This window comes from Triticum aestivum, chromosome 3D, assembly GCF_018294505.1.
Source record: "Triticum aestivum cultivar Chinese Spring chromosome 3D, IWGSC CS RefSeq v2.1, whole genome shotgun sequence".
Lineage (NCBI taxonomy): Eukaryota > Viridiplantae > Streptophyta > Magnoliopsida > Poales > Poaceae > Triticum > Triticum aestivum.
Window position 1 is genome coordinate 318,616,570 of NC_057802.1, and position 72,089 is coordinate 318,688,658.

The window sequence follows — 72,089 nt, forward strand, 5'->3', positions numbered from 1 at the left end:
GACTTGGGCTACAAGTAAAGCTGACTCATCCAGCTCTAGATAAGATTTGCTCTCATTGTCTTCACTCAAAGACATAGGATTTGGTTGAGCATCACTTCAGTCACTCTGACTTTGTTCACTTGGACCCCACTTAACAGTACGATGGTTCCTATGACTCAACAAAGAGGAAAAGGAAACTGCGAAACAGCTATGTCTTCGCACTCCATAGTCTTCACGTGAATGTCTTCTCGAGTCATAATCTTTGTTGTGAATATATTCACATACCACCATTGTCTTCAATGTCTTCACACATTTTTAGGGGTCATCTCCGGTAGGTAAACCGAATCAATGAGGGACTACTACCTGTGTTATCCTGCAATTCTCACAAACACATTAGTCCCTCAACCAAGTTTGTCGTCAATACTCCAAAACCAACTAGGGGTGGCACTAGATGCACTTACAATCTCCCCCCTTTTTGGTGATTGATGACAAACTGGTTGAAGTTTTCAATGGGGATAAAAGTATGTAAAATTTTGAGGGTAAAGGCATTGTCTTCATAAGTAGCAAAAGGCTCCCCCTAAAGATGTGCATATAAGTAGTTTGCTCTTGAATGCAAATGCACATGGCAGGTTTTACTTGCGGAGATCCTCTTTAACCTACGAAGACAATTCATCATGCATATACAGATATAGCGAAGATAATGACATGCATAATGAAAAATGGACTTCTGCGGAATGACTTCATGCGGAATTTATCATCGCATCACAAAGCAGCAGAAAACGTAGCAGACGACCATCGAGTTTAAGTGTTACAACCCAAGAACCAAATGTATCAAAAAAGAGAGTGGTAACCACTTGGCAAAAATTATAGCAACCACCCATATGGACCCGCTTGAAGACTATCAACTGATATGCTTCTCCCCCTTTTGTCAGTAATGACCAAAAAGGTTTGAAGACATAGAGCATCTACTCGTTCCCATTAGGAGGAGATGAAGGTGCAGGGTTGACATTGGAGTCTGGTGGTGTAGAGGGGCCTGGTGCAGTGTCGAGACGCGGCAAAGTCATGGTTGGTGAAGTGGCATCGTCTTCTTCATCGACGACTCTCGCAACAACAGTTGTAGCCGAAGATGAATACTCCGAGTCTTCTAAGGAAGGAGTACGACGCAAGACGGCATTCCGGGAGGCGTGGAATCAAATTTGTAGCGCTCAGTGAAGCCATCTTTGCGAAGATCATCTTCGGAGCTTAGCAATGTTAGACTCTTCCAAGACCTTCGACAGGCTTCATGTGATACGAATGCATTCTTGGTGGCAAGATTGCGAATGCGATTAACATCCACCAAGAGGCTCTGCATCTGACGCTTCAGCCAGTCATGGTGCTTATCCTGTTTCTGATGCAAGGCCACAAGAAGCTCTCGGTCATTGAGTACACGAGATCGCTTCCGAGGCCTTTGAGCAATGGTGCTTTCAGTGGCTTCAGTAGTTGCACGATGAGGTGCACGTGTATTTCCAGCCAGAGGATAAACACAAGTTACAACAAGAACTCCCTCAATTGGTTGTGAAAAGCTTTGGCGATCAACATTATGAAGTTAAATTGGCTCCTTGGCAGGCTCAGGGTAGATGGCTTCGACAGACATATCAACCTCAGGCAAGAAGATAAGATGGTTGCATGCAGAGGGTTGATAGTTGAAAGAAGAGTGAAGCTTGATTAAGCGCATCACCCATGGAGCATAAAACTTCAAGCCAAATAGATCAATTCCAGATGCAGCAAGTTGCCTGATGAAGAAATCTTGAGCATTGAAGCTGATGCCGTTGAGAATATAGAACACCAATGTCTTCATCGTGCCTTCAAGCTTGGCTGCAGGAGAATGTCCTGTGACGGGCCATAGAGTTCGCCTTACAATGTGATAACTGGTATGGGGCAGATACTCGAGGTCTTCGACAAAGAATTCCTTAGGATATTCAGCATCTTGTGGCAGTGGCTTCACCATGCCGAGCATCTGACTCATGTTGGGCTCAGGCTTCTGAGATATGCTATCCAATGCATTCCTCTGCAGCTAACAACCAGGTTCATAGAGCTCACCTGGAGTGGGCAGGGAAGTAAGCTCAATGATATCTTGAGCTTTGGCTTCATGGTGCACATCACCTGTCATCCACTCAAGGACCCAAGTCTTCGCATCCCTGTTGTAGCCACGAATGTGAAGAGTGGCATAGAATTGCAGCAGAACCTCCTCATTCCAATGCTCTTTGTCAGTTACGAACTGCAGAAGGCTAGCATCTCTGAAACAGTCTAGAGCTTCTTCAAAGCAAGGCAAACCAGCAATGGCTTCACAATCCAGACGCATGTGAGGAAAGATTCACCCCTGATTGTATAAGATACATGAGTAATAATTGCGCTGCTGATAGCTCCAGAAGCGATCAGATGAGATCTTTGGCTTCGTGTACGAGTTCTTGGCACTGTCAAAGAATGTGTTGTCTGCCCTGAAGCTGTTTACATTGAACGATCCTGGCGATGTTGCAGCACCGGGAAATCTTGGCAGTCTGGACTTTGGCTTCTAAACCTGAGGCCTTTGCTCCACATGGTAGTCAAATTGTGGTTCGGGAGCAGTGGGAGGAACCAGAACAGGCCATCGGACAGTGACAAGTTGGCCACGATCATATGCCTGCTCAATAGTGTGAGGCCTTGGGGTGGAACAGCAGCTTCGGCATTGAATGTGGCTTCAGGTTGCACACTAGTTTCAGGTGCAACATTAGCTTCAGGCGCCACAATGTCTTCAGCCATGACAACGTCATTGGCTTCAGCAGTGTTGTTTGTGGCCGCCTCAATGTTTTGAACCTCCTCTTCAATAGCAGGAGGGTCGGGTACGACACGTTCTCCTCGAGAACAACTTCTTGAGTGACTGGGGGTGTGGCAACTCTTTCTTCTTCTTGACGCGGTTCTTGATTGTCATCGGCTGATGCAGCCGGAATGTCTTCAGCAGCTTTTTCTTCGGACTCGGAGACATTCGCAGTGGGAGTGACTTCAGGAAACACTTGGCGTGCTACTGAGCTTTGTTGCACTTCTCCCTCTGGAATGATTGACATGGCGACCTGTGTCTTAGGGCCTTGGTGAAGCCTACGGAACTGGCGACGCCTGTGGTGAGGGAGTGGTCTGCACCATGTAATTGTCATCATCAAGCACCGGAGTGTTAACTTGAGGTGGGGGAGTACTGGGGATGTCATCTTGACTTGGTGTGTCTTGTTGAGGGTGATCAGCCCACGATGCATCCTGAGCAATTGGCGTCAAGGGACGACCAATGCTGATGAGTTCGCTGTTCGTGAGAACAGGTGATGATACCAGTTGGTGCTTGATCTGAGGAAGGACTTCATCATCTCCTACATTGCCGCCATGACCAATGTCTTCAGCTGCGATGGGGTCGACAGCTGGAACTTCTTGATCTTCAGGAGCCTCTGTGTAAGCAGGCTCGTGAACTACAAGTTGACGCTCTTGGTTTGAGGAAGCAGGACGAGCAACAGAGATGGGCTCGACAATAAGTGGCTCTGTGGCAGCAACATGCTCTTTTCGCGAAGACTTGGTCTTCGGCTTCTTTGTTGATGGAGCACCATCAGAGGCATTCATGTGCTTGCGCTTCTTGGCTTCGGCCTCAGCTGCCCTAGTCTTCTTCAGTTCTGAAGCTGCTGAGGGGACCTTGGGCTTCGAGCTTGTCATGCTGGCAGGGAAGACAATGCAAGGCGCTTCCTGCCTTGATGCATCAGCTTGGGCCACAACAGGCTTCTTCTTCTGTTTGGCAGCCATCTTGGGGTCGATGCCAGGATGCCAGGACACCCTTGTGGGCCCCTCGTGGCTCCACCGACCTACTTCTTTTGCCTATATATACTCATATACCCTGAAAACATCCGAGAGCACCATGAAACCCTATTTCCACCGCCGCAACCTTCTATACCCGTGAGATCCCATCTTGGGGACTTTTCCGGCGCTCCGCCGAAGGGGGAATCGATCACGGAGGGCTTCTACATCAACACCACAGCCTCTCCGATGATGTGTGAGTAGTTTACCACAGACCTTCGGGTCCATAATTATTAGCTAGATGGCTTCTTCTCTCTCTTTGGATCTCAATACAAAGTTCTCCTCGATTCTCTTGGAGATCTATTCGATGTAATTCTTTTTGTGGTGTGTTTGTCGAGATCCGATCAATTGTGGGTTTATGGTCAAGATTATCTATGAACAATATTTGGTTCTTCTCTGAATTCTTATATGTATGATTTGATATCTTTGCAAGTCTCTTCGAATTATCAGTTTGGTTTGGCCTACTAGATTGATCTTTCTTGCAATGGGAGAAGTGCTTAGCTTTGGGTTCAATCTTGCGGTGTCCTTTCCCAGTGACAGCAGGGGCAGCAAGGCACGTATTGTATTGTTGCCATCGAGGATAAAAAGATGGGGTTTATATCATATTGCTTGAGTTTATCCCTCTACATCATGTCATCTTGCCTAATGCGTTACTCTGTTCTTATGAACTTAATACTCTAGATGCATGCTGGATAGCGGTCGATGTGTGGAGTAATAGTAGTAGATGCAGAATCGTTTCGGTCTACTTGTCGCGGACGTGATGCATATATACATGATCATGCCTAGATATTCTCATAACTATGCGCTTTTCTATCAATTGCTCGGCAGTAATTTGTTCACCCACCGTAGATTATGCTATCTTGAGAGAAGCCACTAGTGAAACCTATGGCCCCCGGGTCTATCTTCCATCATATTATTTTCCTATCAATTTGCTATTTCTGCCGCCGTTTATTTTGCAATCTTTACTTTCCAATCTATATCATAAAAATACCAAAAATAATTATCTTATTATCTCTATCAGATCTCACTTTTGCAAGTGGCCGTGAAGGGATTGACAACCCCTTTATTGCGTTGGTTGCAAGGTTCTTATTTGTTTGTGCAGGTACAAGGCGACTTGCGTGTAACCTCCTACTGGAGTGATACCTTGGTTCTAAAAAACTGAGGGAAATATTTATGCTACTTTGCTGCATCACCCTTTCCTCTTCAAGGGAAAACCAACACATGCTCAAGAGGTAGCAAGAAGGATTTCTTGCGCCGTTGCCGGGGAGGCTTACGCCAAGTCAAGTCAAGATTTGATCTCCCAGCAACTAGCCATTTCTGGCGCCGTTGCTGGGGAGATCTACGCTCAAGTCAAGACATACCAAGTACCCTTCACAAACTCTTATCCCTCGCATTACATTATTTGCCATTCGCCTCTCGTTTTCCTCTCCCCCACTTCTAAAACAATTTTTGAAAACCTTTGCCTTTTCTTCGCCTTCATCCCGTATGTCTTTTTGTTTGTTTCCATGTGCCTTCTATTTGCTTACATCTTTGCTTGCTAACAATCTATTGATATGGATCCACTTAAAGTGTTCTACTTGGATCATCTTCGATCTATATGTGCTCGTGGTGAAACCCCAACTAGTTGAGTTGAGGGAAAATCTTTAGATGAGCATGCTCATTTTGTGCGCCATCGTTTGTCTAAAAAGGGGAAGCTCTTATGTTATCAAATAAATAGTTTGCTATGCTATGCTTGGAATCTTTGTGAAATCTATGATTTCACTTGTTGCTCTAAGAACCCTAAAAAACACCTTCCCTACCTATGTGAGTTTAATGATAATGAAATCTTATCTTCTTATGCAAAGGATGTTTATAGTTACTATGATATCGAACAAATTGAAGAATTTGTCGTTTTTAAGGGTGCTCATGAAGTTGCTTCCTTGATTGAAAAGTATGATATTACTTTCTACAAATCTGAAAATTCCGACATACTTAAATATTGCTATGAAAACTATGCTCATAATGCCTATGTTAAGGAATTTATTGAGAGAATGATCGTTGCTTTGGAAGAAAATAATGATATGCACGAATCTATAGATAATTATGATTCCGATGATTTGATTGAAATATCCATTGATGAACATGATGCTTTCTATTCTTATGGCCATGATGCCAATATTTATGGAGATGAATTTGCTATAGTTCCTTATGTTAAACATGAGATTATTGCTATTGCACCCATACTTGATAGTTCCTTGAATCAAAAGCATGATTGCAATGATGTTATTATAAATTCTCTTGATGTCAATTGTGCTAATATTATGCAAAACCCTAAGCGTGGGGATGCTAGTTTTGCTATGCCTACTACTTGTTGCAATGATCATGATTGGGGTGATTCTTCTTATGATCTTGAAAATTTATTTAAGCCCCATGATGAATATGAGATTGATAATAGTGTTTGCAATAATATTGAAAGTGTGTTTGGAAGAGTGTCAACTTTAGATCCCACATATTTGGAGAATGTTCAATCTTATGGTATTATTGCTAAAAGTGGGTTTGGAGAGGTCATGACTTTAGTTAATCATAATCCCACTATTTTGGAAGAGTGTCAACTTCGCATGCATGTGGATCGTGTTGAGAATATGTTATGTGATAGCTATTTTGTTGAATTTTCCTATGATCCTACATATAATTATTATGAGAGAGGAAAATATGGTTGTAGAAACTTTTATCTTACTAAATTACCTCTTGTCATATTGAGATTGCTATCGTCTCTTTCTTCTTCCTTGCATATGCTAATTTTTGCTTGCTATGATAATTTCTTTGCTTATAAAATGCCTATGCATAGGAAGTATGTTAGACTTATATGTGCTTATCACATGTTTTATGATGCTCTCTTTGTTCTTTAATTCTTGTCTTTGATGTGAGCATCATTAAAATTATCAATGCCTAGCTAGGGGCGTTAAACGATAGCTCTTGTTGGGAGGCAACCCAATTTTATTTTTGTTCCTTGATTTCTGTTACTGTTTAGTAATAAATAATTCATATATCCTCTTTTTAGATGTGGTTTTTTGTTTTAATTAGTGTTTGTGCCAAGTAGAACCTTTGGGAAGACTTGGGTGAAGTCTTTTTGATCTTCCTGTAAAAAACAGAAACTTTAGCGCTCACGAGATTAGCTGCCATTTTTTACTGGAGAGTGATTTTAGGTTTATTCTTTTTTCAGATGATTAATATACAAATTCCTCACGTCCACCAATTTATTTCAGAATTTTTAAAGTTATAGAAGTACACGTTTGATACAGATTACTACAGACTGTTCTGTTTTTGACAGATTCTGTTTTTCGTGTGTTGTTTGCTTATTTTGATGAATCTATGGCTAGTATCGGGGGGTATGAACCATAGAGAATTTGGAATACAGTAGTTTTAACACCAATAAATAAATAATGAGTTCATTACAGTACCTTAAAGTGCTGATTTGTTTTCTTATACTAACGGAGCTCATGAGATTTTCTGTTGAGTTTTGTGTTGTGAAGTTTCCAAGTTTTGGGTAAAGATTTGATGGATTATGGAATAAGGAGTGGCAAGAGCATAAGCTTGGTGATGCCAAAGGCACCCCACGGTAAAATTCAAGGACAACCAAAATCCTAAGCTTGGGGATGCCCCGGAAGGCATCCCCTCTTTCGTCTTCGTCTATCGGTAACTTTACTTGAGGCTATATTTTTATTCACCACATGATATGCGTTTTTCTTGGAGCGTCTTGTATGATTTGAGTCTTTTCTTTTTGGTTTACCACAATCATCCTTGATGTACACAATTTTTGGGAGAGACACACATGAATCGGAATTTATTAGAATACTCTTTGTGCTTCACTTATATCTTTTGAGCTAGATAATTTTGCTCTAGTGCTTCGGTTATATCTTTTAGAGCACGGTGGTGGTTTTATTTTATAGAAATTATTGATCTCTCATGCTTAACTTATATTATTTTAAGAGTCTTATAGAACAGCATGGTAATTTGCTTGGCTATAAAATTAGTCCTAATATGATGAACATCCAAGATGGGTATAATAGAAACTATCATATAAAGTGCATCGAATACTATGAGAAGTTTGATACTTGATAATTGTTTTGAGATATGAAGATGGTGATATTAGAGTCATGCTAATTGAGTATTTGTGAATTTGAGAAATACTTGTTCTAAAGTTTGTGATTCATGCACGTATGGTGAACCGTTATGTGATGAAGTCGGAGCATGATTTATTTATTGATTGTCTTCCTTATGAGTGGCAGTCGGGGACGAGCGATGGTCTTTTCCTACCAATCTATCCTCCTAGGAGCATGCGCGTAGTACTTTGTTTCGATAACTAATAGATTTTTGCAATAAGTATGTGAGTTCTTTATGACTAATGTTAAGTCCATGGATTATACGCACTCTCATTCTTCCACCATTGCTAGCCTCTCTTGTGCCGCGCAACTTTCGCCGGTACCATCAACCCACCATACATCTTCCTCAAAACAGCCACCATACCTACCTATTATGGCATTTCCATAGCCATTCCGAGATATATTGCCATGCAACTTACCACCGTTCCGTTTGTTATGACACGTTTCACCATTGTCATATTGCTTTGCATGATCATGTAGTTGACATCGTATTTATGGCAAAGCCACCTTTATAATTCTTTCGTACATGTCACTCTTGATTCACTGCATATCCTGGTACACCGTCAGAGGCATTCACATAGAGTCATATTTTGTTCTAAGTATTGATTTGTAATTTTTGAGTTGTAAGTAAAAAAAAGTGTGATGATCATCATTATTAGAGCATTGCCCCAAGTGGGGAAAGGATGATGGAGACTGTGATTCCCCCACAAGTCGGGATGAGACTCCGAACGAAAAGAAAAAAGAAAAAAAAGAGGCCATAAAAAAGAAGAGAAAAAGGCCCAAATTAAAAAAATGAGAGAAAAAGAGAGAAGGGACAATGTTACTATCCTTTTACCACACTTGTGCTTTAAAGTAGCACCATGATCTTCATGATAGAGAGTCTCCTATGTTGTCACTTTCTTATACTAGTGGGAATTTTACATTATAGAACTTGGCTTGTATATTCCAATGATGGGCTTCCTCAAAATGCCCTAGGTCTTCGTGAGCAAGCGAGTTGGACGCACACCCACTTAGTTTCTTTTGTTGAGCTTTCATATACTTATAGCTCTAGTGCATCTGTTGCATGGCAATCCCTACTCACTCACATTGATATCTATTGATGGGCATCTCCATAGCCCATTGATACGCCTAGTTGATGTGAGACTATCTTGTCCTTTTTGTCTTCTCCACAACCACCCTTCTATTCCACATATAGTGCTAGGTCCATGGCTCACGCTCACGTATTGCGTGAAGATTGAAAAAGTTTGAAAACATCAAAAGTATGAAACAATTGCTTGGCTTGTCATCGGGGTTGTGCATGATTTAAATATTTTGTGTGATGAAGATAGAGCATAGCCAGACTATATGATTTTGTAGGGATAACTTTCTTTGACCGTGTTATTTTGAGAAGACATGATTGCTTTGTTAGTATACTTGAAGTATTATTATTTTTATGTCAATATTAAACTTTTATCTTGAACCTTTCGGATCTAAACATTCATGCCACAATAAAGAAAATTACATTGAGAATTACGTTAGGTAGCATTCCACATAAAAATTCTATTTTTATCATTTACCTACTCGAGGACGAGCAGGAATTAAGCTTGGGGATGCTTGATACGTCTCCAACGTATCTATAATTTTTGATTGTTCCATGCTATATTATATTCTGTTTTGGATGTTTAATGGGTTTTATTATAGACTTTTATATTATTTTTGGGACTAATCTACTAACCAAAGGCCCAGTGCAAATTGCTGTGTTTTGCCTATTTCAGTGTTTCGCAGAAAAGGAATATCAAACGGAATCCAAACGGAATGAAACCTTTGGGAGAGTTATTTTTGAAACAAACGCAATCCAGGAGACTTGGAGTGGACGTCAAGGAAGCAACGAGGCGGCCACGAGGTAGGGAGGCGCGCCCAGGCGGGTAGGCGCTCCCCCCACCCTCGTGGGCCCCTCGTGGCTCCACCGACCTACTTCTTTCGCCTATATATACTCATATACCCTGAAAACATCCGAGAGCACCATGAAACCCTATTTCCACCGCCGCAACCTTCTGTACCAGTGAGATCCCATCTTGGGGCCTTTTCCGGCGCTCCGCCGGAGGGGGAATCGATCATGGAGGGCTTCTACATCAACACCATAGCCTCTCCGATGATGTGTGAGTAGTTTACCACAGACCTTCGGGTCCATAGTTATTAGCCAGATGGCTTCTTCTCTCTCTTTGGATCTCAATACAAAGTTCTCCTCGATTCTCTTGGAGATCTATTCGATGTAATTCTTTTTACGGTGTGTTTGTCAAGATCCGATGAATTGTGGGTTTATAATCAAGATTATCTATGAACAATGTTTGGTTCTTCTCTGAATTCTTATATGTATGATTTGATATCTTTGCAAGTCTCTTCGAATTATCAGTTTGGTTTGGCCTAGTAGATTGATCTTTCTTGCAATGGGAGAAGTGCTTAGCATTGTGTTCAATCTTGCGGTGTCCTTTCCCAGTGACAGCAGGGGCGGCAAGGCACGTATTGTATTGTTGCCATCGAGGATAAAAAGATGGGGTTTATATCATATTGCTTGAGTTTATCCCTCTACATCATGTCATCTTGCCTAATGCGTTACTCTGTTCTTATGAACTTAATACTCTAGATGCATGCTGGATAGCGGTCGATGTGTGGAGTAATAGTAGTAGATGCAGAATCGTTTCGGTCTACTTGTCGCGGACGTGATGCCTATATACATGATCATGCCTAGATATTCTCATAACTATGCGCTTTTCTATCAATTGCTCGACAGTAATTTGTTCACCCACCGTAGATTATGCTATCTTGAGAGAAGCCACTAGTGAAACCTATGGCCCTCGGGTCTATCTTCCATCGTATTATTTTCCTATCAATTTGCTATTTCTGCTGCCGTTTATTTTGCAATCTTTACTTTCCAATCTATATCATAAAAATACCAAAAATAGTTATCTTATTATCTCTATCAGATCTCACTTTTGCAAGTGGCCGTGAAGGGATTGACAACCCCTTTATCGCGTTGGTTGCAAGGTTCTTATTTGTTTGTGCAGGTACAAGGTGACTTGCGTGTAACCTCCTACTAGATTGATACCTTGGTTCTAAAAAACTGAGGGAAATACTTACGCTACTTTGCCGCATCACCCTTTCCTCTTCAAGGGAAAACCAACGCATGCTCAAGAGGTAGCAACTATGAGAACCAAGGGATTCTCCCACGGACATGTACCTGTGACAGCATTTGAGGTGCGAGGGAAGGGAAGAGGTCATATGTATTCTCAGAAGATTTTGAAGATAAATCGGTTTGAAGACATTGACCTCATAGTGCGAAGACATTCACTTATTTGGTGAGAGTCGGTTCCAGATTTGTACGAATCCAAGAATAAGTACAAGTGAGGAATCTAACTACTTGTGAAGCATAAGTGATACTTGGCAAGATATGAGATGCAGAAGAACAAATATCCAGTTTTGGAAGTTAAGAAACCACTTTTGGTTAAAGTGGATGGATCTGATGGATCAAAAAGGCAGTAAAAAGAAGATTTAATTACCACACGAAGAACTGCTAGACGAAGTTGAGAGGGAGGCCGAGCAGTTCAATCTCCCGCACCCTAACTTGGCGGCGGAAGACACCTACGGCGCGCGCCGAGAGGACGAGGTCCGCGGCCAGCGTGAGGATGGCGTCGAAGAAGTCGCGGCAACTAAGCGCTTTGTCTCCGGCGTCGACGTGAGCTAGCGGAGGCGCTAGGGTTTGTGCGAGGTGGCGAGGTGGAAGAAGAGATTGTGACTGCGGTGAGTTGAGTATTTATAAGGAAAGGGACAGCACTACGTAATTACGCAGGTGCCCCTGGCGGTTCACATCTGAAGGACACGTGGCATGCATGCAACACATTGGAAGTTGTTCCATGTTCTGGCTTCTCCGGGTTTCAGGCAATAAGGATTTAGCATTAAAACAGATTCAACTTTTGTCTCTGTATCTTCTGCTGACAAGGACGCAGAGAAGACATTCGACAGTTTCAATAGAATGCATATGATTTAGATAGATAGAATCTGAGGTAGAAGCATAGGAGGGGATAGGGTCCGATCACATTCACTTAGATCAAAAGATTCAAACAAGAAGACATAGCTATAAGTGAATGCTGTAGAGGACAGAACACAAATATATGAATACATCAGTATTAGACCAAATCAACATTGTGAAGATAGACGCAAAAACAAATCAATGTTGAAGACAAACCAAATGCGAAGACTCTGCAAATGTGACGCCAAATGAAACACTTCAAACAAAAGTTTGGTGGTGGCGTTACCCACCGTATAGGAAGTATTAGACCTAGACACGGCGCACAATTATCGTGGCGCTCCGAAGTCAAATTCCGCATTGATGTATTCACACTTAGAGTGTATGTCTTCATTGATTGAAGATATGCTTTACTTCGTGTGTTGCACATCTAAGTCATCAACATGCATAAGCGTTAGGATGTGTGTCCAATTACAGGACATTCGAGGATTCTAAGATATTTAGCTCACACCGCAACTTGCAAAACCTTTTCATCCAGGGGCTTTGTGAAGATATCTGCCAATTGCTCTTCAGTGTTGACATGAATGATATCAATATCTTCCTTCATGATATGGTCTCTGAGAAAGTGATGACTAATTTCAATGTGCTTTGTCTTCGAGTACTGAACTGGGTTGTTGGCAATCTTGATGGCGCTTTCATTGTCGCAGTAGAGTGGCACTTGCTTTAGATGAATGCCATAATCCTTGAGAGTTTGCTTCATCCAAAGAAGCTGAGCGCAGTAAGATCCAGCAGCAATGTATTCAGATTCAGCAGTGGAGAGAGACACACAGTTCTGCTTCTTTGAAGACCAACACACAAGAGATCGTCCAAGAAAGTGACATGTGCCTGATGTGGATTTGTGATCAACCTTGTCACCAGCATAATCAGCATCTCAGAATCCAACTAGATCAAACTCTGAGCCCTTTGGATACCATAATCCTAGTGTTGGGGTGTAAGCCAAATATCAAAGAATTCGCTTCACAGCTAAGTGATGTGATTCCTTTGGTGCCGCTTGGAACCGGGCACACATGCAAACGCTAAGCATGATATCTGGCCTAGATGCACATAAATTGAGTAAAGAACCAATCATGGAGCGGTATACCTTTTGGTCAAACTCTTTACCATTGTTGTCGGGGCCCAGGTGACTTTTGGTTGGCATTGGCGTTGAGTAACCTTTGCAGTCTTGCATTCCAAACTTCTTTAGGCAATCTTTGAGGTACTTCTCTTGAGATATGAAGATGTAGTTGCTCTGCTGACAAATTTGAAGACCAAGGAAGAACTTCAGCTCACCCATCATGGACATCTGATATTGCTCTTGCATCATGTGCCCAAACTCATCACTGTATCTTTTGTCAGTGCAGCCGAAAATAATGTCATCCACACAGATCTAGCACACAAACAGTTCACCATCGTATGTCTTCGTGAAGAGAGTGGGATCCAGGGAACCAGGTTTGAAGCCTTAGCTCTTCAGGAAGTCTTTGAGTGTGTCATACCAAGCACGAGGGGCCTGTTTGAGGCCATACAGTGCCTTGTTGAGCTTGTATACCATATCAGGATGTTTTGGATCTTCAAAGCCAGGTGGTTGTGCAACATACACTTCTTATTCAATCTTGCCGTTGAGAAAGACACTCTTCACACCCATTCGATACAGAAGTATGTTGTGATGGTTAGCACAGGCTAGCAGTATGCGAATGGCTTCAAGCCTAGCCACCGGAGCAAATGTTTCATCAAAGTCAATTCCTTCAATTTGAGTGTATCCTTGAGCAACGAGACGAGCCTTGTTTCTGACAACTTGACCATGCTCATCTTGTTTGGTGCGATAGATACATTTGGTGCCAATGATATTGTGCTTGCGAGGGTCAGGACGCTTGACTAATTCCCACACATTGTTCAGCTCAAATTTTTGAAGCTCTTCTTGCATAGCTTGAATCCATTCAGGTTCCATGAAGGCTTCATCAACTTTCTTGGGTTCAGATATAGAGACAAATGCAAAGTGCCCACAGGAATTTGCTACATGAGTTGCTTTTGGACGAGTTAGTGGACCAGGTGCATTGATGCTATCAATTATCTTCTCAATCTGTACTTCATTTGCAACACGAGGATGAACTGGACGGAGATTTTGCTCTTATTGACCATTGTCTTCTTCTTCAGCATTGGCTTCAGGCTGAGCAGTGTCTTCAGGTTGGTTTGGTGCAGAAATGATAAGTTATTCTTCAGCCTGTGTCTCTGAAGGTATGATTTCTCCAGTTCCCATACGCTTAATCGATTCACTAGGAGGGACTTCATCTCGCACATTTGGCAGGTGCTCTCTTTGCGAGCCATTAGTCTCATCGAACCACATCCACAGTTTCAACCCCTTTATAGTGAAAGAGGTTGAAGTCTCTATAGGAGTGCGAATCCTTTCTGTAACCAAGCATAAAACCTTCATGTGCTTTCGGTGCAAATTTTGAAGTGTGATGTGGATCTTTGATCCAGCACCTAGCACCAAATACTCTGAAGTAACTGACATTTGGCTTCTTACCAGTTAGGAGCTCATTGGATGTCTTCTTCAGAAGCTTGTGAAGATAAACACGGTTGATGACATGGCATGCAGTATCAATGGCTTCAGGCCAGAACTTCCTTGGAGTCTTATACTCATCAAGCATCGTCCGAGCCATCTCAATGAGTGTCCTATTCTTGCGCTCCACGATGCCATTCTGCTGAGGTGTGTATGGAGCAGAGAACTCATGAGTGATGCCCAATGTATCAAGATAAGTGTCGAGGCCGGTGTTCTTGAACTTTGTGCCGTTGTCACTTCTGATGTGCTTGATCTTGATGACATAGTTCCTCATGGCACGGTTGGCAAATCGTCTGAAGACATCCTGCACTTCATTCTTGTAGAGGATTATATGCACCCATGTATATCTTGAATAATCATCAACAATGACGAAGCCATAGAGACAGGCAGTGGTAGTAAGAGTAGACTAATGAGTAGGGCCAAATAAGTCCATGTGAAGCAGCTCGAAGGGTTGAGATGTCGTCATGATTGTCTTCGAGGGATGATTGGCCCTAGTCATCTTTCCAGCTTCGCATGCACCACACAGAGGATCCTTCTTGAACTTGACGCCCTCGATGCCTACGACATGTTTCTTCTTCGCGAGAGTGTACAAGTTCCTCATGCCAGCATGCCCTAGCCTCCGATGCCAGAGCCAGCACTCTGAAGCTTTTGCTAGAAGACATACGGCCATCTGTGGTCGCGCTGAGAAATCTACCATGTACAAGTCGTCTTTTCGATACCCTTCAAAGACTAGAGATTTCTTAGACTCCATAAGCACAAGGCAACGATATTTTCCAAATATCACAATCATGTTCAAATCACAAAGCATTGAGACAGACATTAAGTTGAAACCAAGGGATTCAACAAGCATCACTTTATCCATGTGTTGATCCTTTGTGATTGCAACTCTACCTAGACCCAATACCTTGCTTTTACCAGTTGTCGGGGATATACCCCGCGGTATGACCCGGACGGAAGTATGACCCGGCCGGACTTGGCGCTTCACTGATGACCCGCCGGGGGACTGACGACTCACGAGCCTGACGACTCATGGATGGCCCCGATGGCGGGTCAGATAGAAACAAGGCCCAAGGCCCAGAAGGCCGGCTCACGTTTATGATGGGCCAGCTTAATAAGAAAGGGATGACAAATGTTTCCTTTACGAGGAAGCAAGACCCGGACTTGTATTCAACTTGTAAGAAAAGATAGACTAGTCCTAGTCCTACTAGGACTCCACATGTAACCCCCCCCCCTCTAACTTATATAAGGAGGGGCAGGGCTCCCCAAGAGGGACGAGCAAGAAGAAACAATCTTTAGGGCAAGACACAAAGAGCCGGCCAACCCGGCGACTCACTCATGAGCATAATGAGACCTAGCCACAAACATCATGTAGGGCTTTTACCGGATGATGTTTCCTGGGGCCCGAAGCTGTCTAAATTCTTGTCTTGTGTGTTGCGTCTCTCGTCCCGATCAACCCCTCTCAAGCTACCACATAGATGCGTTGGCCTCACGACTAAGTCCTCACACTAGGACATCTGTCGTGACAATTCCACGACAGTTGGCGCCCACAGTGGGGCCTGCGCACGATGGTTTGAGTTCTTCGAGGGATCTCTCCTAGGGATCGAGAAGCTTGTAATCCTTCGGATGAACCAGCTTGGAGGGATTTACATCAACTTTGCAAATCACTAGCCCAGATTCAAGATCTATGAGATTTAGGGTTCGAGAACAATTAAGGTTGCATCCGTGCGTCACCATAAGCCGCCGAAGAAAATTAGCCTCCGTTGTGCGCTGTGGTGCCGCTTTGTGGCGTACATTATTTATCACCTCTTGGCATTTGTATAAACATGCACGCCTGATCATCTGCTAGGCTCATTCAACTACGTATGGCTGTGTATACGCACAAGTCCAGAGGAAATTCACTGCGGTGGCGGTAGACAAAACCAAGGCGTTTTGTGTTGGGATTTTTCTAGTTGAAGGCACAATTATCCAATCGGACTAGATGGAGTACTACTCCCTGGCGTAAAGACCGAGTTGTGCACTTTTTAAATACCCGTTTTGCTGCAAGGAGAGGCAAACCTACAAAGGCACGAGTTCCCTGGCCAATTATTGCCTCACGTGAAGGGCAAGACTGGTTCACTATTGCCAAAGTGATGTACATGGACAATACATCTACACTGCTGCCAAATTATCATCAATCTGAGAAGGGAAGGAGACCACGACAAGGGTTCGGACGGGAGTCAACCAAACTGACCGTGACCCGGAAACGAACGGGGACACGGCCTCTGTTGACGCACCGCAACAACTACGGCCGATGGCCGTTCCAACGCGAACCTGCCGTTTCACTAGTCGCAGGCCATCTTAAGCCGCCAAATTGCGTTGAGACGCCTCTGCCGTGTTAACGGGTCATCCGTTATCCGAACAAATCAGGTGATATCCATCCAAGTTTATTTTTCTTAAACATATTATTTTTATCAAAAAACAATTACTTGGTCTATGGTATTTTTTCGCAGGATTATATTCGTTATAAAAAGGTATTGCAAAAGGGACGTGAGCAAATATTCTTTTTTGCACCGGCGATCGTTCTGCGCAAAGGGGCCGCCCCCGCTACATCAACACACACGATTGACTTATTGCCCGTGCCCATGGCCGACTTGCCTACGTCCGGGCCGTTTACCACGCCACGGCCGACTCCCGTCCGCACCGGCTTACAACACCACAGACGGCTCGCCCGTCCACTTTCGCGGACGGTTCACGCGTTCACACCGGCTTACAACGAGGAGGATAACTACTAGCCTGACGTATCAGGACAATTGTTCACTGCAAGAGCGATGGTCATGTCATGGACATCATGCACTAGCATCTGACCCGCCATAATGATCAACGAATATCTATGCAAGCCACGGCCTCTGCGCCCAGTCCACATCAACACGACGCGGCTGGCTCACCCGCCTGCGCGGTTTACTGCGCCTGCGATTGACTCGCCCGTCCTCACCGGCTTACAATGCCGCGGCCGACTCATCTGTCTGTGCCACCTTTAATACCGTGGTCGTCTTTACCGTCTGTCTCTCGCGGTCTGGTCTATATCAACATACCGGGCCACACCTGTCTGCGTGAACTGATTATTGAATATGAGTAAGTCACTGCTTGGGAAGCCCGGTTTTCTTCCAACAGCTTGGAGGAAAATTATCATGTGTTATCAGCCACCGTCTGCACTGGACGGCTCAATGGGCAGGTGCACAAGTCGCCGCCACTACGGTTTGGTTAACTTCAAAACATCCAGTTGGAAGGAACCATTGGCCGAGTTGCTGACACGGCTCATATGGGATCCTTTATAACCCGCCGCAGTCACCTCAACCTTCTATGGATTTACATCGTGTTATCAACACCAATGATATACACCTTATGTTATGGTCAATATGGAGAATCTCAAAGCCAACTCCTCGAGTCATCTTGAGACTCGGGGGCTACAATGATATAACTCGACAGCATTGGTCGGTTTCAATGCATTCAAGAACTCCGGGTCATTGGAGGGAAAAAATAATTCGGTCCCGGAGGCTACCGCCATATTGGTGAAAAGTTTAAAGGCCGTCAGAAAATTTCCGGCTTAAGAAGAAGGATTCAGGTTTAGATCCGGCTCAAGAGACTTGACATCTCCCACAAAGCACTGAGGCTCTTAATATCTGGTTTAAAATCTGGTTCAAGGGAAATTTATCTGCCACAAGATTTTGAAGCTCTCACATCCGGTTCAAAATCCGGTTCAAGGTAAATTTGTCTATCACAAAGCTTTGAAACTCTCAATATCCGGTTTTTCCGGTTCAAAAAGAATTTATCTCTCGCAAAGTTCGAGTTCTCAGGAAAAATTAAAGGGACCAAAAAGGAGCCTGTTACAAAGCACCACCCAAACATAGGTACCTTGCTTTAATAACCATTGGGAGCTGATCGTATTCGAATTTAGCTTAACCCTTTTTGTGTGACCCTGATCGTATTCGAATCAGCGTCGTTAAATACTCTCATGATCACTAGGGGGCTTCCTGTTCAAACATAGGTCGTATTCGAACCAAAGAGAACATAGCTGTCGGTACCCTCTTGATCGGCACACTGCCGAGCTCACTAGGGGGCTTCTTGATCGTATTCGAATCATAGCTCAACCCCTTTTGAGAACCGACGTGGATCGTATTCGAATCAGCGTCGTTAAACAACTCTTAAGGTCATTTGGGGGCTTCCTGTTCAAACATAGGTCGTATTCGAACCAAAGAGAACATAGCTGTCGGTACCCTCTTGACCGGCAACGCCAAAGCCACTGGGGGCTATATGATCGTATTCGAATCTTAGCTTAACCCCTTTGGGATGGTTTTCTGATCGTATTCGAATCAGAAGCCTCAAAATTTTTGAAGTCTCTTTTTGCAAACAATTTTTTGGATTTTATTTGAAGTTCTTTTGATCATATCTGAAGTGTATATGAGTGGTTTCTATTTAACCCGGCTTGATTTTTGATGATAAATCGCCAGCTTATGACAATCATCATCTATGTGGAAGCATTGGCTTCTAAGGATTGGGTTATCGCCCTTACTGCACAGGTCATGTAAACCGGCAGTACAAATTCAATATCACAGTGGTTATATGTGAGATATTATGACCCGCCTTGCGGTAAACCGCCAAGGGATCTTGCGATATACTTGTGTGCAAGATAAGACTACATTTGGGTGGTTACCCGCCCTGGCTTTTGATATTAAGCCGCCAGGGCGTATGTTGTTTAAACTCTATGCAGGATTTGCAGAACTGTGACTTATACAAATGCTTAAGTTCAAGCTCATCATTAAAATTGATGCTTCAAAATGATTATCCGTTCTGGATTTTCTCCAAGGCTATAAGCCGCCGGGTTCTAAAAATTCCGGCTTACAATGGAGGCGTATTAAATCGCCATCGGCCAAGAGCCGCCGGGTATTTAAACTCCTGATTTACTTATCAACAGATGAGGTATTCAAAATCGCTTTGGCGCAATGGCCATTATTTTATCAACGGATATGATTTGTTCTACAATGGAAGGAATAGTCCCGAGTCGTTACAGGCTTACGACCCGGCACTTGGGGGCTACATTATTCAAATTGATATAACATCGAATATGCTAGTCCCATGTTACTGCCAGCATGTACCATGGCACTTGGGGGCTAATGCAAAGTCATTTTTGCTCAACTTATTGAAGACCCGACTCATCACATTCTAAATGAGCCGGCCCTTGGGGGGTTACCAATTGCTCCTGTCAAACAATTCAAGGTACTCAAATTTTCATATATTATTGAAGGATCCACTACTCAATTGGTAAAGCACAAAGCTCTTAACCTCGTGGACGTGGGTTCAAGCCCCATGATGGGGGATTATATTATATGGTGTTATTTTCAATAAAGTATTTATAAAGTCCCAGCTCAATATTATCTTCTACTGAGCCGGCCCTTGGGGGCTACACGTTGCTGGTCAAGTTTACATGATCATATTTACAAAGTCCCTGTTCATTATTACATAATGACCCGGCCCTTTGGGGCTACACTGGTTGAAGTTTTTATGAGCATAAGGCAATTACAAGTCCCAGGTTGTTGCGAGCATGACAACCCGGCACTTAGGGGCTACATATGTGGAATATTCAGTTTGTGACTAATGATTGAGATGAATAACTCGGATTTCTTCAAGGTTGCAACACTTATATTGAAGCAAGTCTTAAGTTATCGCTATGTTCTCCTCTTAAGACTCGGGGGCTACATGTGATATGTATATATGGCAGAAAAAATCTTCAAATTATCAGTTTGGAGTAGACCAGATTAACTCGGTGTCTGCAACAATCATGACCCGGCATCATTTGTTTATAACCCGACAATTTTGGCAATCATCGGCAAGATTTACATCTTTAAGCCGGCTGAATATTAGTTGAATATTTCAAGACCAATATTTTTGTCAAATCAGAGCATTGAAGGCCGACTCAAATGGATTATTTCTTATAATATTTTTTTACAAGAGCCAATGTCAGCAAATGGATTATGAAGCTGGCCTATTGACCCGGATTTTCCAGGAGAAAATGTCAAGGACTTAAGGATGATCAGGTGCCGCTTACAAGAATATTTAACCCGGAGCGCAACCTGTCAAATTTGTTCTTGTGTTTGTTTTACAGGATCAGTTTAACATGGATAAATCCAAAATTAAACTGGGAGCTAATGTCGGGGATATACCCCGCGGTATGACCCGGCCGGACTTGGCGCTTCACCGATGACCCGCCGGGGGACTGACGACTCACGAGCCTGACGACTCATGGATGGCCCCGATGGCGGGTCAGATAGAAGACAAGGCCCAAGGCCCAGAAGGCCGGCTCACGTTTATGATGGGCCAGCTTAATAAGAAAGGGATGACAAATGTTTCCTTTACGAGGAAGTAAGACCCGGACTTGTATTCAACTTGTAAGAAAAGATAGACTAGTCCTAGTCCTACTAGGACTCCACATGTAACCCGTCCCTCTAACTTATATAAGGAGGGGCAGGGCTCCCCAAGAGGGACGAGCAAGAAGAAACAATCTTTAGGGCTAGACACAAAGAGCCGGCCAACCCGGCGACTCACTCATGAGCATAATGAGACCTAGCCACAAACAGCATGTAGGGCTTTTACCGGATGATGTTTCCCGGGGCCCGAAGCTGTCTAAATTCTTGTCTTGTGTGTTGCGTCTCTCGACCCGATCAACCCCTCTCAAGCTACCACATAGATGCGTTGGCCTCACGACTAAGTCCTCACACTAGGACATCTGCCGTGACAATTCCACGACACCAATGTCAGCAAATGTGATGTGACTCTTGTCAGATGGACGTAAGGTTGAGTCCATGAGAAGAATTCGATCACCAGTCATGTGATTAGTGCATCCACTATCCATAATCCATTTTGAAGCATGTGATGTCATACCCTACAGTGCAGTTAGGGGGATAGGCTTCACCAAGGGTATTGTGAAGCATAAACATTTGACGAACAAGCGGGTTATCAAAGCTCAGATCTAGGTTAGGACTCATAGGATGATTGGCAAGTGATTCAGGAACAAAATACATAGTAAGACCATTTGGGCATTTTATCTTGCGCCCCACAAGATGTTTTAGGTCCCCAGCAATAGCATCAGACGCTTTTGATTTCCGGCTGGAGACCTTTCCCTGCAAAAGAGAGTTAAGTTTTCTTAACCACCCACATTTTCAGGGGTGGCTTCGAAGCAATGAGTCTAAGTGCAGCATCTGAGAACTTTGGCTTTGGAGCCCTAGCAAATAGCCTTGCGGGAGGTGAATAATACTCATAAGAATAAGCAGAATAGTTCTTGGTCTTATGAACATAGTGGTTTGAAGAAACACGCTCATATTCACAAGTCTGAGTATGATTTCCTGCAAAACATTGGCGTTAGGGTGACTCTGGTGAGTCCTCTGTCTGTATGAAGCCTTTGGACCATCGAAGCCTTTGGTCTGGGGTTTGTCTTCTTCCCAGGTGGTGTCATGATGACATTCACCTGAAGGTTCTCAAGACAACTCTTGGGCACCCAAATCCTCTTCAAAGGTGGTCCATTCCTGCAGTTAGTACCAATATACCTGGCAAACACTTCACCATTCTGATTCTTAAACAGTTTATAGTTTGTATCAGAGGATTCATCAATGATAATCGGGTTAGCACAAGTGAAGCCAGATAAGGTGGATGGATCCACTGAAGGTCCCTTTGCAGCAACCCATGTGGTTTTGGGATACTGCTCAGGTTTCCAGTAAGAACCATCAACATTCATTTTTCTCTCGAACCCAACACCCTCTTTCCTAGGGTTTCGGTTTAGAATCTGCTTTTTGAGGACATCACATAGTGTCTGATGTCCTTCGACACTTTTGTACATCGCTATCTCAAGCAATGTCTTCAACCTGGCATTCTCATCAGCAATAGTAGTGGCATCCTCAGCAGAGGGGTTAGTTACTACATCAGCAGTTGAAGATATTGCAACAGTAGCAGTAGTAGAACATTCAGCAACAGAAGTAGCGTTATCACGCTCAAGGCATTTTAGACATGGTGGTTCAAATCCTTCCTAAGCGGGACTGATCTGTTGAGCGCGAAGTGACTCGTTCTCTTTTTGAAGATCTTCATGAGCCGCTCTCAATTTCTCAAGGTCTTGCTTCCTTTGAAGATAATCGTAGGAAAGCTTTTCATGAGTTGTTGAGAGCGTTTCATGACGACTTTCAAGTTCCTCGTACTTAACATGAAGATTTTTTATGTCTTCAATTAAGGACTGAGATCGGGTCATTTCCGCGTCCAACAGGTCATCGCTTTTGTCTAAAAAAATTGAATATGTTCCATAGCTTTCTTTTGTTCAGTTGCAATTTTAGCAAGTGTTTTGTAGCTAGGTTTGGATTCACAATCAGCGTCATCTTCACTTGATGTATGAAAGTAAGCATCGCGTGAGTTTACCTTGGCACCGCGTGCCATGAAGCAGTAGGTGGGAGCAGAGTCGTCCTTGTCTTTAGCATCAGAGTTGGTGACGGAGCCATTGTCTTCAGTGTTGAAGATGGACTTGGCAACGTAGGCTGTAGCTAGAGCCAGACTTGCAAAGCCAGAGTCGAACTCCTCCTCAGACTCCACCTCTGCCTGCTCAGAAGCAGACTCCTCCTTTGAATCCATCTCATTGCCAACAAAAGCACGAGCCTTGCCAGATGTGCTCTTCTTGTGCGATGAAGACTTGGATGAAGACTTGGAAGAAGACTTTGATGATTTCTTCTTCTTCTTGTCATCAGAATCATATTCCTTGTTCTTCTTCTTGTTGTTGTTCTCATTGTCCCACTGTGGACACTTAGAGATGTAGTGACCAGGTTTCTTGCACTTGTGGCATGTTCTCTTCTTGTGGTCATGAGTAGAAGCTTCATCATTTCTCGAGCTAGATCTTGAAGACTTTCTGAAGCCTTTCTTCTTGGTGAATTTCTGGAACTTCTTCACAAGCATAGCAAGCTCCTTTCCAATGTCTTCAGGATCCCCAGAACTGCAGTCAGATTCTTCTTCAGATGAGGAAACAACCTTTGCTTTCAAAGCACGAGTACGGCCATAGCTGGGATCATAGATATCTCTTTTCTCAGATAACTGGAACTCATGTGTGTTAAGCCTCTCAAGTATATCAGACGGATCGAGAGTCTTGAAGTCAGGGCATTCTTGAATCATCAGGGCAAGGGTGTCAAATGAGTTGTCAAGTGATCTCAGGAGTGTCTTGACGATTTCATGCTTGGTGATCTCAATAGCGCCGAGTGCATGAAGATCATTTGTGATATCAGTGAGGCGATCAAATGTGAGCTGGACATTCTCATTGTCATTTCTCTTGAAGTGGTTGAAGAGGTTGCGAAGAACACTGATCCTTGAGTCTCTCTGGGTTGAGACACCTTCGTTGACCTTGGAGAGCCAGTCCCAGACTAGCTTCGAAGTTTCTAGAGCACTCACTCGGCCATACTGTCCTTTGGTCAGATGAACACAAATGATGTTCTTGGCACTAGAATCCAGTTGAATGAACTTCTTGACATCAGCAGGGGTGACACCTTCACCAGTCTTGGGAACGCCGTTCTTGACGACATACCAGAGGTCGACATCAATAGCTTCAGGATGCATGTGCATCTTGTTCTTCCAGTAGGGGTAATCAGTGCCATCGAAGACAGGGCACGCAGCGGAGACTTTGATTATCCCTGCAGTCGACATAGCTAAAACTCCTGGTGGTTAAACCGAATCACATAGAACAAGGGAGCACCTTGCTCTGATACCAATTGAAAGTGCTAGTTATCGACTAGAGGGGGGTGAATAGGCGATTTTTATGAAAGTCTTCAAAATATGGGAGTTTCGAAGACAGATAATAGAAATGAACCTATTGATATGTAGCGGAAGGAAGACTACACTAGACAAGCCATATTCATGTAAGTAATGAAGTGAATGCACAAAGACTATTAGCAGCTAGGTAGTATGGATCAGGATGGAAGATAGTATGAAGCCAAACAACAACAGTCTTCACACATTAAAGTCAATCAGATCATGCAAGCAAGCAATGACTTCATGAAGACAAACTGTAAGTAAAGAGAGGGAAGTGATAGAACCAGTTGCTTGGAGAGGGCAAGGATTTGTTGGACCAGTTCCAGTTGCTGTGACAACTGTACGTCAGGTTAGGGAGGCTGAGATTCAACTCAGAAGACAGCGTCTTCACCTTATTCCCCTTGAGCTAAGGACACTTAGTCCTCGCCCAATCACTCTGGTAAGTCTTCAAGGTAGACTTCCAAACCTTCACAGACTTCGTTCACCAACAATCCACAGTGACTCTTGGATACTCAGAACGCGATGCCTAACCGGCTGGAGGATTCATAGTCCTCAAGTGTAATGAGTCTTCAGATCACGCGGACAGAAAGACTTCAGTGATGCCTAACACTCTTTGGCTCTGGGTGTTTTGGGCTTTGTCCTCGCAAGGATCTCTCTCTCTCAAATGATTCGAAGGTGGGTTGCTCTCAAAAGACAAAAGCCGTGCACTAATGCTACCTCTTGAGCACTGCGTTGGTTTTCCCTTGAAGAGGAAAGGGTGATGTAAAGTAGTGTAAGTATTTCCCTTAGTTTTTGAGAACCAAGGTATCAATCTAGTAGGAGATCACGCTCGAGTCCCACACACAAACACAAACAAATAAGAACCTCGCAACCAACGCGAAAAGGGGTTGTCAATCCCTTCACGGTCACTTACGAGAGTGAGATCTGATAGATATGATAAGATAATATTTTTGGTATTTTTATGATAAAGATGCAAGGTAAAATAAACGGCAATAAAAATAGCTAAGTGTTGGAAGATTAATATGATGGAAAATAGACCCGGGGGCCATAGGTTTCACTAGTTGCTTCTCTCAAGATAGCATAAGTATTACGGTGGGTAAACGAATTACTGTCGAGCAATTGATAGAATTGAGCATAGTTATGAGAATATCTAGGTATGATCATGTATATAGGCATCACGTCCGCGACAAGTAGACCGAAACGATTCTACATCTACTACTATTACTCCACACATCGACCGCTATCCAGCATGCATCTAGAGTATTAAGTTCATAAGAACAGAGTAATGCTTTAAGTAAGATGACATGATGTAGAGGGATAAACTCATGCAATATGATATAAACCCCATCTTTTTATCCTCGATGGCAACAATAAAATACGTGTCGTTTCCCTTTCTGTCACTGGGATCGAGCACCGCAAGATTGAACCCAAAGCTAAGCACTTCTCCCATTGCAAGAAAGATCAATCTAGTAGGCCAAACCAAACTGATAATTTGAAGAGACTTGCAAAGATAACCAATCATACATAAAATAATTCAGAGGAGATTCAAATATTGTTCATAGATAATCTTGATCATAAACCCACAATTCATCAGATCTCCACAAACACACCGCAAAAGAAGATTACATCGAATATTTCTCCAGGAGAATCGAGGAGAACTTTGTATTGAGATCCAAAGAGAGAGAAGAAGCTATCTCGCTAATAACTATGGACCCGAAGGTCTGACGTAAACTACTCACACATCATCGGAGAGGCTATGGTGTTGATGTAGAAGCCCTCTGTGATCAATGCCCCCTCCGGCGGAGCGCCGGAAAAGGCCCCAAGATGGGATATCACGAGTACAGACGGTTGCAGCGGTGGAATTAGGTTTTCGTGGATGCCTCTGATGGTTTGGGGGTACGTAGGTATATAGGAGGAAGAAGTAGGTCGGTGGAGCAACGTGGGCCCCACGAGGGTGGAGGGAGCGCCTGGGGGTAGGCGCGCCCCCTGCCTCGTGCTCTCCTCGTTGATTGCTTTACGTGGACTCCAAGTCCTCTGGATCACGTTTGTTCCGAAAATCACGTTCCCGAAGGTTTCATTCCGTTTGGACTCCGTTTGATATTCTTTTTCTGCGAAACACTGAAATAGGCAAAAACAGCAATTTGGGCTGGGCCTCCGGTTAATAAGTTAGTCCCAAAAATAATATAAAAGTGTATAATAAAACCCATTAAACATCCAAAACAGAATATAATATAGCATGGAACAATCAAAAATTATAGATACGTTGGAGACGTATCAAGCATCCCCAAGCTTAATTCCTGCTCGTCCTCGAGTAGGTAAATGATAAAAACAGAATTTTTGATGTGGAATGCTTCTTTGCATAATTTTCAAGGTAATTGAGGGAGTCCTGGACTAGCGGGTCCTCGGGCGTCCGGCCTGTTATTCATTGGGCCGGACTGATGGGCTGTGAAGACATGAAGACCGAAGACTATACCCGTGTCCGTATTGGACTCTACTTGGCGTGGAAGGCAAGCTAGGCGACCGATTATGAAGATTTCCTCCTATGTAACCGACCCCGTGTAACCCTAGATCTCTCCGGTGCCTATATAAACCGGAGAGCATAGTCCGGATAGGACAGACTCATTACCATATTCACATAGGCTGGACTTCTAGGGTTTTAGCCATTACGATCTCGTGGTAGATCAACTCTTGTAACACTCATATTCATCAAGATCAATAGATCAGGAAGTAGGGTATTACCTCCATAGAGAGGGCCCGAACCTGGGTAAACATTGTGTCCTCCGTCTCCTGTTACCATCGATCCTAGACGCACAGTTCGGGACCCCCTACCCAAGATCTGCCGGTTTTGACACCGACATTGGTGCTTTCATTGCGAGTTCCACTGTGTCGTCGACGAAAGGTTTGATGGCCCCTTCAATCGTCAGTAATGACGTGGTCCAGGGAGAAACCTTCCTCCCCGGACAGATCTTCGTATTCGGCGGCTTTGTATTGCGGGCCAACTTGCTCGGCCATCTGGAGCAGGTCGATAGCTACGCCCCTGGCCATCAGGTCAGATTTGGAAGCCTGAACTACGTCGCGGACATCCGTGGAGACTTGATCTTCGATGGATTTGAGACTGCGGCGATCGTGCCCCCTCTCTCCGATGAACATGATTTAAATCTGTCATCGGATCACATCCAGGAAATGGATCCCATTGCTGCAACGGCCTCAGGACCGAAGCAGATCGTGCCCTTCGAGGCCACAAAGTTTGCGGCGTTGGAGCCGCACATGGACTCGACATCCGGCAATGCTTGCGTCAATGGGACTCCGGACTCGTCTCCGGCTACACGTTCCGGATCAACTGCGCCTGCGGACACCGAGCTGGATCGGTTATCGATTTTCAAATTTAGCGCCGCATACATCTTCCAGCATTCGCCTTTGGGTGACGTACTAAATTCTTTGAAGAACTTGTCCTTGGAGGAAGACTCACAGCCGAACTATGTTCGGTTCGAGCTAGAGGCGGACGACGAGGAATTTTGCTTCCCACCCACCACCCACTTCATAGCCACCGTCGACGACTTAACCGACGTGCTTGACTATGGCTCCGAAGACATCACCGGTATGGATGACGATGCCGACAATGAGCAAGGCCAAGATCCACCATTCACTGGACGTTGGACGGCCACCTCTTCGTACGACGTGTACATGGTTGATACACCCAAAGGATCTGGCGACGACAAAGAAGAGCCGGATAAGAACAAACCCTCTCAGACGCAGTCCAAGCGCCGGCGCCCCAAACGCCGTTCTAAGCCTCGTCGCTCAAAGGATGGCAACACTGGCACCGGAGAAAATAGTACTCTGGGCAACGCCGAAAACAATGAAGACCCTGTCGGTGTTGCATCCGAACAGGAGGAACGTCACAACACGCAAGACAACCCTGATGAACAGGCCATAGAAGATAACTCAGAGGACGATAGTTACCATCCACCCTCCGAACAAGAGACAAGCCTCAGCAACGAAGACTTCATCGTGCCAGAGGACCCTCTGGAGCAGGAGCGTTTTAAGCTTCAACTCATAGACACTGCAAGGAGCCTGAAAAAGAAACAGCAACAACTTCAAGCTGAACAAGACCTGCTCGTCGACAGGTGGACCGACGTCCTGACAACCGAAGAATACGGCCTCAAGCGCCCAGCCAAGAGCTGCCCGAAACGCAGACTGCTACCTCAATTCGATGAGGAGGCACCAGAGCACATATCTCCCTCGCGTAATGCGGAACGACCACCGCGTGGTCGAGACAGGGCAGCCGACCGGCCACCCCGCGGTCGGGATAAAGCGGCAACTCAGGCCGAACAGCATCCTGCACCACCACCCCGCAAAAATAAAGACGAAAGAGTTCGGGGTCACACGTACGACCTTTAGCAGACCCTGGACAGTAGAGCAGGACACACAAGATCGATCTATGGATCACGAGGACGTGCCTCGAGGCACGAAGACGGCTACCTATTCGGACGTGATAAATCTAACCACGCCCGGGCCGAATGCCGTAGACGGACTCCATCAGAGCTACACCGCGATGCGGCCCGGTACAGAGGTGTCGCACACCCTCTCTGCTTCACAGATGAAGTACTGGATCATGAATTCCCCGAGGGGTTCAAGCCCGTCAATATCGAATCATACGACGGCACAACCGATCCCGCAGTTTGGATCGAGGACTTTATTCTCCATATCCATATGGCTCGAGGAGATGATCTCCATGCCATTAAATACCTCCCACTAAAGCTCAAAGGGCCGGCTCGGCACTGGCTCAACAGCCTGCCTGAAAATTCTATCGGCAGCTGGGAGGACTTGGAAGAAGCTTTCCTGGACAACTTCCAAGGAATGTATGTCTGGCCACTAGATGCCGATGACTTAAGCCACATAGTTCAACAACCTGGAGAATCAGCCAGAAAATTCTCGACTAGGTTCCTAACCAAAAAGAACCAGATTGTTGACTGTCCGGATGCCGAGGCCTTGGCAGCCTTCAAACACAGCATCCATGACGAATGGCTAGCACGCCACCTCGGCCAAGAAAAGCCGAAGTCCATGGCAGCCCTCACGGCACTCATGACTTGCTTTTGCGCGGGAGAGGACAGTTGGCTGGCTCGGAGTAACAACACAGCCAGTGAGACAGGCCCCTCCGAGGCCAAGAATAGCACTGGCAAGCTTCGACGCAACACACACAAACGCCGAAGCAATGACAACAACACCGATGACACCACAGTCAATGCCGGATTTACTGGCTCCAAGTCTGGCCAACGAAAGTAGCCTTACAAAAGAAATAATGAAGGACCTTCCAGCCTGGACCGCATACTCGACCGTCCGTGCCAGATACACGGCACCCCGGATAAGCAAGCCAATCATACCAACAGGGATTGTTGGGTTTTTAAGCAGGCTGGCAAGTTAAATGCTGAAAACAAAGAAAAGGGATCACAAAGTGAGGACGAAGACGAAGAGCCCCGGCAGCCGAACATTGGGGGGGCAGAAAAAATTTCCCCCTCAAGTCAAAACGGCGAACATGATATATGCTACACACATCCCCAAAAGGGAGCGTAAGCGAGCACTCAGGGACGTCTACGCGGTAGAGCCAGTCGCCCCCAAATTCAATCCATGGTCGTCATTTCCGATCACCTTTGATCGTCAAGATCATCCAACTAGTATCCGTCATGGTGGTTCGGCCTCATTGGTCCTTGACCCAATTATTGACGGGTTTCACCTAACACCAGTTCTGATGGACGGTGGTAGCAGCCTCAACCTGCTCTATCAAGACACAGCGCGGAAGATGGGCATTGACCCCTCACGAATCAAACCAAGAAAGACTACCTTCAAAGGAGTCATACCAGGCGTCGAGCCTGCTGTACGGGCTCAATCACGCTGGAAGTGGTCTTTGGCTCCCCGGACAATTTCCGAAGCGAGGAGTTAATCTCCGACATCATCCCCTTCCGCAGCGGCTACCACGCATTGCTCGGACGAACAACGTTTGCTAAATTCAACGCCGTGCCACACTACGCTTACCTCAAGCTCAAGATGCCCGGTCCACGCGGCGTCATAATAGTCAATGGCAACACAGAACGCTCCCTCCGAACAGAGGAGCACACTGCCGCCCTAGCAGCAGAGGTACAGAGCGGCCTTCTCAAGCAGCATCGTAGTGCGGCTGCCGAGCCCCTGGACGCCATCAAGAGGTTCCGAACTACACTGCAGCAGAACAGCACGGCTCATCAAGAGCTCGATTAGCAATTCGGCCTCCGTCCTAGTCCCGATGAAGTAGTGGCATCCGTACCACGCGTACATAATTACGCACTTGAAATTCCATGGACATCGACGGAGGCACAAGCTAACCCGGGATCTACAGTTCGGCTAGACCGACCCCGGACACACCTTTTTCTTTCTGTTTCAGGTTCCTTTCCCCGCGAGCCAGATCACCAGCCCCTTCAAAGGATCGGCATACAAAGGGGGCATGCAGCATAGGTGTGCAGGGTAACCTCCATACGTTCTTCTTGATGGTATTTTTACTTATTTCCCAGGACCCGCACGCTGCTCCTTCTTGATTCCGGCATGTTAAATAGCCCGGGTGCTTACCGCACTATTTGTATAAGATACGCCTTGACGTATCCATTCAGTTATAATGAAAATGGTTTGCGGCCCAGTTTCTGTGGTTTTCGCTTCTTACTTCATTTTATTTCGATCTGTTTATCAGCTACATTGGTACTCTTTTGTATGTTTCATATTCGCCAGGGGTTGCTTATCGCCCCATAACACGGCAACAAAGTCCGAACACTTCTTCTATAAAAGTTCGGCACCCCGAATTTAGCATTATATGCATTGGCTCCGAATCATGTCTTTGGTCAATAGTTGGGTTGCCCGGCTCCTATTCTTGCTACCCTACGTTCCGCTCTATCGGCTAGGGTAGTAAAGGGAGAACTACTGCGATTGTGCCCTGGCCTTGACCGGATGAGCACCTCAGTAGAAAAAGCCAAAAACTGACTGTCATGATAAGGCGAGAGCCGGTCAGCTGTTTGAGGGTTACAAAATCGTTGGATATTTTTTCCGCGACACGCGAAGGATCGATACTTCCCGATCAGATGCTGACAGCACCCTGGCTTGGACCAGGGGCTACGCACTTGCTTAATTATAAAACTCCTATGGCTAAGTGAGGGCGTTTAAGCCGTATAGTCTGATTGCATTGTTCGTTGCGCTAAAAAACTCCTTCAAGGACCATATAATTGGATCAAGATTGTTTAGATCCCATCCCGAACACCTCTGTACTAATTATGTGAGGGCAGAAGCCGACGACTGGCCAACCCTCAGATTGCATATAACACGGCCGCACAGGAGGAAACAATTTAAAGAATAACGAAATTACATTACAAAACAAGCTTTGTCTTTATAATACAAGGCAAAGGACAACACGAATGTATTCATTCGAAAATAATGTCCTGCGAACATTGAGCTGCCGCAAGTCGAGACCCTTCTATGACATCCGCAAAATATTTCTCGGGTGTGCGGTGCTCCTTGCCCTCCGGTGGCCCGCTGGCAACTTCAACAGCGTTCATCTTCGCCCACCACATCTTGCAACGAGCGAAGGCCATACGAGCACCTTCAATACATGCAGAGTGCTTGACGACGTCCAGCCGTGGACAGGCTTCCACTAGCCGCCTCACGAGTCCGAAGTAGCTGCCGGGCATAGCTTCGGCTAGCCATAGCCGGATTGTCAAATCCCTCATGGCTAGTTCGGCCATCCTGTGCAGCTCCACCAGCTGCTTCAGCTGATCGGTGAAGGACACGGGATGCTCTGGCGTCGCTTACTGCGACCAGAATAGCTTCTCCGTAGAACCTCCTCCTTTGGCTCGGTAGAACTCTACAGCGTCTGATACGCTACGTGGTAGATCCACAAAAGCCCCTGGGGAACTCCGAACCCGGGTTAATAAAAGGTACTGCCTCTCCGCATACTTGCTTTGCATCTTAAAGGCCTTACCCGCCGTGATCTTCCTGGCCTCCTGGATCTCCTGGATGACGGCCTGGGCCTCATTCCGCGTAGTCTCCGCGCCCTGACGAGCCTTGGTGAGTTCGGCCTCCTGAGTCGATGCATCATTCTCCAATGTCTCACATTTTTTCACTGCATCTTGGAGCTCCTGCTGGATTTCCTTGACACGGCCTCGAGCTTCTTACGGGCGGCTTGCTGCTGGACAACCTTCTCCTCGGCCTCGCCCAGGGCCTTCCTCAGGGCCTCAACCTCGGTCGCGGCTCCTGCATACATTTCGACATTACAGTCAATACACAGCGCCTCTGCTTTCCGAACACACAGCAAGACGTTAGTCACCTTGCTTCTCCTGCAGCCGCACTCTAACCTTGCCGAGCTCGTTCTCGGTCCGCTCCAGCCTTTGCTTCAATTCAGAGACTTTGGCAGCGTGCGAGGCTGCGGCCAACAGCGACGCCTGCTTATGCATACATATTACGTTAGTCTCCTACAAAAGAGGATCGAACCTCTGTCCGGCTCTTCTCGCCGAACACCGGACAGTGTCTCAGGGGCTACTGACTACACAGGGTTTTTTTCTCTTTCTTACCTCGAAACCCGTTAACAGGCTGCTGCAGGCTTCATTCAGTCCGCTCTTGACGGACTGAACCTTCTCGATCACCACATCCATAAGGACACGGTGCTCGTCCACGACGGAGGCACTTCGTAGCGCCCCCATCAGGTCATCCGGCACTCCTGGATGGACAGGAGCCACCGATGGAGGCGGCGCACCCCCCTCCTTCAAACGGGGCTGCCCGCCCGACTCCGGAGCCATATGGGTCTCCGGAATCGTATTCGGCTGAGGGCCAAGCTGGATGCGGCCCTCTTCGCCAGTCTCCATGGGGATCGTCTCCTCCATGTGTCCGGCAGTGGAGGCTTCGCCTCATGGTGCCTCCCGGATAGCGTCCTGGGTTCCTCCCCAGTTCGGATCGGCCCTCCGGGATAGCACTTCGGTGTCGTCCCTAGCCCCGGGGGAGTAAGCAGGCGGTGGCGACTGGCTTGCCATCTCCGACGGATCCAACGAACTTCCAGACGAGGATCGCTGGATTAGGTCGCGGGCCGGACTGCAATAGTACAGTTAACTACATCAAGATAATGGAGAGAAAGGTCTGGATGTGCGCATAAATAAGCCATGTCACTTATGATGCAGCCTGGGGCTTAGTGCGGGGGCGTCATTCCGGACTGCTGTCAACGTCCCACGCGGTGTTGACCGCTGGAACGCCCTTCCCCTCATTTGGGTGCCTCCGCCTCCAGATGCGCCGGAGCCGCCCTCTTCTTCTTCCTCTCCTCAGGGGGAGGATTGTTCTCTTCCTCCTCCTCCTCTTCCCCGTCATTGTCCTCAGGGATAGAGGAATGAGTTTCGTCGTCTTCGGACGCCACGTCCGAAGTACCCTTACGACGGAGGCTACTCTTGGCCCCCTTTGCCTTCTTTTTGGCCTTCTTCTCCGGCGCCTTATATGGCGCCGGTACCAGCATCTTCGCTAGACGCGGGATGACTGGTTCCTCAGGCAGCGGAGCCGGACACTGGATCTGCTTCGCCCTCTCCATCCACTCCTGAAAGAGCAATAACAAAAGCTCAGACATCATCCACGAAACAATTAGGTTGAGGAAACATTCGAAACAACATACCTTGCTGGCAGGGTGTGTACAATCGTGACCACGGTCCGAATCCGTGGCCGGTGGTTTCTCATTGCCCTTGAAGAGCAAATTCCATGCGCCGTGTAGTCTCGAAGAGCCTCACCAGGGTCCAGTGCTTCTTTGGATTGAACTCCCACAGCGGGCGGCTTCGGCGCTGACATGGAAGGATCCGGTGATCTAACATCACCTGGATCACATCAACGAGCTTGACGCTCTTGGTTACCATGCTCTGAACACGCGTCTGCAGCGCTATCAGCTCGTCAGGAGAACACCAGTCCGGACTCTTCTCGACCCAGGAGGTGAGTCGCATAGTAGCGCCGGAGCGGAATTCTGCAGCTGCGGCCCAGGTGGTGCCGCGTGGTTCTGTGATGTAGAACCACTGCTTCTACCACTCCTTTACCGTATCCACAAAGGTGCCTTTGGGCCAAGAGACATTGGACAATTTACTCACCATTGCCCCTCCGCACTCCGCATGCTGGCCATGCACCACCTTCGGTTTCACGTTGAAGACTTTGAGCCACAGCCCAAAGTGGGGTTGGATGCGGAGGAAGGCCTCGCATACGACGACAAAACGCCGAGATGTTGAGGAAGGAATTCAGGGACAGATCATGAAAATCTACCCCGTAATAATACATTAGCCCGCGGATGAAGGGGTGGAGTGGAAACCCTAGCCCGTGGAAGAAATGGGGGATGAATACCACCCTCTCTGTGGGCTCCGGCGTGGGGACGATCTGTCCCTCGGCCGACAGACGGTGGGCGATCTCCTTCGCCAAATATCCGGCCGCCCGGAGCTCAGTAATGTCCTCCTCCGTGACGGAGGAGACCATCCACTTGCCCTAACCACCGGATCCGGACATGGTTGCTGGAGTGGAAAGAGATTGGAACTTGGGCGTTGGAGCTCGAGGCTGGGAAGGCAGAGACAGGGAGAAAGCGTGAGAAGAGGAAGGGGGAATTCTTATCTCCTTATAAAGGCAACAAATATTAAACGCCTCCACACTCGCCATGAGATTCGCCTATTCCCAAGGGCTGTGTAAACGGCACGGTTGGATTACCCATGCCTGCATTGATGATAATCCCGCGATAAGGGGACACGATCTCTGCTTCGACAAGATGTGCCAATAGCAACCGTGTCTTGAAACAAGGGACAAACGGTTCGAAGTTATGACAGAACGGACGTAATGTCACTTGCAGAGAGCTGTCAGTAGATGGAACTTGTGTAAAATATATATACTCTCTCTGCGGTTGTGCATGGTGTGTAACAGGTCCGGATACAATCATCGCGTCCGAAGACTATCTTGGTGTTCGGAAGAAGGGGAACCCGCCTTGCAATGCCAAAGACAATCTGCACGGCGGACTCCTCGTCATTGAAGCCTGGTTCAGGGGCTACTGAGGGAGTCCTGGACTAGGGGGTCCTTGGGCGTCCGCCCTGTTATTCATTGGGCCGGACTGATGGGCTGTGAAGACATGAAGACCGAAGACTATACCCGTGTCTAGATTGGACTCTACTTGGCGTGGAAGGCAAGCTAGGCGACCGATTATGAAGATTTCCTCCTATGTAACCGACCCCGTGTAACCCTAGATCTCTCTGGTGCCTATATAAACCGGAGAGCATAGTCCGGATAGGACAGACTCATTACCATATTCACATAGGCTAGACTTCTAGGGTTTTAGCCATTACGATCTCGTGGTAGATCAACTCTTGTAACACTCATATTCATCAAGATCAATAGATCAGGAAGTAGGGTATTACCTCCATAGAGAGGGCCCGAACCTGGGTAAACATTGTGTCCCCCGTCTCCTGTTACCATCGATCCTAGACGCATAGTTCGGGACCCCCTACCTGAGATCCGCCGGTTTTGACACCGACAGTAATCCTCCTAATTGGGGTATGAATGTTCAGATCCGAATGATTCAAGACAAAAGTTTAATATTGACATAAAAATAATAATACTTCAAGCATACTAACTAAGCAATTATGTCTTCTCAAAATAACATGGCCAAAGCAAGTTATCCCTACAAAATCATATAGTCTGGCTATGCTCTATCTTCATCACAAAAAGTATTTAATCATGCACAACCCCGATGACAAGCCAAGCAATTGTTTCATACTTTTGGTGTTCTCAAACTTTTCAATCTTCACGCAATACATGAGCGTGAGTCATGGACATAGCACTATATATGGAATAGAAGGGTGGTTGTGGAGAAGACAAAAAAGGAGAAGATAGTCTCACATTAACTAGGCGTATCAATGGGCTATGGAGATGCCCATTAATAGATATCAATGTGAGTGAGTAGGGATTTCCATGCAACGGATGCACTAGAGCTATAAGTATATGAAAGCTCAACAAAAGAAACTAAGTGGGTGTGCATCCAACTCGCTTGCTCATGAAGACCTAAGGCATTTTGAGGAAGCCCATCATTGGAATATACAAGCCAAGTTCTATAATGTAAAATTCCCACTAGTATATGAAAGTGATATCATAGGAGACTCTCTATCATGAAGATCATGGTGCTACTTTGAAGCACAAGTGTGGTAAAAAGCATAATAGCATTGTCCCTTCTCTCTTTTTCTCTCATTTTTTTTCTTTGGGCCTTTTCTCTTTTTTTATGGCCTCTTTTTTTTCTTTTTTTATTTATTTAGTCCGGAGTCTCATCCCGACTTATGGGGGAATCATAGTCTCCATCATCCTTTCCTCACTTGGGACAATGCTCTAATAATGATGATCATCACACTTTTATTTTCTTTACAACTCAAGAATTACAACTCAAAACTTAGAACAAAATATGACTCTATGTGGATGCCTCCGGCGGTGTACCGGGATATGCAATGAATCAAGAGTGACATGTATGAAAGAATTATGAACGGTGGCTTTGCCACAAATACGATGTCAACTACATGATCATGCAAAGCAATATGACGATGATGAAGCGTGTCATAGTAAAAGGAATGGTGGTAAGTTGCATGGCAATATATCTCGGAATGGCTATGGAAATGCCATGATAGGTAGGTATGGTGGCTGTTTTGAGGAAGGTATAAGGTGGGTGTATGATACCGGCGAAAAGAGCGCGGTATTAGAGAGGGTAGCAATGGTGGAAGGATGAGAGTGCGTATAATCCATGGACTCAACATTAGTCATAAAGAACTCATGTACTTGTTGCAAAAATCTACAAGTTATCAAAGCAAAGTATTACGCGCATGCTCCTAGGGGGATAGATTGGCAGGAAAATACCATCGCTCGTCCCCGACCGCCACTCATAAGGAAGACAATCAATAAATAAATCATGCTCCGACTTCATCACATAACGGTTCACCATACGTGCATGCTATGGGAATCACAAACTTTAACACAATTGTTTCTCAAATTTACGACTACTCAACTAGCATGACTCTAATATCACCATCTTCATATTTCAAAACAATTATCAAGCATCAAACTTCTCATAGTATTCAACACACTCATAAGAATATTTTTTATTAATCTTGGATGCCTATCATAATTAAAGCAAATTACCATGCTGTTTCGTAGGACTCTCAAAATAATATAAGTGAAGCATGAAAGAACAATAGTTTCTATAAAACAAATCCACCACCGTGCTCTAAAATATATAAGTGAAGCACTAGAGCAAAAACTATATAGCTCAAAAGATATAAGTGAAGCACATAGAGTATTCTAATAAATTCCGAATCATGTGTGTCTCTCTCAAAAGGTGTGTACAGCAAGGATGATTGTGGTAAACTAAAAAGCAAAGACTCAAATCATACAAGACGCTCCAAGCAAATCACATATCATGTGGTGAATAAAAATATAGCTCCAAGTAAAGTTACCGATGGACGAAGACGAAAGAGGGGATGCCTTCCGGGGCATCCCCAAGCTTTGGCTTTTAGGTGTCCTTAGATTATCCCGGGGTGCCATGGGTATCCCCAAGCTTAGGCTCTTGCCACTACTTGTTCCATAATCCATCAAATCTTTTACCCAAAACTTGAATACTTCACAACACAAAACTTAGCAGAAAATCTCGTGAGCTCCGTTAGCGAAAGAAAACAAAACACCACTTCAAGGTACTGTAATGAACTCATTATTTATTTATATTGGTGTTAAACCTACTGTATTCCAACTTCTCTATGGTTTATAAACTATTTTACTAGCCATAGATTCATCAAAATAAGCAAACAACACACAAAAAACAGAATCTGTCAAAAACAGAACAGTCTGTAGTAATCTGTAACTAATGCAAACTTCTGGAACTCAAAAACATCTATCAAAAAAGGACGACCTAGACAATTTGTTTATTGATCTGCTGCAATTGGAATCAGTATTTTATCACGTTCTGGTGATTTTTAACAATTGTTTTCGTGAACAGAAAGTTTCTGGAATTTTCAGCAAGTTCAAATAACTATCATCCAAGAAGATCGTATAGGTTTAACTTGGCACAAACACTAATTAAAACATAAAAACAAATCTAACCAGAGGCTACATCAAATATTTATTCCTAAACAGAAGCAAAAAGCAAAAAAACTAAAATAAAATTGGGTTGCCTCCCAACAAGCGCTATCGTTTAACGCCCCTAGTTAGGCATAAAAGCAAGGATAGATCTAGGTATTGCCATCTTTGGTAGGCAATCCATAAGTAGCTCTCATAATAGGTTCATAAGGTAATTTTATTTTATTTTCTAGGAAAGTGTTCCATGCCTTTCCTTAATGGAAATTTGAATCTAATATTCCCTTTCTTCATATCAATAATTGCACCAATCGTTCTAAGGAAAGGTCTACCAAGAATAATAGGACATGAAGGATTGCAATCTATATCAAGAACAATGAAATCTACGGGCACATAGTTCCTATTTGCAACAATAAGAACATCATTAATTCTTCCCATAGGTTTCTCAATAGTGGAATCCGCAAGGTGCAAGTTTAAAGAACAATCATCAAATTCACGGAAACCTAACAAATCACATAAAGTTTTTGGAATCGTGGAAACACTAGCACCCAAATCACACAAAGCATAGCATTCATGATCTTTAATTTTAATTTTAATAGTAGGTTCCCACTCATCATAAAGTTTACTAGGGATAGAAACTTCCAACTCAAGTTTTTCTTCATAAGATTGCATCAAAGCATCAACGATATGTTTAGTAAAAGCTTTATTTTGACTATAAGCATGAGGAGAATTTAGCACGGATTGCAACAAGGTAATACAATCTATCAAAGAGCAATTATAATAATTAAATTCCTTGAAATCCAAAATAGTGGGTTCATTGATATCTAGAGTTTTGATCTCTTCAATCCCACTTTTACCAATTTTTGCATCAAGATCTAAAGACTACGAATTTTTGGAACGCCTTCTAGGTAAAGGTGGCTCATATTCAGTCCCATCATTATCAAGATTCATATTGCAAAACAAAGATTTAATAGGAGACACATCAATAACTTTTAGATCTTCATCTTTATATTCGTAGAAAGTAGAAGAACACGCTTTCACAAAGCAATCTTTCTTAGCACGCATCCTAGTGGTTCTTTCTTTGCACTCATCAATGGAAATTCTCATGGCTTTGAGAGACTCATTAATATCATGCCTAGGTGGAATAGATCTAAGTTTCAAAGAATCAACATCAAGAGAAATTCTATCAACATTCCTAGCCAATTCATCAACCTTAAGCAATTTTTCTTCAAGCAAAGCATTGAAATTCTTATGTGAATTCATCAACTCCTTAACACTAGTCTCAAATTCAGAGGATATCTTATTAAAATTTCCATAAGAATTGTTGTAGGAATTACCATAATTATTAGAGGAATTACAAGGATACGGCCTAGGATTAAAGTTTCCTCTATACGCGTTGTTACCAAAATTATTCCTACCAACAAAATTCACATCCATAGATTCATTATTATTCGCAATCAAAGTAGACAAAGGCATATCATTAGGATCACAAGAAACACTTTTAGTAGCAAATAGTTTCATAAGTTCATCCATCTTTCCACTCAAAACATTAATTTCTTCTATCGCATGCACTTTTTTATTAGTAGATCTTTCGGTGTGCCATTGAGAATAATTAACCATAATATTATCTAGGAGTTTAGTAGCCTCTCCTAAAGTGATTTCCATAAAAGTGCCTCCCGCGGCCGAATCTAAAAGATTTCTAGAAGCAAAATTCAATCCGGCATAATTTTTTTGTATAATCATCCAAAGATTCAAACCATGTGTAGGGCAATTATGTATCATTAATTTCATCCTCTCCCAAGCGTGTGCAACATGCTCATGATCAAGTTGCTTAAAATTCATGATATCGTTTCTAAGAGAGATGATTTTAGCGGGAGGAAAATACTTAGAGATAAAAGCATCTTTGTACTTATTCCATGAATCAATACTATTTTTAAGCAAAGACGAAAACCAAGCTTTAGCACGATCTCTAAGCGAAAAAGGAAATAGCTTCAATTTAACAATATCATTATCCACATCTTTCTTCTTTTGCATATCACACAAATCAACGAAGCTATTTAGATGGGTAGCGGCATCTTCACTAGGAAGGTCGGCGAATTGATCTTTCATGACAAGATTCAACAGCAGCATTAATTTCGCAAGATTCAACATCGGTAAGAGGAGCAATCGGAGTGCTAAGAAAATAATTGTTGTTGGTATTGGTAAAGTCACACAATTTAGTATTGTCTTGAGCCATAGTGACAAGCATGCAATCCAACACACGAGCAAACAAGAAGCAAGCGAAAAAAGGTGAACGGAAAAGAGAGGGCGAATAAAACGGCAAGGGTGAAGTGGGGAAGAGGAAAACGAGAGGCAAGTGGCAAATAATGTAATGCGAGGGATAAGAGTTTGTGATGGGTACTTGGTATGTCTTGACTTGACCTCACTTGGCGCGAATGTCCCCGGCAACGGCGCCAGAAATCCTTCTTGCTACCTCTTGAGCACTGTGTTGGTTTTCCCTTGAAGAGGAAAGGGTGATGCAGTAAAGTAGTGTAAGTATTTCCCTCGGTTTTTGAGAACCAAGGTATCAATCCAGTAGGAGATCACGCTCGAGTCCCACGCACCTACACAAACACCATTGTCTGTGAATATCTTCACATACCACCATTGTCTTCAATGTCTTCACACATTTTTAGGGGTAACCTCTAGTAGGTAAACCGAATCAATAAGGGACCACTACCTGTGTTATCCTGCAATTCTCACAAACACATTAGTCCCTCAACCAAGTTTGTCGTCAATACTCCAAAACCAACTAGGGGTGGCACTAGATGCACTTACAACAATTATCGTGGCGATCCAAAGTCAAATTCCGCGTTAATGTATTCACACTTAGAGTGTATGTCTTCATTGATTGAAGATATAAGTTACTTCGTGTGTTGCACATCTAAGTCATCAATATGCATAAGCATTAGGATGTGTGTCCAATTACATGACATTTGAGGATTCTAAGATATTTAGCTCACACCGCAACTTGCAAAACCTTTTGTCATCCGAGGGCTTTGTGAAGATATCTGCCAATTGCTCTTCATTGTTGACGTGAATGATATCAATATCTTCCTTCATGACATGATCTCTGAGAAAGTGATGACGGATCTGAATGTGCTTTGTCTTCGAGTGCTGAACTGGGTTGTTGGCAATCTTGATGGTGCTTTCATTATCGCAGTAGAGGGGCACTTGCTTCAGGTGGATGCCATAGTCCTTGAGAGTTTGCTTCATCCATAGAAGCTGAGCGCAGCAAGATCCAGCAGCAATGTATTCAGATTCAGCAGTGGAGAGGGATACACAGTTCTGCTTCTTTGAAGACCAACAGACAAGAAATCGTCCAAGAAAGTGACATGTGCCTGATGTGGACTTGTGATCAACCTTGTAACCAGCATAATCAGCATCTGAGAATCCAACTACATCAAACTCTGAGCCCTTTGGATACCACAATCCTAGTGTCGGGGTGTAAGCCAAATATCGAAGAATTCGCTTCACAGCTAAGTGATGCGATTCCTTTGGTGCCGCTTGAAATCGGGCACACATGCAAACGCTAAGCATTATATCTGGCCTAGATGCACATAAATAGAGTAAAGAACCAATCATGAAGCGGTATACCTTTTGATCGAACTCTTTACAATTGTCGTCGGGACCCAATTGACCTTTGGTTGGCATTGGCGTCGTGTACCCTTTGCAGTCTTGCATTCCAAACTTCTTCAGGCAATCTTTGAGATATTTTTCTTATGATATGAAGATGCCATTGCTCTGCTGACGGATTTGAAGACCGAGGAAGAATTTCAGCTCACCCATCATGGACATCTGATATTGCTCTGCATCATATGCCCAAACTCATCACTGTATCTCTTGTTAGTGCAGCCGAAGATAATGTCATCCACATAGATTTGGCACACAAACAGTTCACCATCATATGTCTTCGTGAAGAGAGTGGGATCCAGGGAACCAGTTTTGAAGCCTTTGCTCTTCAGGAAGTCTTTGAGTGTGTCATACCAAGCGCGAGGGGCTTGTTTGAGGCCATATAGTGCCTTGTTGAGATTGTATACCATGTCAGGATGCTTTGGGTCTTCAAAACCAGGTGGTTGTGCAACATACACTTCTTCAATTTTGCCATTGAGAAAGGCACTCTTTACATCCATTTGATACAGAAGGATGTTGTGATGGTTGGTATAGGCGAGCAGTATGCGAATGACTTCAAGCCTAGCCACTGGAGCAAAAGTTCCATCAAAGTCAATCCCTTCAACTTGAGTGTAACCTTGAGCAATGAGACGAGCCTTGTTTCTCACAAGTTGACCATGCTCATCTTGTTTGTTGCGATAGATCAATTTGGTGCCAATGATATTGTGCTTGCGAGGATAAGGACGTTTTACTAGTTCCCAAACATTGTTTAGCTCGAACTGTTGAAGCTCTTCTTGCATAGCTTGAATCCATTCAGGTTCCATGAAGGCTTCATCAACTTTCTTGGGTTCAGATATAGAGACAAATGCAAAGTGCCCACAGAAATTTGCTAGCTGTGTTGCTCTTGAACGAGTGCGTGGACCAGGTGCATTGATACTATCAATTATCTTCTCAATCTGTACTTCATTTGCAACACGATGATGGACTAGACGAAGATTTTGCCCTTGCTGATCATTGTCTTCATCTTCAGCATTGACTTCAGGCTGAGCAGTGTCTTTGGATTGATTAGGTGCAGAAATGATGATTTCTTCTTCAGCATGTGCCTCTGAAGGTATGATTTCTCTAGTACCCATAAGCTTGATAGATTCACTTGGTGAGGCTTCATCTAGCCCATTTGGCAGGTGCTCTCTTTGCGAGCCGTTAGTCTCTTCGAACCGCACATCCACAGTTTCAACCACTTTATAGTGAAACAGGTTGAAGACTCTGTAGGAGTGTGAATCCTCTCCGTAGCCAAGCATAAAACCTTCATGTGCTTTCGATGCAAATTTTGAAGTGTGATGTGGATCCTTGATCCAGCACCTAGAACCAAATACTCTGAAGTAACTGATGTTTGGCTTCTTACCAGTTAGGAGCTCATAGGATGTCTTCTTTAGAAGCTTGTGAAGATAAACACGACTGATGACGTGGCAAGCAATATCAATGGCTTCAGGCCAGACCTTTCTTGGTGTCTTGTACTCATCAAGCATCATCCGTGCCATCTCAATGAGGGTTCTGTTCTTGCGCTCCACGATGCCATTCTGCTGAGGTAAGTATGGAGCTGAGAACTCATGTTTTATGCCCAATGTATCAAGATAAGTGTTGAGGCTGGTTTTCTTGAGTTCTGTGCTGTTGTAACTTTAGATGTGTTTGATCTTGATGCCATAGTTCGTCATGGAATGATTGGCGAATCGTCTGAAGACATCCTGCACTTCATTCTTATAGAGGATTATGTGCAGCCATGTATATCTTGAGTAATCATCAACAATGACGAAGCCATAGAGGCAAGCAGTGGTAGTAAGTGTAGAGTAGTGAGTAGGGCCAAATAAGTCCATGTGAAGCAGCTTGAAGGGACGAGTCGTCGTCATGATTGTCTTCGAGAGATGCTTGGCCCTAGTCATCTTTCCAGCTTCGTAGGCACCACATAGATGATCCTTCTTGAACTTGACACCCTCGATGCCTACAACATGCTTCTTCTTCGCGAGAGTGTACAAATTCCTCATGCCAGCATGCCCTAGCCTCCGATGCCAGAGCCAGCATTTAGAAGCTTTTGCTAGAAGACATACGGCCAACTGAGGTCCTGCTGAGAAATCTACCATATACAGATCGTCTTTTCGATACCCTTCAAAGACTAGAGATTTGTCAAATTCCATAAGCACAAGGCAACTATATTTTCCAAATATCACAATCATGTTCAGATCACAAAGCATTGAGACAGACATTAAGTTGAAACCAAGGGATTCAACAAGCATCACTTTATCCATGTGCTGATCCTTTGAGATTGCAACTCTACCTAGACCCAATACCTTACTTTTACCAGTGTCAACAAATGTGATGTGACTCTTGTCAGACGGTTATAGGGTTGAATCCATGAGAAGACTTTGATCACCATTCATGTGGTTAGTGCATCCACTGTCCATAATCCATTCTGAAGCCTTTGGTGTCATACCCTACAGTGCAGTTTGGGGGATAGGCTTCACCAAGGGTATTGTGAAGCATAAACATTTGACGAACAAGCGGATTATGAAAGTTCAGATCTTGGTCAGGATAAATAGGATGTTTGTCAAGGAATCCCGGGACGAAATACATAGTAAGACCATTTTGGCATTTTATCTTGCGTCCCACAAGATGTTTTAGGTCCCCAGCATAAGCATCAGAAGACTTTGATTTCCGGCTGGAGACCTTTCCGTGCAAAAGAGAGTTAATTTTTCTTAACCACCCACATCTTCAGGGGTGGCTTAGAAGCAATGAGTCTAAGTGCGGAATCTGAGAACTTCGGCTTTGAGCCCTAGCAAATAGCCTTGCAGGAGGGGAATACTACTCATAAGAATAAGCAGAAAAGTTCTTGGTCTTATGAACATAGTGGTTTGATGAAACACGCTCATATTCATAACTCTAAGTATGGTTTCCCTGCAAAACATTGGCGTTAGGGTGACTCTGGTGAGTCATCTGTCTGTATGAAGCCTTTGGACCATATGAAGCCTTTGGTCTGGGGTTTGTCTTCTTCCCAGGTGGTGTCATGATGACATTCATAGGAAGTTTCTCGAGACAACTTTTGGGCACCCAGATCTTCTTCAAAGGTGGTCCATTCCTGTAGTTAGTACCAATATACCTGGGAAAAACTTCACCATTCTGATTCTTGAACAATTTATAGTTTCCATCAAAGGATTCATCAATGATAATCGGGTTAGCACAAGTGAAGCCTGATAAAGTAGATGGATCCACTGAAGGACCCTTTGCAGCAACCCATGTGGTTTTGGGGTACTGCTCAGGCTTCCAGAAAGAGCCATCAACATTCATTATCCTCTCGAACCCAACACCCTCTTTCCTAGGGTTTCAGTTCAGAATCTGTTTCTTGAAGACATCACATAGTGTCTGATGCCCTTTGAGACTTCTGTACATTCCTGTTTCAAGCAATGTCTTCAACCTGGCATTCTCATCAGCAATAGTAGTGGTATCCTCAGCAGAGGGGTTAGTTACTACATCAGCAGTTGAAGATATTGTAACAGTAGCAACAGTAGAACATTCAGCAGCAGAGACAGCATTATCATGCTCAAGGCATTTTAGACATGGTGGTTCAAACCCTTCCGGAGCAGAACTGATCTGTTGAGCGCGGAGTGACTCGTTCTCCTTTGGAAGATCTTCATGAGTCGCTCTCAAGTTTTCAAGTTCTTGCTTCCTTTGAAGATAATCATAGGAAAACTTTTCATGAGTGGTTGAGAGCGTTTCATGACGACTTTCAAGTTCCTAGTACTTAACGTGAAGATTTTTAATGTCTTCAATTAAGGATTGAGTTCGGGTCATTTCCGCGTCCAACAGGTCATCACTTCTGTCTAGCAACCTTCGAATATGTTCCATAGCAGTTTGTTGTTCAGTTGCAATTTTAGCAAGTGTTTTGTAGCTAGGTTTAGATTCACATTCAGAGTCATCTTCACTTGATGTTTGAAAGTAAGCATTGCGTGAGTTTACCTTGGCACCTCGTGCCATGAAGCAGTAGGTGGGAGCAGAGTCATCCTCATCATTAGCATCAGCGTTGGTGACGAGGCCATTGTCTTCATTGTTGAAGATGAACTTGGCGACATAGGCTGAAGCTAGAGCCAGGCTTGCCAGGCCTGAATCAGACTCCCCCTCAGACTCCACCTCTGCCTCCTCAGAAGCAGACTCCTCCTCTGAATCCATCTCCTTGCCAACAAATGCACGAGCCTTGCTTGATGAGCTCTTCTTGTGAGATGAAGACTTTGACGAAGACATTGAAGAATACTTTGAGGATTTCTTCTTCTTCTTGTCATCAGAATCATATTCCTTGCTCTTCTTCTTCTTCTTCTTGGTATCATTGTCCCATTATGGACACTCAGAGTTGTAGTGACCAGGTTTCTTGCATTTGTGGCACGTTCTCTTCTTGTGGTCATGAGTGGAAGCTTCATCATTTCTTGAGCTGGATCTTGAAAACTTTCTCAAGCCTTTCTTCTTAGTAAACTTCTGGAACTTCTTCACAAGCATAGCAACCTCCTTTCCAATGTCTTCAGGATCCTCAGAACTGCAGTCAGATTCTTCAGATGAGGAAACAACCTTTGCCTTCAAAGCGCGAGTATGGCCATAGTTGGGACCATAGATATCTCTTTTCTCAGATAACTGGAACTCATGTGTGTTGAGCCTCTCAAGTATGTCAGACGGATCGAGAGTCTTGAAGTCAGGGCATTCTTGAACCATTAGGGCTAGGGTGTCGAATGAGCTGTCAAGTGATCTCAGGAGCTTCTTGACAATTTCGTGCTTGGTGATCTCAGTGGCGCCGAGTGCGCAAAGCTCATTTGCGATATCAGTGAGGCGATCAAACGTGAGCTGGACATTCTCATTGTTGTTTCTCTTGAAGCGGTTGAAGAGGTTGTGAAGAACATCAATCCTTGAGTCTCTCTAGGTTTAGACGCCTTTGTTGACCTTGGACAGCCAGTCCCAGACTAGCTTCACAGTTTCCAGAGCACTCACACGGCCATACTGTCCTTTGGTCAGATGACCACAGATGATGTTCTTGGCGGTCAAGTCCAGTTGAATGAACCTCTTGACAATATCAGCGGTGACACCTTCACCGACCTTGGGAACGTCGTTCTTGACGACATACCAGAGGTCGACATCAATGGCTTCAAGATGCATACGCATCTTATTCTTTTAGTAAGGGTAATCAGTGCCATCGAAGACAGGGCATGCAGCGGAGACCTTGATTATACCTGCAGTCGACATAGCTAAAACTCCAGGTGGTTAAACTGAATCACACAGAACAAGGAAACACCTTGCTCTGATACCAATTGAAAGTGCTAGTTATCGACTAGAGGGGGTGAATAGGCGATTTTTATGAAAGTCTTCAAAACACGAGGGCTTTGAAGACAAACAGTAGAAATGAACCTATTGATATGCAGCGGAAGGTAGACTACACTAGACAGGTCATAGTCAAGTATGCAATGAAGTGAAAGCATGAAGACTATTGCTACCTCTTGAGCATGCGTTGGTTTTCCCTTGAAGAGGAAAGGGTGATGCAGCAAAGTAGCGTAAGTATTTCCCTCAGTTTTTGAGAACCAAGGTATCAATCTAGTAGGAGGCTACACGCAAGTCACCTTGTACCTGCACAAAAAATAAGAACCTTGCAACCAACGCGATAAAGGGGTTGTCAATCCCTCCACGGCCACTTGCAAAAGTGAGATCTGATAGAGATCATAAGATAAATATTTTTGGTATTTTTGTTCTATAGATTGAAAAGTAAAGATTGCAAAAATAAACGGCGACAGAAATAGCTAGTTGATGGGAGATTAATATGATGGAAAATAGACCCGGGGGCCATAGGTTTCACTAGTGGCTTCTCTCAAGATAGCAAATTCTACGGTGGGTGAACAAATTACTGTCGAGCAATTGATAGAAATGTGCATAGTTATGAGAATTTCTAGGCATGATCATGTATATAGGCATCACGTCCATGACAAGTAGACTGAAACGATTCTGCATCTACTACTATTACTCCACACATCGACCGCTATCCAGCATGCATCTAGAGTATTAAGTTCATAAGAACAGAGTAACGCATTAGGCAAGATGAGATGATGTAGAGGGATAAACTCAAGCAATATGATATAAACCCCATCTTTTTATCCTCGATGGCAACAATACAATACGTGCCTTGCTGCCCCTACTGTCACTGGGAAAGGACACCGCAAGATTGAACCCAAAGCTAAGCACTTCTCCCATTGCAAGAAAGATCAATCTAGTAGGCCAAACCAAACTGATAATTCGAAGAGACATGCAAAGATATCAAATCATGCATATAAGAATTCAGAGAAGAATCAAATATTGTTCATAGATAATCTTGATCATAAACCCACAATTCATCGGATCTCGACAGACACACCGCAAAAAGTATTACATCGAATAGATCTCCAAGAGAATCGAGGAGAACTTTGTATTGAGATCCAAATAGAGAGAAGAAGCCATCTAGCTAATAACTATGGACCCATAGGTCTGTGGTAAACTACTCACACATCATTGGAGAGGCTATGGTGTTGATGTAGAAGCCCTCTGTGATCGGTTCCCCCTCCGGCGGAGTGCAGGAAAAGGCCCAAAGATGGGATCTCACGGGTACAGAAGGTTGCGGCGGTGGAAAATAGGTTTCGTGGCTCCCCTCAATGTTTTCAGGGTATAAGAGTATATATAGGCGAAAGAAGTAGGTCGGTGGATCTACGAGGGGCCCACGAGGGTGGGGGCGCGCCTACCCCCCTGGGCAGGCATCCCTGCCTCGTGGCCGCCTCGTTGCTTCCTTGACGTCCACTCCAAGTCTCCTAGATTGCGTTTGTTCCAAAAATGATCCTCGCGAAGGTTTCATTCCATTTGGATTCTGTTTGATATTCCTTTTGTGCGAAACACTAAAATGGGCAAAAAAATAACAATTTGCACTGGGCCTCCGGTTAGTAGGTTAGTCCCAAAAATAATATAAAAGTGCATATTAAAGCCCATTAAACATCCAAAACAGATAATATAATAGCATGGAACAATAAAAAATTATAGATATGTTGGAGACATATCCAGCATCCCCAAGCTTAATTCTTGCTCGTCCTCGAGTAGGTAAATGATAAAAACAGAATTTTTTATGTGGAATGCTACCTAGCATAATTCTCAATGTAATTTTCTTTATTGTGGCATGAATGTTCAGATCCAAAAGATTCAATACAAAAGTTTAATATTGACATAAAAATAATAATACTTCAAGCATACTAATAAAGCAATCATGTCTTCTCAAAATAACATGGCCAAAGAAAGTCATCCCTACAAAATCATATAGTCTGGCTATGCTCTATCTTCATCACACAAAATATTTAAATCATGCACAACCCCGATGACAAGCCAAGCAATTGTTTCATACTTTTGATGTTCTCAAACTTTTTCAATTTTCACGCAATACATGAGCGTGAGCCATGACGATAACACTATATGTGGGATAGGATGGTGGTTGTGGAGAAGACAAAAAAAGGAGAAGATAGTCTCACATCAACTAGGCGTATCAACGGGCTATGGAGATGCCCATCAATAGATATCAATGTGAGTGAGTAGGGATTGCCGTGCAACGGATGCACTAGAGCTATAAGTGTATGAAAGCTCAACAAAAGAAACTAAGTGGGTGTGCATCCAATTCGGTTGCTCACAAAGACCTGGGAAGCCCATCATTGGAATATACAAGCCAAGTTCTATAATGTAAAATTCCCACTAGTATATGAAAGTAACAACATAGGAGACTTTCTATCATGAAGATCATGGTGCTACTTTGAAGCACAAGTGTGGTAAAAGGATAGTAACATTGTCCCTTCCCTCTTTTTCTCTCATTTTTTTGTTTGAGCCTTTCTCTTTTTTTATGGCCTCTTTTTTTCGTCCAGAGTCTCATCCAGACTTGTGGGGGAATCATAGTCTCCATCATCCTTTCCTCACTGGGACAATGCTCTAATAATGATGATCATCACACTTTTATTTACTTACCACTCAATACTTAGAACAAAATATAACTCTATATGAATTCCTCCGGCGGTGTACCGGGATGTGCTATGAATCAAGAGTGACATGTATGGAAATCATGAATGGTGGTTGTGCCACAAATATGATGTCAACTACATGATCGTGCAAGGCAATATGACAATGATGGAGTGTGTCATAATAAAAGGAACAGTGGAAAGTTGCATGGCAATATATCTCGGAATGGCTATGGAAATGTCATAATAGGTAGGTATGGTGGCTGTTTTGAGGAAGTTATATGGTGGGTGTATGATACCGGCGAAAAGTGTGCGGTATTAGAGATGCTAGCAATGGTGGAAGGGTGAGAGTGCGTATATTCCATGGGCTCAACATTAGTCATAAAGAACTCACATACTTATTGCAAAAATCTATTAGTTATCAAAACAAAGTACTACGCGCATGCTCCTAGGGGTAGATTGGTAGGACAAGACCATCGCTCGTCCCCGACTGCCACTCATAAGGAAGACAATCAATAAATAAATCATGCTCCAACTTCATCACATAACGGTTCACCATACGTGCATGCTACGGGAATCACAAACTTTAACACAAGTATCTCTCAAATTCACAACTACTAAACTAGCATGACTCTAATATCACCATCTTCTTATCTCAAAACAATCATAAAGAATCAAACTTCTCATAGTATTCATTGCACTTTATATGATACTCCATCCGTTCCAAATTACTTGTCGTGGTTTGAGTTCATATGGAACGGAGGGAGTAGTTTTTATTATACCTATCTTGGATGCTCATCACGTTAGGACTAATTTTTTTAACCAAAGCAAATTACAATGTTGTTCTAAAAGACTGTCAAAATAATATAAGTGAAGCATGAGAGATCAATAATTTCTATAAGGTAAAACCACCACCGTGCTCTAAAAGATATAAGCGAAGCACTAGAGCAAAATTGTCTAGCTCAAAAGATATAAGTGAAGCACATAGAGTATTCTAATAAATTCCGATTCATGTGTGTCTCTCTAAAAAGGTGTGTATAGCAAGGATGACTGAGGTAAACTAAAAGGCAAAGACTCAAATCATACAAGACGCTCCAAGAAAAACACATATCATGTGGTGAATAAAAATATAGCCTCAAGTAAAGTTACCGATAGATGAAGACGAAAGAGGGGATGCCTTCCGGGGCATCCCCAAGCTTAGGCTCTTGCCACTCCTTATTCCATAATCCATCAAATCTTTACCCAGAACTTGAAAACTTCAGAACACAAAACTCAACAGAAAATCTCATGAGCTCCGTTAGCGAAATAAATCAAACCACCACTTTAAGGTATTGTAATGAACTCATTCTTTATTTATATTGGTGTTAAACCTACTTTATTCCAACTTCTCTATGGTTCATACCCCCCCCCCCCCCCGATACTAGGCATAGATTCATCAAAATAAGTAAACAACACACGAAAAACAGAATCTGTTAAAAACAGAACAGTCTGTAGTAATCTGTATCAAATTCATACTTCTGTAACTCCAAAAATCTGAAATAAATTGGTGGACGTGAGGAATTTGTCTATTAATCATCTGCAAAAAGAATGAACCTGAAAGCACTCTCCAGTAAAAAATGGCAGCTAATCTCGTGAGCACTAAAGTTTGTGTTTTTTACAGCAAGATCATAAAGACTTCGCCCAAGTCTTCCCAAAGGTTGTACTTGGCACAAACACTATTTTACTAGCCATAGATTCATCAAAATAAGCAAACAACACAAAAAAACAGAATCTGTCAAAAACAGAACAGTCTGTAGTAATCTGTAACTAACGCAAACTTCTGGAACTCAAAAACATCTATCAAAATAGGACGACCTAGACAATTTGTTTATTGATCTGCTGCAATTGGAATCAGTATTTTATCACGTTCTGGTGATTTTTAACAAATTTTTTCGTGAACAGAAAGTTTCTAGAATTTTTAGCAAGATCAAATAACTATCATCCAAGAAGATCCTATAGGTTTAACTTGGCACAAATACTAATTAAAACATAAAAAAATCTAACCAGAGGCTAGATCAAATATTTATTCCTAAACAGAAGCAAAAAGCAAAAAAACTAAAATAAAATTGGGTTGCCTCCCAACAAGCGCTATCGTTTAACGCCCCTAGCTAGGCATAAAAACAAGAATAGATCTAGGTATTGTCATCTTTGGTATGCAATCCATAAGTGGCTCTCATAATGGATTCATAAGGTAATTTAATTCTATTCCTAGGAAAGTGCTCCATGCCCTTCCTTAACGGAAATTGGAATCTAATATTTCCTTCTTTCATATCAATAATTGCACCAATCGTTCTAAGGAAAGGTCTACCAAGAATAATAGGACATGAAGGATTGCAATCTATATCAAGAACAATGAAATCTACGGGCACATAATTCCTATTTGCAACAATAAGAACATCATTAATCCTTCCCATAGGTTTCTTAATGTTGGAATCCGCAAGATGCAAATTTAAAGAACAATCATCAAATTCACGGAAACCTAACACATCACACAAAGTTTTTGGAATCGTGGAAACACTAGCACCCAAATCACACAAAGCATAGCATTCATGATCTTTAATCTTAATTTTAATAGTAGGTTCCCACCCATCATAAAGATTTCTAGGGATAGAGACTTCTAATTCAAGCTTTTCTTCATAAGATTGCATTAAAGCATCAACGATGTGTTTAGTAAAGGCTTTATTTTGATCATAAGCATGCGGAGAATTTAACACGGATTGCAACAAGGAAATACAATCAATCAAAGAACAATTATCATAATTAAATTCCTTGAAATCCAAAATAGTGGGTTCATTGCTATGTAAGGTTTTGACCTCTTCAATCCCACTTTTACCAATTTTTGCATCAAGATTTTAACTAAAGTTGACTCATCTCCATTCCCATCTTTATCAAGATTCATACTGGAAAACAAGGATTTAATAGGAGACACATCAATCACTTTTAGATCTTCATCATTATTATCATGAAAACTGGAAGAACACGCTTTCACAAAGCAATCCTTTCTAGCATGCATCCTAGTGGTTCTTTCTTTACACTCATGAATGGAAATTCTCATGGCTTTGAGAGACTCATTGATATCATGCTTAGGTGGGATAGATCTAAGTTTCAAATAATCAACATCAATAGAAATTCTATCCACGTTCCTAACCAACTCATCAATCTTAGGCAATTTTTCTTCAAGCAAAGCATTGAAATTATTTTGCGAAATCAAAAATTCTTTAACACTTGTCTCAAAATCAGAGGGCAACTTATTAAAAATTCATTAAGAGTTGTTGTAGGAATTACCATAATTATTAGAGGAATTACTAGGGAACGGCCTAGAATTAAAGTTTCCTCTATATGCGTTGTTACCAAAATTGTTCCTACCAACAAAATTCACATCCATAGATTCATTATTATTCTCAATCAAAGTGGATAAAGGCATATCATTAGGATCAGAAGAAACACTCTTATTAGCAAACAATTTCATAAGTTCATCCATCTTTCCACTCAAAACATTAATCTCTTCAATCGCATGAACCTTTTTACTAGTAGATCTTTCAGTGTGCCATTGAGAATAATTAACCATAATATTATCTAGGAGTTTAGTAGCTTCTCCTAAAGTGATTTCCATAAAAGTGCCTCCCGCGGCCGAATCTAAAAGATTTCTAGAAGCAAAATTCAATCCGGCATAAATTTTTTGTATAATCATCCATAAATTCAAACCATGTGTAGGGCAATTACGTATCATTAATTTCATCCTCTCCCAAGCTTGTGCAACATGCTCATGATCAAGTTGCTTAAAATTCATAATATCGTTTCTAAGAGAGATGATCTTAGTGGGAGGAAAATACTTAGAGATAAAAGCATCTTTGCACTTATTCCATGAATCAATACTATTTTTAGGCAAAGAAGAAAACCAAGTTTTAGCACGATCTCTAAGCGAAAACGGAAATAGCTTCAATTTAACAATATCATTATCCACATCTTTCTTCTTTTGCATATCGCACAAATCAACAAAGTTGTTTAGATGAGTAGCGGCATCTTCACTAGGAAGGCCAGAAAATTGATCTTTCATAACAAGATTCAACAAAGCAACATTAATTTCACAAGATTCAACATCGGTAATAGGAGCAATCGGAGTGCTAATAAAATCATTGTTGTTGGTATTGGAAAAGTCACACAATTTAGTATTGTCTTGAGCCATCATGACAAACAATCCAACACACAAGCAAACAAGAAGCAAGCGAAAAGAGACGAACGGAAACAGGGAGAATAAAACGGCAAGGGTGAAGTGGGGGAGAGGAAAATGAGAGGCAAATGGCAAATAATATAATGCGAGGGATAAGAGTTTGTGATGGGTACTTGGTATGTCTTGACTTGTGCGTAGATCTCCCTGGCAACGGCGCCAGAAATCCGCATGTTGGCGGGAGATCACATCTTGACTTGACTTGGCGTAAACCTCCCCGGCAACGGCGCCAGAAATCCTTCTTGCTACCTCTTGAGCATGCATTGGTTTTCCCTTGAAGAGGAAAGGGTGATGCAGCAAAGTAGCGTAAGTATTTCCCTCAGTTTTTGAGAACCAAGGTATCAATCCAGTAGGAGGCTACACGCAAGTCGCCTTGTACCTGCACAAACAAATCAGAACCTTGCAACCAACGCGATAAAGGGGTTGTCAATCCCTTCACGGCCACTTGCAAAAGTGAGATCTGATAGAGATAATAAGATAAATATTTTTGGTATTTTTGTTGTATAGGTTGAAAAGTAAAGATTGCAAAAATAACCTGCGACAGAAATAGCTTGTTGACAGGAGATTAATATGATGGAAAATAGACCCGGGGGCCATAGGTTTCACTAGTGGCTTCTCTCAAGATAGCAAATTCTAAGGTGGGTGAACAAATTACTGTCGAGCAATTAATAGAAATGTGCATAGTTATGAGAATATCTAGGCATGATCATGTATATAGGCATCACGTCCATGACAAGTAGACCGAAACAATTCTGCATCTACTACTATTACTCCACACATCGACCGCTATCTAGCATGCATCTAGAGTATTAATTTCATAAGAACAGAGTAACGCATTAGGCAAGATGACATGATGTAGAGGGATAAAATCAAGCAATATGATATAAACCCCATCTTTTTATCCTCGATGGCAACAATACAATACGTGCCTTGTTGCCCCTGCTATCACTGGGAAAGGACACCGCAAGATTGAACCCAAAGCTAAGCACTTCTCCCATTGCAAGAAAGATCAATCTAGTAGGCCAAACCAAACTGATAATTCGAAGAGACGTGCAAAGATATCAAATCATGTATATAAGAATTCAGAGAAGAATCAAATATTGTTCATAGATAATCTTGATCATAAACCCACAATTCATCGGATCTCGACAAACGCACTGCAAAAAGTATTACATCGAATAGATCTCCAAGAGAATCGAGGAGAACTTTGTATTGATATCCAAAGAGAGAGAAGAAGCCATCTAGCTAATAACTATGGACCCGAAGGTCTGTGGTAAACAACTCACACATCATCGGAGAGGCTATGGTGTTGATGTAGAAGCCCTCCGTGATCGTATCCCCCTCCGGCGGAGCGCCGGAAAAGGCCCCGAGATGGGATCTCATAGGTACAGAAGGTTGCGGTAGTGGAAAATAGGTTTCGTGGCTCCCCTCGATGTTTTCAGGGTATAAGAGAATATATAGGCAAAAGAAGTAGGTCGGTGGATCTACGAGGGGCCCACGAGGGTGGGGGCGCGCCTACCCCTCCCCCCCTCGGGCGCGCTTCCCTGCCTCGTGGCCGCCTCTTTGCTTCCTTGACATCCACTCCAAGTCTCCTGGATTGCGTTTGTTCCAAAAACGATCCTCGCGAAGGTTTCATTCTGTTTGGATTCCGTTTGATATTCCTTTTCTGCGAAACACTGAAATAGGCAAAAAAACAGCAATTTGCACTGGGCCTCCGGTTAGTAGGTTAGTCCCAAAAATAATATAAAAGTGCATATTAAAGCCCATTAAACATCCAAAACAGATAATATAATAGCATGGAACAATCAAACATTATAGATTCGTAGGAGATGTATCAACTATCAGCAGCTAGGTAGTATGGATCAGGATGGAAGATAGTATGAAGCCAAACAGTAAACAGTCTACAAGCAGTGAAGACACTGAGATCATACAACCAGGCAATGACTTCACGAAGACAAACTGTATGTAAAGGGGATGGAAGGATAGAACCAGTTGCTTGGTGAAGACAAGGATTTGGTAGACCAGTTCCAGTTGTTGTGACAAATGTACCTCTGGTTAGGGAGGCTGAGATTTAACTCAGAAGACCGCGTCTTCACCTTATTCCCCTTGAGCTAAGAACACTTAGTCCTCGCCCAATCACTCTGGTAAGTCTTCAAGGTAAACTTCCAAACCTTCACAGACTTCGTTCACTGGCAATCCACAATGGCTCTTGGATGCTCAGAACGTGACGCCTAACCGGCTGGAGGATTCACGGTCTTCAAGTGTAACAAGTCTTCAGGTCACGCGGACAGAAAGACTTTAGTGATGCCTAACACTCTTTGGCTCTGGGTGTTTTGGGCTTTGTCCTCGCAAGGATCTCTCTCTCTCCATCAAATACTTCGGAGGTGGGTTGCTCTCAAATGACAAAAACCGTGCACTAACTCTGAGCAGCGACCAATTTATGGTGTAGGGGGTGGGCTATTTATAGCCAGGTGGCAACCTGACCTAATTTGTCCGAAATGACCCTGAGTCACTAAGGAACTGACACGTGTCCAACGGTCAGATTTCAAACACACGCGACAGCATTACTTGGGCTACAAGTAAAGCTGACTCATCCAACTCTGGATAAGATTTGCTCTCATTGTCTTCGCTCGAAGACATAGGATTTGCTTGAGCATCACATCAGTCACTCTGACTTTGTTCACTTGGACCCCACTTAACAGTACGGTGGTTCCTATGATTCAACAAAGAAGAAAAGAAGCTACGAAACAACTATGTCTTCGTACTCCATAGTCTTCATGTGAATGTCTTCTCATGTCATAATCTTCACTGTGAATATCTTCACATACCACCATTGTCTTCAATGTCTTCACACATTTTTAGGGGTAACCTCTAGTAGGTAAACCGAATCAATAAGGGACCACTACCTGTGTTATCCTGCAATTCTCACAAACACATTAGTCCCTCAACCAAGTTTGTCATCAATACTCCAAAACCAACTAGGGGTGGCACTAGATGCACTTACAGCGGCACTGCAAGCAAGGAGTGAAGGTTTCAACTTGGAAAGGAAGGCAGAAACAGGGGAAATGTAACTTTTGGTAAGGGGGAGGGGGCCAGGAGGTAGATAATTCTGCGAAAGTCGAAAATTTGGAATCGCTTCAGCGAAAAAACGGGCGCGCAAAGTGTCATCAGACTCGGTCCCTTATTCAGAACTGTGTACGATATGTGAACATCACAAATGATTCAGATAGCTTAACCCGTGTGTGATGAGTTTGAACGTCAAAAATTTTAGTTCGAATTTCCCTGGTTACAGTGGTCATCCACGTCATTGCTTAATTTGGGTACACAAAGGAGACTACAACACACCCACACTTCTTAATTGAGCAAGTTCAGCAATTAAATAGAGCTAGCTGCCCTAAACATTACTCTAACAAATTAAAGACCGGCGCTCTTAATTAAACAAAACAAAGAGTACTACTACGGCTGGTGCTCGTCGGTCTATGTCGCCGCCTCCATGTCCAGCTCGCGCCTGATACGTCTCCAACGTATCTATAATTTTTTATTGTTCCATGTTGTTTTATTATCAATCTTGGATGTTTTATATTCATTTTATAGTCATTTTATATCATTTTTTGGTACTAACCTATTGACATAGTGCCAAGTGCCAGTTGTTGTTTTTTCCATGTTTTTTACATCGCAGGAAATCAATATCAAACGGAGTCCAAATGCCACAAAACTTCACGATGATTTTTTATGGGCCAAAAGGAAGCAGATGGGCCCTGGTTGCACCTGGGGGGAGTCCCGAGGAGGGGACAACCCACCAGGGCGCGCCAGGTCATCCTGGCGCGCCCTGGTGGGTTGTGCCCACCTCGGGTGCCCCCCAGACCGCCTCTTTGCTCTATAAATACCCCAATATTCCAGAAACCCTAGAAGCATCGACGAAATATTCATCCAGCCACCGCAGAGTCCAGAACCACCAGATCCAATCTAGACACCATCACGGAGGGGTTCACCACTTCCATTGGTGCCTCTCCGATGATGCGTGAGTAGTTCTTTGTAGACCTTCGGGTCCGTAGTTAGTAGCTAGATGGCTTTCTCTCTCTCGCTGAATTCTCAATACAATGGTCTCTTGGAGATCCATATGATGTAACTATTTTGCGGTGTGTTTGTTGGGATCTGATGAACTTCGAGTTTATGATCAGTTATATCTTTTTATATCCATGAAAGTTATTTGAGTTTCTTTGATCTCTTATATGCATGATCTCTTATAGCCTCGTATTTCTTCTCCGATATTTGGGTTTTGTTTGGCCAACTTGATCTATTTATCTTGCAATGGGAAGAGGTGCCCAGTAGTGGGTTCGATCTTACGGTGCTTGATCCCAGTGACAGAAAGGGAACCGACACGTATGTATCGTTGCTACTAAGGATAAAAAGACGAGATCAATATCTACCGCCATATAGATAAACGGATCTTGTCTACATCATGTCATCGTTCTTATTGCATTACTTCGTTTTTCCATGAACTTAATACACTAGATGCATGCTGGATAGCGGTCGATGTGTGGAGTAATAGTAGTAGATGCAGGCAGGAGTCGGTCTACTAATCTTGGACGTGATGCCTATGTACTGATCATAGCCTGGGTATCGTCATAATTATTTGAAGTTTGATCAATTGCCCAACAGTAATTTGTTTACCCCCCCCCCCCCCCCCGTTTGCTATTTTTCTCGAGAGAAGCCACTAGTGAAACCTACGACCCCCGGGTCTTCTTTCTCATATATTTGCCTTGTGATCTACTTTTCCTTTGCATTGTTATTCAGATCTATTAAACCAAAAAATACAAAAATACCTTGCTGTGTTTTATCTTTATTTATTTTATTTGGCGTTCGATCTATCAATCAACTATAATTTACCTCACGTCCGTTTGCCTATCTTGAGGCGCCGTACCCCAGAAGGGATTGACAACTCCTTTAACACGTCGGGTTGCGAGGTGTTGTTGTTTGTGTGCAGGTGCTGCTTACGTTGTGTTGCTTGATTCTCCTACTGGTTCGATACCTTGGTTTCATAACTGAGGGAAATACCTACCGTCGCTGTGCTACATCATCCCTCCCTCTCCTGGGAAATACCGACGTAGTTCCAGCTACCATCAGCGCCCGACAGTCTCCTAGGGAAGGGGCTCCATGGCATCCATTGCACCATACTCGGCAAGCATCTCGCCATCCGCGTCCGCCATCTCTCTGGAAAAGGCTGCCACGAGCTGGGCGTGGGCGGACACGATATGGGCTTGGAGGGGCTCCGTCGTCGCAAGGTATGCGGCGGACGAACGGACGGCTGCTCGAACGCTCTCGGCGATTGCCAACTCTTCGGCCATGGGTTGCCGACCGTTGTCGGAGAAGCTTCGCTCGATTTGTGCGGTGATCGCCACGAGCTGGGCATGGGCGGCCTCGACATGGTCGTGGGCGGCCTCCATCAAGGCTAAGGCCGCCGCTGCCGAACGGACAGCTGTTGTGCCGCTCTTGCCGGTTGCTATCCCGAGGCAGATGTTGCTGCCGCCACCTGAGAAGCAACATCGGCCGTTTGGGCTGCCTTGGCCACCCGGTCGCAGATTGTGGCCGTGCTCATGCACCTTGTTAGCACGCGCATGGCGGCCGCAGCCGCGCTCTCGCTGGAGTGGGCCACCGAAGTTGCCCTCACGACGCGGGTCCACATGTCCATCTTTCACATGCGACGATTGAACAGTGAAATGATATTTGGGAAGTGAGCTAGTGTGCTTGAGACGCCGGCTGTGGACTGTAGCCGACGCACCTTCTCGCGTAAGCCATAGGCGTACTATACACCGACGGTGCTCCAGGATATTTTGTGCTACATCTCACACCGTTGGTGATAATAAACTGTGTGGGATCTACTTGATTTTTCATCTTGATTTGAATTACATAATGGGGTCACGGCGGCAATGCACGGTGTTTGAATTGCTAGACCTTTTATCTGCAGTGAACATGCAACTATATGTGTGTCGTAAAAGAATTGGAATTATTTAGGGTTCGTTTGAACATTTTATACATTAAATTGGTTTTCTAGCCATTTCAGGTGCACAATTCAAAATTAAACTACATGCACATGCTCCGGTGCACCAACATGGGTTGTAAAATCATATATGTGTCCATGGGTTTATGCTTATGTCCCATGCAAGAAATGGGGATGAAATTCGAACACCACGACACCGTGGCTCTCCGGCAAATGTCGACGTACTTGCTTTTGTAATTCTTGTAAATCCAAAATTCGTCCGAAATTCATGAAACTTGGCATGCTATCATGGAGCTGCATCAACATGTCGTGCTAAATTTTTTGTCTCATTTGGGGCAGGTTTGGGTATAAGCTTCTCATAAACCAGAGCTTCTCACAACACGTGTGATGGTTTCGCTAGGGAACGTTTCACCTTTCTGAACGAAACGATATCCGTTGCCTCTTCTCCATTCCAAATTTTTTCATAGTGTCAACATAGAACAACAGGAGTGTTGTGTCTATTTTTGGAATTTTTTGGGGTTCGCTTGGACATTTTTATACATTAACTGAGTTTTCTATGCATTCATGTGCATAATTCAAATTTGAACTACAGGCACATGCTCTAATGCATATAAATTAGTTGAAAATTCAAATCTGTGTCCTTCGTTGCATGCTTAGGTCCCATGCAAAAAAGGGAATGAATGTCAAACACCCTGCCACCGTCACTCGGCCGCAAACATTGAGATACCTGGTTTTAAATTCTAGTAAATATAAAACTCGTCTAAAATTCATGAAACTTGGCATGCTATCATGGAGCGGCATCAACATGCCGTGGTAAATTTTTTGTCCCATTTGGGGCAGGCTTGGGTATATGCTTCTCACAAACCAGAGCTTCTCACAACAAGCATGATGGTTTCGGTAGGGGACGTCCCACCTTTGCGGATGAAACGATATCCATTGCCTCTTATTGCTTTCCAAATTTTTCTCGTGTCAACATAGAACAACAGGAGTGTTGTGTCAATTGTTGTGATTTTTCGGGGTTCGTTTGGACATTTGTATGCATTAACTGAGTCTTCAATGCATTTATGTGCATAATTCAAATTTGAACTACATGCACATGCTCCAGTGCATATAAATTGGTTGAAAAATCAAATCTGTGTCCTTGGGTGCAATGTTAGGTCCCATGCAAGAAATGGGAATGAATTTCAAACAGCAGGGCACCGTTGATTGCCGGCAAAACGTTGAGATACTTTATTTTCAAATTCTAGTAAATCCAAAACTCGTCTGAAATTCATGAAACTTGGCATGCTGTCATGGAATGGCACCCGACATGCTGTGGTATTTTTCGTGTCCATTTTGAGAGAAGGCGAACTCGAATAATAGCCAACAAAGGCATTTTGAAAAAATAGCTTCCACTTTAATATCTCAAACGTTTGTATAATTCAAACCATGTGCGTTTTGTTAACCATTCACGTGACGCCATGTGTCTTGGTTTTAATGGCCATAGGAGGTGCCGTGCGGATAGTTGCTTGACCTTGACCGAGCGGGAGGCGTGCGAGCGTAGTCCGGTGCGCAGGCTGACCGAGAGGCGTGCAAGTTGTCCTCCAATGCGCAAGCTCACCAGGAAGCATGCGAGCTATACGCTGCGCAGGCTCACTGGGAAGCGAGCCCTTTGACTTTCATGGCCGCCTGCCTTCCTCTCCATTAATGGCGCCCGAGCCGCTGCTTAATACGGGCGGCCTTACTGTTCGCCTCGCATTCCCCTCCCTCCCGCAGACCTCCACCAACGCCATGGCGCAGAAGGATCATCTGCCACTAGTCTTCATGTTTGGTGAAGTCGACTCCGAGTCGGAAGAGATAGAAAATAAGGAGGAATGAGGCCTCATGGACATGGCCCAGAACAAGCTGGCCGCGACGGTTGCTGCCCCCGCTCCCGCCCCAGCTCCCATCCCCACGCCCGCGCCAGCGACCATCCCCGTAGCATTGACGGGCTGGTCACCGAGCACTATCGCAGAGCTGGAAGCCGCGGGCGTCAGCGAGGTCTCCACGGACCCGCGCGAGCTTGTGTACATGCCAGCGCCAGCGCCCCTGCCCGTGCGTGCCCCTCCACCCACCGTGGCGTCGGTCCCCGTGCGTTTGGCTGCACCCGCCGCGCCTGTGCCCGTCCACGTGCCCCCCTCAGCGGCATGGGACGCCGCCTTCGACCGCTACCTCTCAGCGCCGCCAGCTACCGTCCTCCCCCACCTCGCCCGTCGATCCCGCGACGACATGATGTTTGATTTACAAGTGAAGAACGTTCTGTGCTGCATTGAAGACTTCAACAACGGCGTCCCGGAGGATGACAACAACAACGACGGCGCGGCACGCCGCCTCCGCCGCTGCCGGAAATAGTTTTTTTCTTGGGTTTAATACTATATCTCGATCATATGAATATAAATTCGCAGTATGACTGAATGAAAGATATGGTTTGAGCGAACTTGCGCTTCCCTCTCTTAATGTACAGACTTATCAAACGATTTTCTTTTGAAAAAGACGTCAATGGTTTTTAAATATAAAACACTCATCGCAAACGTTTTAGTTAGAACACCCATATGAAAACTGAAAGCTTCCCCAGGAAGCCAAGGGAAAATGTGTCGAGCAGGATTTTTGTGGCTCTTGATCGCAAACGTTTTAGATAGAACACCCATATGCAAAGTGAGAGCAGGATTTGTGCATCCCTTCAACGCAAACGATTCTTTTGGATGACCCGTGTGCAACCACCTACAAACAATTTGGTAAGATTTGCATCTGTCATATTGGGTATGTTGCCATTTGTCAAACTGGAAAGATTGACATTTGTTGATCTAGTAACATTGTCATTTGTCAACCTTGTAACACTGCAATTTTGTCAAAATATGAAGCTAAAAATCACTAGCAGTATCTTATTTTTGCAACTAAAATTCAGTAATTAAGCATAGATTTTATTCATAGATTAAGAAGTCATTCTTAATTTATACAAACAGTTCAACTCGACAACTGAACTGACCAAACTTTTCCCCAATTGTTGCCAACCATGTACTGAAATAGTTAGTTCAACTATATATACTAGCTAATTTTAAGTACGTTGTACAGTTCCACCACATCTATAGTCAGATGAACTGAATAAAATAGCCCCTAAATACTACTACTACGGAGGGGCTTTGTACTACTTCCGGCAAATCACGCGGCTTATTAGCAGCAATCGTCTGTGTTATTATTGGTCTTCACACACATTTTTTATTACAAACATGTTTGCCGCGTATCACACACATCTTGTTCAGTTGAACCGTTTCCATTGTTTTGCCTAATCACACACAGTTCATCCTAGTGAACCATATGTTGTATAGCGCACACACCTTCATCTGGCTGCCCGTTTCTTTTGTTCTTCCTCATCGCAAATAGTTAATTGAACTGAACCATATGCCCTGCATCGCACACGCAACTAAAATCTGAACCGTGTTTGATGCATCCGTCGTCGCAAACATTTTGCACCTTTTTGACGGTTCTTTTACACCACCGTTTGCGATTATGGCATCGCACATAGTTTTGTCGAAGGGTCTCTAATCGTAGTGTCGTGTTTGGACCATCCTGCAGTAGTGTAAGTTCACTTTGTCGTAGCTTTCATAGTGTCAAGTATCTGTTCCTTAGACCATGAGATCATGCCACTCCCGAATACCCGAGGAATACTTTGTGTGCTATCAAACGTCACTTCATAACTGGGTGATCATAAAGGTGCTCTACAGGTATCTTCGAAAGTATTTGTTGGGTTGCATGGATCGAAACTAGGATTTGTCACTCCGTGTCTTGCAAGCATGTGACTAATGAGTTTAGTCACGGGATCTTGTATTACGGAACGAGTAAAGAGACTTGCCAGTAACGAGATTGAACTAGGTATGGAGATACCAATGATCGAATATCGGGCAAGTAACATATCGCCAGACAAAGGGAATTGCATAGATGATTAACTGAATCCTTAACATCGTGGTTCAATCGATAAAGATCTTTGTGGAATACGTAGGAACCAATATGGCCATCTGTAACATCCCAAATTTTCAATTTGGAATGTTATACATAGATCATCATTTGCATATCATGTTTTGTTGCATTTTGACAAATCCTCGATAAATCCTACGCAACTCAAGGACCCTCGGAGAGAGTTGGGGATTTTCTCGAATTTTCTTATTTGATTTTTCAAACGAGGATTGGGATTTTAATTATTTTTCTCTCCGGAAAAATATTTCATTTTAAATAAACGAGAGGAGAAAATATGACTTCTCCAAAACATTGAAATACTGGAGGAAAAATGTTAAAATCATTATTTGGAATTTATTTGGATTTTATTTGCAATTTTTATTGCATTTAAAAATATGCATGTTTTCAAAGTATTTATTTTTGATTTTAAAATGTTCACCCTATTCTAGATTTTCTAACTAGACGGGGAAAATTTATTTCATATTTTTCTGATTTTTATTTATTTTTCTACGCAATATTTTCCGCGGAACTTATTAAAAAAAAACGCGCCCGCGCCGACTGGGCCGAGCCCAGCCGACGGCCCGCCCCGTCGCCCTCTCCTCTTCCCCACGACGCCGCCGCCGGAGTCCGAGCTCGCCACGGGAGCCGCCGCCGCCTCGGTAGCCCCTTCCCCAAGCCGCCCGCACCCCCCTCATAAATACCCCCTCCGTTTTCCTCGTCACCGCCGCCGGAGGAGCCCGCCGCCGCCGCCGCATCTATCCGCCGCCGCCCGCCGTTGCCTCGTCGCCCGCCGCCGGGAGCGCCCGAGCCCACACCCCTCGCCGCCGGAGCCCCCCCCAAGAGCCCAGCACCCCTCGCGCCCGAGCCCCGCCAGCCGGAGCCCCTCGCCGAGCTCGCCGCCGAGGTACTACTGCCGCCGGTCGTCTCGTGTTGACCGGTTTTCTGTAAAAAAAAACCCTTTTGTAAAAAAAACCCTAGATCGGTTTTTTTTTCGGTTTCCTTATTTCGCGAGCGTTCACCGAACCGTTCGTTTAAACGAACGCGTTCGTCGGTTTTTCTCTGTTAACGAACGTCCGTTATTTAACCGTTCGTCCGTTTTTCTTTTTCGTCGGATTTTCTCGTTATTTTTCTCAGATTCGATTTCCGATCGAATTTTCAAACCTGTTTAACTTTTCGCTCGTTTATCGGAATCAGGCGATTCAAGCGCCTAGAGTTTCGTTTCGAAATTCTCTTTCCGTTTAACCTACTCAAACAAGTTTTTGCTACAGTAAAATTTGACCTAGATCCAGATTAGCAAACGAAGTTTCTTTCTTTCGCCGTTTGACTTTCGTTGCTTCTTTCGAGTTGATTCTTTTTGCAAACCGGAGTTCTTAAGTTGAACTTTCTGGTTGGATCTTTTATTCGAGTTTTACCTGTGCATTAGATGAGTACTGATTGTATGCTTGTTTGTTTGCGATAGAGTACCCGGAGTGTGCCGCTTGTTACTTCGACTCGCTAGGTTTTGCGGATCATCAGCAAGGCAAGTAACACTTTGATCATACCCCGTTCATACCCAGTTTTATTGCATTAGATCTATTTCCTCAAACACATTGCATGATTAGGATCTAATTAAACTGTGGGTATTGGGAAGTAGTTGAGGTAGTACCTATTACCTGTTTATTTATCAAACCCTTGGGAGTTACTTCTACGTTGCTTTTATTATTGCCATGCTATGCTCGTAGACGTGGATTGGGTTTGAGAGATATTCATGACAGATGTGAGATGTTTAATAATGGTTCAACTTAAGGTGGCAACTAAAACTCACATCTGGGTGGATTGAGGCACCTGGAGAACCCAGTGTTGTCTGTATGTATAAGGTCCGCCACCCAGGCTCAAAGGGATCATAAGATTATTCATGCTAGAAACTTCCGTGTGCAGCCGCAAGCTATTATGGGCTCTAGCATAGCTGAGTAGGTTACAGGATCTCTTGAAGAGGTGGACTAGCAGATGTAGGGGAAAGTAGGTGTACCGGTCCATCCAGAGTAGAGAGTGATTGTTTCTGAAAGACTGTGTCTCGGTCATCCGTTTCTCAAACATCATGCAGTGCGAGAATCAAGCGGAGGCGATCGAGTCTTGTGGGGAAAAGTGCACAAACCTCTGCAGAGTGTACAAACTGATCATGATTAGCCGTGTCCCCGGTTATGGACAACTTGAGTATCTAGTACCTGGATTATCATTTGAATCTCATCACCGTGATACTTATAATTAATTTTGTTGGGTTAATGATGATACTTAATTGGGATTGAGTTGGAGGTACCTTCTCAATGTTTCAACCACCATGATAGTTAAATAAAATTTATTCCTTTGCAGTAGGATAAAATTGGCTTTTCGCAAAACTGTAACCATAGAGCCTTTCCACCAGCCATATATGCATATAGTATAGCATTATCATTGTTCATTATTCTCTATGTGCTACTTTGCCAGCATATTCTATGTGCTGACCCGTTTCGGGCTGCAACGTTTCATGTTGCAGACTTCTCAGACGACGAGTAAGGTGCCTTAGGTCGTGGTCTTATACTCAGTGATGCCGCTGGAGTTGATGGACTCACTTATCTTCCAAGTCTTCCGCTGTTATCGTTATTAGATGGCCTTAAGCCATGTTATTCATACTTAATCTCTTCGGAGATATTCGATGTAATAAGTGTGTGATTGCTACTCTGTTATAAATCCTCCATTTGTACTGTGCGTGTCAGCATTACTGATCCAGGGATGACACTGGTGCACAGCAGCACAGGCCATTTGAGGTCTGGTCGCTACAAAGTTGGTATCAGAGCACACGCTGACTATAGGACACGACCACTAAGCTTAAGCCCTAGAAAACTTCTCTCTTCTCATTTCTGACCCCTCTCCACTTTCTACTCTTTTAGGAATGGCGAATGCAAGGAGCAAGTTCATGCAACCAGATGAAGACACGCCGTTTGGACGACACTTGAAGGAAGTCACCAAGTACTTGAACATAGGAATACCAAGCGTCACCGGAACCTACAACGCCACATTACCTGAAGAGGAGAGCTGGAAGATTCAAGTTATCATTCCAGGAAGGATGTTTAGTGCCATGAGATTGGTTTTCGAAGCACCAACTTGGAGTTTAGGGAAGAGCATGGCCGCACACATCGCCATGGGACGCATTGGAGAAGTCTATCACCAGGAGCTTAAGGATACAATTTATCAAATTTGTGGACGTCGAGACGCGCAATGGGAGATGATCAAGACCAAGAAGGATGGATCAATTGCAGCTTTCATCCAGGAGCAGAACCAACATATTCGACGCCAGGAGAACCAGATATGCACGGACAAGGAAGAACTGAAGAAGGCATTCACGAAGATCAAGGAACTCCAAGAAGAACTCAAGGCTACACGCGAAGATTACTTGGAGGAAATCAACGCACTAGTCGGGAAGATTGACGACCTGGAGAATAAGATTGGAGCATTCGTGGGAAATCCAGTGCCAAAAGCAGAAGTCGACGAATGCACTTGTCCGGATAACTACATCATCATCGACGACACCGACTCGGAACCAAGTGAAGACGAATGGATTGATGAAGCTGGAGCAGACATCATGGAGTCTTCAACGGATCAGAATTTTTAGTAGACTACCATATCAGTAGTAGTTTTTTCCCCATTTAGTAGTATAGTTCAAGCACTTTGTAACGCTAGTTAGATCGATTGTTTTGCCTTGTTTGGATTGATTGAGTGATATTGATTGAATTTGTCTCATGAGCATATGGGTAGTGTTTTCTCTCTAGACCTCATTCTATTCTTAATTCTCATCTTTTCTAAACCTATCAGATGCCTCCGAGACGCGACACCGGATTTGTTTTCCCGCCAGAGATCACCCAGTTGATTCAGCAACAGAATGCCCTGATGCAAGTGTTAGTTCAGAACCAAGGCAACAACAACAACAACCCACCGCCACCACCACCTGTTGATCACTTAGCCCGTTTCTTAAGGCTAAACCCGCCGGTGTTTTCCAGTAGCACCGAGCCGATTGTTGCAGATGATTGGCTCCGCAAAGTTGGAAGGGAGTTGACCACTGCAGGATGCACAGATGCGGAAAGAGTGCGTTTTGCCGCACATCAGCTTGATGGACCCGCAGCATCATGGTGGGAGAATTATACAGCCACGCACCCTATTGACACTGTCACATGGGACCAGTTTCAGCAAGCTTTCCGTACAGCTCATGTTTCAGCAGGAGCTATGGCTATGAAGAAGCGTGAGTTTCGCAACCTACGCCAAGGAGGACGCACCGTAGGCCAGTATGTGGAAGATTTCAGTATGTGGAAGATTTCAGTAAGTTAGCACGTTATGCACCAGATGACGTTGCTACGGATGCTGCCAAGCAGGAGAAGTTTCTGGAAGGATTGAATGATGAGCTGAGTATGCAGTTGATGGTAGCAACCTTCAACAACTACCAGGAGCTGGTAGATAGAGCTCTCATGATTGAAGGGAAGCAACAGCAGATTGAAAACCGCAAGAGGAAGTATGGACAAGGGAAGTACAATTCTGGAGCCCAGCAGAAGCCACGATTTACCCCGAAGCCGGGAGGACAGTTTCAGCATACCCATGGAGGAGGTAGTTCGCACAACCATAATGGCTCCAAGAATGGTAATGGGAATGGAGGAGGAAACGGACAGAACCGCACCAACCCATCTACCCCAACCAAGAGAGATCTAAGTCATATTACTTGTTTCAAGTGCCAGAAGACGGGACATTACGCTACTGATTGTCCCGAAGCCCAAAATGGAAATGGCAATGGAAGCTCTGGGAAGAAGCCGAACCCGTTCAACAAAGGACATGTGAACCACGTGAGCGTGGAGGAGATTGAAGCTCAGCCTGATGCAGTAATAGGTAAGTTTTTGGTTAAGTCATTTACTGCAACTGTTCTTTTCGATACTGGTGCATCGCATTCATACATATCAAGGGGATTCGTAAACAAGTTTAAGATGTCCACCCAAGTTCTCAAAAGCCCCATGTTAGTAACCTCGCCAGGAGCAGAGTATATGGCCACCCAAGGATGTTTTCAGATACCGTTGGCCATTGGAAGGCATGTTTTCCCCTCAGACCTCATTGTTTTGGAATCGCAAGGTTTGGATGTGATTTTGGGAATGGATTGGCTATCGTTGTATGGAGGAAACATCGATTGTGCCAGCAAGACAATTTTGCTTACCACCCCGGAAGGAAAAAGGATCAAGTATGTATCCAGGCATATGCCGAAGAGGACTCAAGTGAATTCCTTATCAGGAGTTGTACAGGAGGAAGTACCAGTGGTGAAGGACTATCCGGATGTATTTCCAGAAGAGTTGCCAGGCATGCCACCAGATAGAGACATTGAGTTTTTGATTGAACTTTTGCCAGGCACAGGGCCAATATCTAAGAGACCGTACAGGATGCCCGCAAAGGATTTGGAGGAAATTAAGAAGCAGATCAAGGAGTTACTGGATAAAGGCTATATTCGCCCAAGTTCGTCACCTTGGGGATCACCAGTACTTCTAGTAGAGAAGAAAGATGGATCACTAAGGATGGTTGTTGATTACCGAGGATTGAATGAAGTGACCATCAAAAACAAGTACCCACTGCCGATGATCAATGATTTGTTTGACCGCCTGCAAGGAGCTAAAGTATTTTCCAAGATCGATCTACGATCAGGATACCATCAGTTAAAGATTCGAGAGCAGGATATACCCAAGACGGCATTTACCACCAGATATGGATTGTATGAGTATACCGTTATGTCATTTGGACTGACTAACGCACCGGCCTATTTCATGAACCTGATGAACAAAGTGTTTATGGAGTTTTTGGATAAGTTCGTCGTGGTGTTCATTGATGATATTTTAATCTTTTCCAAGGATGAAGAAGAGCATGAGGAGCATTTACGATTGGTACTTGAGAAGCTCAGAGAACATCAGTTATATGCCAAGTTCAGCAAATGTGAGTTTTGGTTGAAGGAAGTTGGATTCCTTGGACATGTTATTTCTGGAGAAGGAATAGCAGTAGACCCTGCCAAGGTTGACACAGTGACAAGTTGGGAATCGCCCACTACAGTTGGAGAAATCCGGAGTTTTCTTGGACTTGCAGGATACTACCGGAGATTTATCGAGAATTTCTCAAGGATTGCTAAGCCCATGACTGAGCTATTGAAGAAGGACACCAAATTCAATTGGACTGAGGAATGTGAAGCTAGTTTCCAAGAGTTGAAGAAACGATTGGTTACCTCACCAGTGTTGATTCTGCCAGATCAACGCAAGGACTATGAAGTTTATTGCGACGCTTCTCGTCGAGGACTTGGAGCAGTGCTTATGCAGGAAGGAAGAGTTGTTTCGTATGCTTCACGACAACTTAAACCCCATGAGAAGAATTATGCTACGCATGATTTGGAATTAGCGGCCGTGGTGCATGCATTGAAGACATGGAGACATTTTCTCATCGGAAACCATTGTGAAGTGTACACGGATCACAAGAGTTTGAAGTACATTTTCACGCAGAAGGAGTTAAATCTCAGACAGAGGAGATGGTTGGAGCTCATCAAAGACTATGATATGAGATTGCATTATCACCCTGGAAAGGCTAACGTAGTAGCAGACGCGTTGAGCCGCAAGAGTCATGTCAACACCCTCATGACAGGAGAGTTACCTCAGGAGTTAGCCGAGGACCTACGCGAGCTATGTTTGGAGATAGTCCCTAGAGGCTATTTAGCGACATTGGAGATTCAGTCTACCTTGATGGAAAAGATCAGAGAAGCTCAGAAGACAGACAAGGAGATTGAAGAGATAAAGGAGAAGATGAGCAAAGGAAAAGCCAAGGGATTTCGTGAGGATGAGCACGATACCTTATGGTTCGAGGACCGCGTATATGTGCCAAATGATCCGGAGATCAGGAAGTTGATTTTGCAAGAAGCCCATGATTCACCGTACTCGATTCACCCAGGGAATACCAAGATGTATTTGGATTTGAAGAATACTTTCTGGTGGACCGGAATGAAGAAGGATATTGCGGAGTTTGTAGCAGTTTGTGATGTATGTCAGAGAGTGAAGGCAGAGCATCAGAAGCCAGCAGGATTGCTACAGCCATTGCCGATACCCGAATGGAAGTGGGATAAAATAGGCATGGATTTTATCACAGGATTACCCAGGACTCGTTCAGGCTATGACTCGATATGGGTTGTAGTCGACCGTTTGACGAAAGTGGCTCATTTCATTCCAGTGAAGACCACTTACACCAGTGCTAAGTTGGCAAAGATATACATGACCAGGATAGTATGTTTGCATGGAGTTCCGAGGACCATTGTATCAGACAGAGGAACCCAATTTACCTCGAAGTTTTGGAAGCAGCTACATGAAACATTGGGAACCAGGCTGGAATTTAGTACAGCATTTCACCCGCAGACAGATGGACAGACCGAGAGAGTCAACCAGATTTTGGAGGACATGTTGAGAGCATGTGCACTAGATTATGGATCTAGTTGGGACGACAATTTGCCATATGCGGAGTTTTCGTATAACAACAGTTATCAAACCAGTTTGAAGATGGCCCCTTTCGAAGCTTTGTACGGAAGGAGGTGTAGAACACCGTTGTTATGGGACGAAGTTGGAGATCGACAGTTGTTTGGACCAGATTTGATTAAGGAGTCTGAACAGAAAGTGAAGGTTGATTCGC